Genomic DNA, 64,451 nt, shown 5'->3' on the forward strand with positions numbered 1-64,451 from the left:
GAACGACCATGCCGTTCAAGAATTGGACTCCACAGCCACATGCGAGTCCACATCAGATTAGCTGTGCAAGCTGTCGTCAAAATTGAAACCGATGGACTACCAAGAAGAAGATCAGGGTCACAAGGAATATTAGAGGCACAGAACATGGGAAATAGACCCCTGGAGAGTTCCGTTATTATATGACTAATAGAGGCACGTCACATGATGTGGACTCTAAAAACTATAACGATAGTAAATAAGCCATTATTGGTCTTTTTTCTTCATCGTTGAATCTCAGTAGTCTACTGACACGAAAAGCTAGTCATAACTACTGTGTTGACTCTAAATTACTTTCCGTTCATCTGATGTGTATTTTCCGGTGTTTCCTGAACTAACACAATATCATAACTAGTTTACTATTCCATTTTTATTATTTATTTTATCTTTATTATCTTTTTTTTTAATTTTTTTTTTGGGGATAGTGATTCTTGGGTTTCTCTTCTCTCTGTCTCTTCTGTTCAAACTTATCTTAATTAATTTTTTTATTTCCTTTTCTAACTCACTCAGGACGGCCAGTCCTCTCCTCTGCCCTACAGAGACTGCCTCGGACTTCCACTGGATGTCTGAATGACCAAACCTTTTGCTTCCGTCGTCAGAAATGCGGTATTGGTTCTCTACATACACCTATTCAGTATAAGAGCCTTCCGCCTGTGATATTTTGATGATGTTAATTGCGGTGAAACGGTGTCATCCTCGTCTTTTTCACCGTTCGTATGGAGAGAGTTAAAATATATTTTGTCTCTTATACATAGTATGTTTTGTATTTGACCATCAGTGTTGATGTTGATTTCAAAGTATGAGTTGTAAACGCAATATCAAACTTTTACAATGGAACTGCAGATCTATTTCTACAAACATTCATTATCTGCAGCAAGATCTTGTATCTAATGAGTATCACGTTCTTCTCTTCAGTCTTTGAATGTGGAAAAGGACAATCTCCCCAGACTGAAGCAGTTCTAATATCCACCAGTAATTAACAAAGGACAGCCTGACTGCTGGTTGACGACGTGGTGGGTGGACCACTCCTTTCACGCCTGGTTTCAGTTTAATGCTGTACTCTCCTGGCAGTGTTCCAGTAGTGCTCTGCAGCTCAGGAAACTCATCAAAGCCTGATGGGACATAGTTCTCAACAGTGGGCTCTACAGTGGAAAGACGGGCAATTAGGCCAAGACCTTCTGCAGTTTCACCAGAGATTACATTCTCCTGATCAATATTGATGACTTCAAACTGGGTTTTGACGTTTTTTTTCATTGTACTACATTGGTAAGTTTACTGTACCAATTGGTTTGATGCTGTGGTTTGAGTAGGTACGCAGAACCTTGTCTGAGGAGTATATTTCTGCAATGAGAAATTTTCTGAAAGTCTTTGACTGTGAGCGTGTTGCATCTTGCTCCTGTGTCAATTTTGAACTTGATGTTTTTTTTCCGTGGATGGACACGATCTGGTTCCATTTATCAGCCTCTTTCGTGCTCTTTGCTTTTGTTGAATAGATCATGAGAACTTCTGGTTCCGATTCCGATTCAGTTTGAAGCAAAGGAGTGTACATTCCGTCTTCTGCACACTTTCCTCCAGTGGTTTAGAGTGATCATATTCCTATAATAATCACCATCAATGAAGATGCCCCTTTAGAAGAGACAGAACAAGATATCATCCCGAGATATATTACAAAAAAGCAGACTGGCTCACATTTACAAACATTCTAGAAGGCTTGGATATGAATTTTTCAGTTGACGATGACATTGATACTGTATACAATTCTTTCACTTCTTCTGTCCTAAACGTAGCCAATGCATGTATCCCTAAACTAAACTTAACAAGTACAAAAGGGAATAAGCATTTAGGTAATGTATGGTGGAATGCAGATTGTGACAGAGCTGTAAATGAGAAAAAGAGAATGTTCAAGGCGTACATTCGTAATAAGAATAATGAGAAAATCTTGAATAAAAAGTTTATACACATGAAGCAAGCTAATATACATAGTAATAGAGTTGTAGAACAAGCTAAGAAAGGTCATTGGATGAACTTTTGCAACACAGAAGTTTCCAACTATGAGGATTCAAAAAAAGTATGGAAACAAATAAATATTATGAAAAATGGAATAAAACTGCAAGAATACACAGTATTACTCGATAACAACAAACTTCCATCAGCAACAGAAAAAGCTGAAGCATTTGTTGACCAGTTTGCAAAAGTGAGTAGAACAGAGGGATTATGTGAAACCCAGAGGATTTTTAGAGAAAGACATTCTGATATGTCCAATAATTCTTTGGGAGACACAATAATTATATCAATGCTCTTTTAACCATCCAAGAACTAAAAGAAACTATATCTACAATTCCAAATAAGAGAACATCTGTTGGACTCGATGCTATTTCTAACGAAATGATAACGCATTTTCTGGAAAATTGGATTAATATTCTCCAAAGTATATTTGAAAGATGCTGGAATGCAGGTTGTCTACCTAAAATCTGGAAAGAATCAATTGTTGTTCCAATTCACAAAGAAGGAAAACCTAAAAATGTAATAACAGTTATAGACCTAAATCTCTAACTTCTCATGTTTGTAAACTATTAGAAAAAAATCGTTTTAAATAGACTTACCTACTATTGTTAAAAAAAATGACATTCCTGTGAATCAAGCAGGATTTCGCAAGGCTAGATCTACAATTGAACATTTGGTCAAATTAACCACTCAAGTTAAGCATCAGTTTGCAAGACGAAAGTGCATATTAGCTACATTTTTTGATGTAACAAAAGCCTATGATCAAGTATGGCACTCAAAATTGCTTTGTAAGCTTAAAAGCATTGGCTTGTCAGGTCATGTATTTGAATTTATCAAAGGTTTCTTAACCAGTAGGAAAATTCGAACAAAAATAGGCAATACTTATTCTTCTACAAGGCAGCTACAAATGGATATACCTCAAGGGTCTGTTATTGTTCCTTTATTATTTAGTATCTTAATGTTCGACCTACCAAGAAAACTAACAAAAACCATTGTGGTTGTCCAGTATGCTGATGGCATATGCATTTGGATGAAAGTAGCATTAAAAAGGTGCACACCTGCTAGATCTCTCAACTATACAAAAAGGCTATATCAAAATGAACTAAACATAATTTCTGATTACATGATTGAAAACGGCTTGTAGTTGTCTGCTGAAAAATCACATATGATGCTTTTTAATAATGGGTCAGATCCAGTAAATATGCCTAACTTTAAAATAAATGATACCCCCCTTGCATATACAAAGGTAGTGAAATTCCTTGGAGTATATCTGACAACAAAACTAATATGGAATTATCATATAGAAAATATTTTAACAAAAGCAAGAAAAACGTTAGACTTCTTAAAAGCAATCTTGGGGACAAGACAGATTAACACTTTTGCGCCTATCTACTTCGCTTCTTCGATCAAAGTTAACTTATGCCCAAGAAGTATTTTTCAGTGCCCCAAAATATTTATTGAAGAAACTCCAAAGCATAGACTGCTAAGGATATAAACTTGCTCTTGGTATACCAGTTCATGCGTCATGTATTAAAACGTATAGTGCGGCTGGGGTACTACCACTTGAAGAACACAGGAACCTTCAATGCACCAAATTCGTCTTGAGAAGCTATACAGCAGAAAATTATTTGAAACCTAAACTGAATTTTAAGTCCGATACTGACTTTCCAAAAAGAGCTAAGACCATAATGTAGACAAACAGTCCGTTTTATCCCCTATTCCACCCTGGGAACTCAAGAGAGCCCAGTTTGATATTGATTATACGAATGTAACAAAGACTGAAAACATAAATTTACTGTCATCTTATGCCCGAATCCACTTATGTGATCAATATCCAAACCACCTGATGGTTTATACAGATGGTTCTGTGTTAAATAATATTGCAGGTTCCCCATATATCATACCTGAACTAAACGCAGAAAAAATTTATAACGTGGGAAAAAATAAGTCAATCTTTACCACGGAGCTAGTTGCAGTACTTATGGCATTGTACTTCTTACTCGATTTGCCAAAAAATATATTCCAGATTGCTTTTTGTGTTGACTCTAAGTCAGTCATTAATGCTATCAAATCTTTACACCCCAAACTTATATCTGAAATTATTATTGAAATTAAACATCTAATTCGTTTACTCTCATTGAGGGGACATAGTGCTACATTTATCTGGATTCCTTCGCATTGTGGCTTTCTTTATAATGAGAAGGTTGATCTCTTGGCGAAAAAAAAGAGCAAAGGAATCAGCTGAGTCAACATATTTATCTCTTCCATTTTCATTGCAGGATTATTATAGTATAGTAGAACATATCCAGCGATCATACTTTCAGTCAGAGGAAAGGAAAATGGGCCGTTCCAACTTATACGAAGAAATAAGTAATATTTATGGAATTGTTGGTAAACATGAACAACACATTTACAGTAAAAGGCAGATTGATCTACAGATGGAAACTGAACTGTTTCAAGACATAATACATAAAAAGTGTTTCCTGTATATGTGGTAATCCTATAACAAGTGATCATGTATTTACTTGCGACATGTTAAAATGTCATATACCTGTCATATATCTTTTCCGATGCAAGAAATATTGGACTCATCACTTTTATTGTTCAGTTTCTTTAAATTGTTGTTAAATAGTCCAATTGGGTTGCTGTTATAACTCCCCCCCCCTCCCCCCCCCACCCCCACCCCCCGAAGATTCGTGTATATATCTTGGACTTGTCACTGCTAATGTTGCACTGTTTCAAATCTTTGTTGGATAGTCCAACGATTTATCTTTTTTTTCCTCTCTCTCTCTCTCTTTAAATTTTTTTTTTTTTTTTTTTAAGTTTGGAAGTTATTGTTTTAGCCAGATTGTTGTAAATGTTGTGATTTTTCCCCTACCCTTTCCCTCCTTCCTCCCCCTTCAATGAATAAATGTGTCAAACGTGCTTTTACAACACGAAGATTTGGTGTCTCAGACATTGCCTGTCTGAAGATTTAGTGACAGAAGAGTTGGTACGATGCTACAAAGAGGATGACATTCATTTTATGTTTTGCTGCCCTGCTCTTTATGACTCAAAGATGAAATGTATTTATCCATGTTGCTGTAATTTGCTTATGTCCTCCAGGAACGAGATTGCACTATCTAAACTGGCATTCTGCGTTTGCATAGCTGTTAATCGATTGCGTATACTACAACTTAGATTATTAAACTGAAAGTGATATGAACGTTTCCTTAAGATATCCATAATTTTTAATTCATAACTTTTTTTTTATCCTGTCATAAGATGCACTCTGCAATTGCTGCATGATCGCCCCCTTCTGTTTGGGGTCTTGGCCCTGAATAAAGCATTCCGCATTCGCATTATCTCCTTCTGGACTGCGATCTTAGCAGGCCATGTTTGCTTAATGATAAGAAATTTCCTGAGACTGTGCAGTAAGCGTGGACTCTGGAAAATTCTTCACGCCAAGCAAACTTAGCGCTGCTGAGATCGCTTATTTAACCCAGTCCTGGTGACGGCCTTCCCCAAACCAGCTTTCTTGCTAACATTTGGAAAACTATGCTTTGCACAACTGACATGTTCCTCATCGCTTTTTTCTCGAAGAAAAAATGAACACTGCCCTTCATCCCTTCTTTCATTATCTCACTAAATCTCTGACCTCAAAGCGGACTATTAATTGGTTAAAGGACACGATCTGGAGATAAACTCTCTATCTTTCTCTCTCTCTCCAACGCACACACGCGCGCGCGCATACAGCATGCAGAAATGCGGGTATGTGGGATTTATCTGGCTCGAGCGGTGTGCTTGCTGACTGTGCTCTCTTCTTCGCATGCATAAATTTCGCGTGCGTGTCCGTTTTGTGAATGAAAGCAGTTATTGGGAAGGTGTGTATCCGCTGCGAAAGTAGTTCTATGTTTGAAAAACAAGCGCTGTCGAAGATGGTGAAAATCAGAACATGAATGGTATTACCGAAGTGAAACAATGAGACAGTGACCGTGTGCACGTTCATTGTGTATGTCGTCATCACAGCGCGCATTGCCGTACCGGTGGAGGAATATAAACAAGCACATTCAAGACTGCAGGTCCTATTTCTTTTCTCTCTTTTTTTTATAAGGTTCCATTTCTGTCAGATCAATAAAACTCAACCTGTGTCGGACCGACACATCAGGCTGTCAGTTACAGTATCAGCGGTTTGCAAGCTTGTGTTGGTGAATCCACTTGGTTCATTCCTGACACCACATCTCCTGGGCAACACAAAGTTTGATCACAGCAGCTGACTCGAACGATCGTCCCTTGCGGAAAAATATAAGTTGAAGTCATGGATCACCATCGCCTCCAGCGATATTTTGGGCGTTGTATATGGTCTCGTGAAGAGCATGTACGCCTTCAAAGTACCTTTTAAACCATTGACCTCAGGAATTAGGGAGTGGGGTGGGGTGGGCACAGGGAGAGCGCAATGATGTCAGTGGTCTAGTTCAGGCATTTTATGTTGGAAAGTAATAAACTGTCGTCGTTTTTTTTTTCTTCCACTGACTCATTAATTATGATTTGTGATTTGTCTCTCTTTCTTTCTTAGAAATCGTATTGAGCACAGATATGTTTGGCTTTATTACACCTGTTCAACAAATGATAATTATCTTGTCCTAGTCCATTTCGTTGCTGCGATCATTTTTTTTAAATAATTTAATTTATTGATTTTTATTTATTTGTTTTGTGTGTGTGTGTGTGTGTGTGTGTGTGTGTGTGTGTGTGTGTGTGTGTGTGTTTTAACAGATTATGTATGCACATGATATATCAATGGGAAAATATTTCAATAACATTCATAATATGGCGAGATTTTTTGTTCTAAGAAGCCAAAGAAAACGAATACTTATGTACACCGTATTGGTGTTGGGGTACACACACACACACACACACACACACACACACACACACACACACACACACACACACATATATATATATATATATATATATATTGTGTGTGTGTGCGTGCGTGCGTGCGTGCGTGCGTGTGTGTGTGTGTGTGTGTGTGTGTGTGTGTGTGTGTGTGTGTGTGTGTAATATGTCAATGGAAATGTTATATTGTTGATTTGATACCAAACAACACGTAACAGACGTGGCCAGAGAAGAAAACCAACCAGAAACAGCAAAGCAATGCTGTTTAAAAGCATCGAATAAACTGAAGCAGGCACTGGCCTGGCAAGAGACAAGTGTATCAGTTTTGTGAGGAACTTTTCATGTGTACCATACATATTGTTTGCTGCACCATCGTATATTTCCCATTAAGAAAGCACTCTAGAGGGCTAGATGAGCACTGGGCGAAAGGAAAGACGGTTTGGGAACTTTGCTAAACTGGAAATTGTGAAATCTAAATCGCAGACACACATAAAGTTCGCTGGCAGGAGTGAGTGATCGATTACTTTCTTATGTTTTTTGACTGCTGTTTTGCTGCTTAAGTCTTTTTTGTTGTTGAAATTTTGCTGTTCAGTGTTGTTTATTTTTCCATTGTTGTGACATTACTCATACACGTCTCATCCAACACACAGGATTCTAGAAAGCGAATGTCCACGGGTTCGAGTCTCATATACGGGCCGGGAGTTTTGCCCCCCGCACCCTTCCATTGGACTTGAAGGGATTATCTGTGTCCTAGTCATTCGGATGAGAATATCAGCCGAGGTCCCGACTGCAGCATGCACTTAGAGCATGTAGAAGTACCCACGACAACAAAAAGGTTGTCTCGGACGAAGCTGTTGAGAAAAATACTTTGATGGAAAAAACAAATACAGCTGCAGACAGAGTAAAGAAAACATGGGCCAGGCTCTCCCCGGGGAAAGCAGCCCCTATTTCATACAGAGAAATCTGTTGTGACGAAAATAATGAGTAAAATTATGATGAATTTTTAATTCGGAAGCCTGTGGCTGTATGGACAGGACACAAGAGCGCGTGCAAAAATACTGTTTAAGCACATGTTACCATGTAGTAGGACCCCCTCTCTCTCTCTTTCTGTATATATATGTATATATCTTCCTGTGCCTGTCTCTCTCTGTAACAACAAAAATCCCAAATAATAAAGAAAGCCTTCATAAAGAAATGTCAACAAAAATACCACGCAACATCATTAAACAGATGTCCACAGATTATTCGTGTCTTCACTGCACACGCACAGCATCCAGCCATATCCCGACTCCATAGACAAAACTCACACATACTCCATATTACTTTCGCAATCGACAAGCGGACGGACTGAAATCAATGTATTTGTTCGGCAGCAGATGAATAAGAATGAACACCAAACATCAGACCTCGTCAAAAAACAACGAAAAGATCATTTGCAGCTGCCTTTGGCCGCGCTTTGTATCATCTTCATACATACACAGATAAAACATGGTCTGCTGTCACACACACTTGCACACACGCACGCACGCACACACACACAAACATTATTTGGAACTGTCTGTTGTGAAAAGACCTCAGTGGGAAGGGAAACAACCCCACGGCCTATTCTCGTTTGCCAGTCGTCGAAAAATCATCTGGGTCAGTCGTGACGCACTTGTCTACGTCAGTATGTGCTATTTTTGCAATGTAACTGAGGGGGCGTTTGTTTGCGTGTGCCATTGTTAGATGCTAGCCAGCGTTTGCCCGACAGAAGGAGAATATTACAAATCAGATCAGAGGACACTCTGAGCCGGAATGAGGCCGGATTTCACACAGCAAGCAAAGAAAATAAACCTCCATTTTCGTCGTACAGTTTTCAGGGACCGATTTCGTTTTCGATTATTGCACAGATGTGACAACAGAAGTGACCCACCATTTACAGTGCCTGTAGGATGTGTGGTTACGTAACACATATTTGCTAAGGCTGTTCACATACTAAGGTATGTTGCTTTATTCATCTACACATTTGATTTATTTATTGTGATTGAGGATGAAGCAAAACCTGGAATAAATGCGATAGCGGTTGGTATTAAGATTCCAGCATTCGTATGTCGACTCCATATGTATTGATATGTGGCGTGTCATAGACATCCCTGAATCTTTTTGAAATGAAAGTATGCGTGTATACGTACATTCAACCCAGCGGGTTAATGTGTGTGTGTGTGTGTGTGTGTGTGTGTGTAAATCACAGAGAGAGAAGGGCGTTGTTGCGTTGGGGGCTTAAAACGCAAGGTGAAAAGAGACGGACTTTGAGGACGAAGGTGTGTCTTTGAGTTTCTGTCTGTCTGCATGTCTCTGTCCCCATGTCATGTCTTTTCTCCCTATCCCTGAGAAAAGATACTTTCTTTTCCATCTTTCACGCATCTCTTACTGAGAGTTAAGTTTTACAACGAAAAGGTCTCCAACGTAAAACAGGACGGGATGAAATGGCAAACCGTCTTTTTAAATATTTACTGTGTGTGTGTGTGTGCGTTCGTGTGTGTGTGTGTGTGTGTGTGTGCATATGTGCGTGTATGCGCGCATTCGCGCATTGAGAGAAAGAAAGAGAGCAGGCAGCGTGATGAAGACAACATGATTATGCTATTTCTCTGACGGAATTCAGCTTCATTTGTTGCCAGAGCAGCAGCAGACAGGTGGCAGGTAGGGTGCGAGGCAGGAGTAGGAAGAGAGTGGCAGACATTGAACAGGTCATTTTGGAACTGGTGTGTACATTTCATGCTTCTTCGCTTTCAGACTCGGTAAAGAGCATAAAATCAACCACCACCACCACCACCAGCAGCAGCAGCAACAACAACAGCAACAGAGAGAGAGAGCAGAATCAGAATAAATTTTAATGGCCATTTGAAATTTAACAAAGTACCCACAAAACGTCAATAAACAGAAAAACGAAACTGAACCATCTCTCCGGACTTTTCTGACAGCACTTATAAATCGTACGATTTCTTAGATAATTGCAAAGAAAAAAAAAGAAGTTAAAGAAGATTTCATAAACTAAATTCAACAACAACAACAAAAACCCAACTATTAAGAGCGATGAAAGAATCAACCCGGCGCCGGGGGGTTGTCTTAAATATGAAATAACTACATTGTTTCTGGTGGATTGATTGCTCTACTGATATAATTATTATTGGTGCCGTATGGAGAGATGATTAAACTTCTTGTGTGTGTGTTTGTTTGTTGTTGTTTTTTTGTTCGAGAAAATGGTTACATAAAGACTCCGTTGTCTTTTGACGACCTGTCTTCCTTCTTATGGAAAATAGTGAGGATAAAATTCATGGAATGTGTCGGGGGGATGGGGTAGGAGGGGCGTGCAGGGAGTGTAACAGCTGTAAACTAGTGCAAACATTGCAAAATTACGGTACGGTTGTGGTGATAGGTTCTGGAAAATAAACCATTGGGAGAGGAGAGGTTGTAGCGAGGAGGGGAAGCAGCAGTGAAGGCTGCAGTGATAGCGAAAAAGGGAGAAGAAGCCAACGACAGCTGCGGAACGCGTGCCTTGACTGTGATCGATCAATTATCAAGGAGCGGCAGGGGCAATACACTGTGCGCGTGTACACACACACACACACACACACACACACACACACACACACACACACAACAGCGGTAATTGCCCATTACCGGTAATGCGCAAAATCAAGCGCGTTTTCTCTGTCTCTGTCTCTCTCTCAGTGTGTGTGTGTGTGTTCTTTTTGTGGGTCAACAAGTGAAACAAGGATTCAAACTCAAGGTGGTGTAAAATTGATTAAAAAAATCTAGTTTACAATCTCTCCCTCTCTCTCTCTCTCTGTCTGTCTGTCTCTTCGCATGCTAATGCCTGTCACTCAGTGTGTGTGTGTGTGTGTGTGTGTGTGTGTGTGTGTGGTCGCGCGATTCCGATAAGAGTGATTGATAAAGACATGAAAGAGAAAGAAAGAAAAGGTAGACGTTGCATATCAGTGAGGTTCAGCTGTCAGGGCGGGGGTGTTTGAATTTGGTTTCACAACAGCTTTATTCAATTTTGATTTTTTTTCAGTTGACGTCTGACACACCTGGACAGAAACACCAGGATCTGCTTCCTTGTCACACTTGCTTGTGATTTGTTTACTTTGTGTTTGGTTATTTTCTCTTTCCCATGTTCACGTGCACCCAGGGTATGACAAAAAACAACAACAACAACAACAACAACAACAACAAAAAACCACTTAAATGAATCGACATTTTCTTTCAGTATAAATAGCACCCCGGCCTTCTGGAAATTCTGTGCTGGAAATTTCCTCTTTTCTATCATTCTTTGTTTCTGCCTCTTTTTTTTTCTTCCTTCATAGTTGTTTCCTTTTTCTGCCTTTCCAGTCCATTCCCCTTTCTTTTCAAGAAAGCCTTGACACTTTTTCTCTGTTCAGCAGTCTATCATGTATTATATGTGTTGTTTTGCTCTGGCGCTAAGGTAGTGAGATTGTAAACACTGGGATGGGCACTAGCTGCCCATTCTGCAGTGTTATTTGCCTATATGACCTTTTTTAATGCATTTTTTGTTTGGCTTTGAAGAATTGTTTTTTTCCTTTTTTTTCGATTTTTGTGATCTGAGGATGATGAATTAAGCGGAATGGCTGGCGCCCCCAGCATGGCCTAGTTTTATTTGCCCCGAGGAGTTTAATGGTTGGGATACTGTGCCAGGAACTGTTTTGTGGGTTTGTCTTAGTGGGTATTTTGTGTAGATGTGACAGTTTCGTGTTGACGCGGTTAAGTATTTGTATGGTTTGACAGTCCTGATATGGCCATGTGCAGTCGGCTAGTGTCTTCTAAAACAACAAGAACAAAAACAATCGACATGTACAAGCTTTTCCACAGCTCCAAAAGTAACAGCGTCATATTGTTTTAAATCTTTATAGTCCTCTGGCAGGTTCCTGGTCTTCTCCTTTCAAAATTTCATTTGTTTATTAACACCTGCATCATCTCTGTAGTGAACCAAAGACGTGATCATTGTTCTTAAATCGTTGCTACGCCGATCCATGGAAACAACCGTGAGAAAGCAATACCGCGATTGAAAGTCTTGTCTGCTGATTTCGTGTTCAGAGAGATATGTGAAGCACCCCGAAATGAGTAGGATATCACAATCATTTTTATTTTTACTACTTATTCAAGGAATCGCTTCGTTTCTTTTTCGTGGTGAAAGATCATATATGCTAATGTAATAGCATTTATTTTTGTGGCACTTTGAATGAATGTGTAGTTGAGATTGCGCGTGCGTGTTGTTGATTGTGATGCAAGGGGAAGCAATTGCGTGTTTCTTATGAATATGATTTTATTGTGATCATCGCTCCTCAGTGTCAGTGAGTAGAGTTCTGGATAGCCTAGCTGATCCCGTCACAGCAACTGTAAGCCAGAGCGCGAGAATCGGCTGGACCGGACGGTCCTAGTGTTTCGATGTTTGGCCTGTTGTCACACTGATGAGGTGAGGATATCTATGGTATTAACGTTAGGTCCTATTATTCTTATTATTATTTATAGGTTTTTGGTTCTTCATTATTTGTCAGAACATTTTTTATTTATTCTGTTTGTGAATTGGATTACTTAATTTCACTATTTTAGTAAACGAATGAAAGGTGATCCGTTTCTGGGATTGTTTGGTTATTGTTCATTTCTACTCAATTGTCTTTGAAATTTCTATGGATCGATTCATCCAAATGATAACGTGTTATATTTGTGTTGTCAAAATACTTTCATGTTGTACATTACAAATATAGTTTCTACAGTATTTATTATATTGTTTTATAAATACTTTTTGTATGTTTTATTAAATGGAGTTTATGTACTTTTTGTGCAGAGGCTCGGGCATTGTCGCGCATTATTACGCACTGTCAGGCATTCTCACCCTTTGTATCTGAAGAGATCAGAATTGAGAACCTCTGTAAAACGACCTTGTGTGAGGTGTTCATTCCCTTTTCCTCCCCCTCTTGTTCTTCCTTACCCTCTTGTGGAAAACGCTGTATCGAAGATAGAACCCACCCCAATAACTGCAATACTAAATGCTGAACTAAGATCTCGTGCCAGTCCGAGTTAACCATACCGAAAGAATCATGAGACTGAAAATCGATCAGCTGACTTCGTTATGTCTAGTGTACTACGTGCCCACTACTGGTAATGCGCAACACTAGACTCTTGCCCCTTACCGGTAATGTGCAAAACTTTGCTCATAACCGGTAATGCGCAAGCCACTTTGCAATGGGTAAAAACTTGCGCTTTACCGGTGTAACAGGCCGAAACTTATCCCTGGCTGGTTCTTACCCCGGGTAAGAAGTAGCCTAGACTATTTGTTACCCCTCCTGGCTGGAATATACCCCCTGTGTACACTTCGCTGACCCAACCAGTCTGTATCACATTTACATTAATGATGATGATGATGATAATGATAATAATAATAATAATAATAATGGGAATTTATATAACTCCTTCCAACTCTCAAGCTACTTCGCAATTAATGCAAAAAAAGTGATGTGATGTTCGTCAAAAAAGTGATGTGACGATGTTCGTCCTTCGGATTCGAAGATGACCATGGCTTCAAGAGTCAGATGGAAGATCAGTGGCAGTGGGTCTAGAGGTGACTGGTGAGGCCAATCCGGGTCCTGAAATCTCGCCCACATGTGGGACACAAGTGTGTGGGTGCTGTTGTGGCAGTGGATGCTGCTCGGGCCTTGCGCACAGCACGCTTTCGGTGAGCTTCGGTGATGCGCCTGGCCTCAGCTGCACGGGCTTCTGTGGTGATTATGCTGCCAAGCTGGACGGTCCAGAGCAAATGTCTCCCATGTGTTGATGTCGACGCCCAGGACTTTGAGGGACGCTTTGAGGCAGTCTTGGTAGCGTTTCTTCTGTCCTCCAACTGAGCGTTTGCCCTGACACAGCAGCTGATTAGACAGTCGGCTGTCTGACATTCTGACCTGATGCGGAGGAGTCTGCAGAGACAGCTCAGGCTGAGCTGTTTGGCGTGTCTTGTGTAGACAGTCCAGGTGTCGCTGGCGTAAGGATCACTGCACAGTAGACCTTCAGCTTAGTGGGTAGAGCTGAGTCCTCTCCGCTCCCAGACGTTCTCACGGAGTCTCCCAAAGGCGGCGCTGGCTTTGGCGATCCTGTTGTTGACCTTAGCTCTATGTTCACACATACAGACAACACACACACACCACCACCCCCACCCACCCACAGACACACACGTATGTCCTTCACGTGTCATGCCACGCCCGCTCACATCATGCTCACTTTCATACATCAGAGAGGTTAACAGTGACCTAGCTGGCATGCAGTGCAGGAGAGCATGTCTGTTTCCCCAGGTCTAAGTTCTTCCGGGTCTGTATTCCCCTAGGTCTAAGCTCCCCCAGATTTATGTTCCCCCACAGCTGACCATGGTTTACCACAGTTCAAGAGTGCTCAGACTGCATTATGTTGTCGGATTTGTACATTGTGCCTTTGAAGATGTTTGACCGCTGCATGACCACTACTGACCACTATCAGAGTTCAGCTTGCATCACATTGTATGCAATATTACAACGTTTTAGCAGGATTTCACTATACTGTTGGCCATTACTGACCATTACTTGCCACTGCTGACCACTCCTGACCACTATGTCAAATTCTTCAGATTGCTTTGTCTTGTCACATTTGTGTATTATCAAGACGTCCTGTTTTTTTGTTTTTGATTTTAACTGCGAACTGACCACTGCTGACCACTGACCACCACTGACCGTTGACCATTTCTGACCACTGTTGATCACTGACAACCACTACCCAGTGACCACTACTGCCCACTACAGTCCACTGACCACTGCTGACCGCTATCCACTGCTGCCCACCACTGACCGCTGACTACTGGCCACCATATACTAACCACTAACCATTATTGACCACTGACCACCGATGACATCCATTGACCACTGATGACTACTGACTAATGCTGACCACCACTCACCACTACTGAGCAACACTGACCACTACTGACAGCTGACCACCACTGACTACTAGCACTACTCATCACTTACAAACGCTAACCACTGACCGACCAGAACCAACCACTTACCACTACATACTGACCACAATTACGACTATTGACCTCTGACCACTGCTGACATCTTCTGACCACTGACCACTTCTGACAACTGATCTCCGCTGCCCAGCACTGACCACTGCTGACCACCACTGACCACTGACTTCTGCTAACCACTGACATAACTGTCCACTAATAACCACCGTTACCCATTACTGATCACTGCTGACCGCTGACAACCACTGACTACTGCTGACCACCGCTGACAACAATTACAGAGCACTAATGACCACCACTTACTTCCGCTGAGAGCCACTGACCACTATATATGGACCACTACTGACCACCATTGACACCACTAACCACGGACAACTACTGACACTGCTGACCACCACTGACTACTACAGATCACTGACCACTGTTGACGACCACTGACCACTACATACTGCTGACTACCGGTGAGCATAACTGACCACTACTGACCGTAACATACCACCACTGTCCACCACTAACTGGTGACCATAGTCGACCACTATGGACCACTGACCACCACTGAGCACCGCTGACCACTACTGACTGCTGACCATTGACTGCTGCTGAACACTGCTGACAAGCACCCAAAAGTGTATGTATGATTAAACACACATATGTTTAGGGGAACATAGACTTGGGGGGATACAGACCTGGGGGAACATAGACCTGGAGTAATATAGACCTGGGGGAACACAGACCTACCAAAAACGTTTTTTGGGGAAATATCGTCCTGGGGGAATATAGACTGAGAGAACAAAGACCTGGGGGAACAAAGACCCAGGAAACGTAAATTTAGGGGAACACAGACCCGTGGGAACATAGACCTGGGGGAATATAGTCCTGTAAGAACTTGTAGCTGGCTGAAGGAAAATTCTGGGGAACATAGATTTAGGGGAACATGAAGCTGACCCCCCGAATTATCTGCAAAATAAACCGCTAAACCGTCATTTAATGGAGCGTGTGTGTGTGTGTGTGTGTGTGTGTGTGTGTGTGTGAATCAGAATCAGAATCAGAATCGGAATCAGATGTCATGAAAACCGTGAATGAAAGGTTCATAGACAGAACAACAAAGGGAGTGTGTGTGTGTGTGTGTGTGTGTGTGTTCTTTGTCTCTGTTCTTGCTCTTTGATTTTTTTAGTGGAGATACCTTTCTTCAATACCCTCTTTTTCTTTCTTGTTTCTCTTCTCAATTTCTTCTCCCCACCCACACCCACCCACAATACACACGCGCACGCACACACACTCACAGCACACAATCGTAAATACGAGGGTCATTCAATAAATAAGGTGAATTTTTCGGTATAAGGACTTCTAATACAGATAGAAGCTTACTTTTTTTTCTTTTTTTTTCTTTTTTTCTTTTTTGTTTTACTTCTTTTTCACATGGATTTAATTTGTTTTGCAGATTAAAAAAAACTTTGAGAGTTTTGGCGATTAACAAAGATGGCCGACCAAGAAGCACGCTCCAGGATTGAACAGCGGTCAGTTATCAAGTTTTTGGTTGCTGAAGGGTGCAAACCAGTTGAAATTCATAGGAGAATGTCAACTGTGTATGGTGCCACATGTTTCAGCCGAAAAAATGTCTACAAGTGGGCTAAATTGTTTAAAGAAGGACGGAGCAGTGTTGAGGATGAAGACAGGCCTGGAAGGCCTACAGAAGTGAGGTCTCCTGAGGTGATCGAATCAGTCAGTGACCTCATTCAGTCTGACAGAAGGGTGACAGTGGATGACATTGCAAGGACTTTGAGCTTATCTGTTGGGACAGCACACAAAATTGTCCATGATGACCTTGGCTACTCAAAGGTCAGCTGCCGGTGGGTGCCAAAGATGCTTACTCCAGAGCACAAACAGAGGAGGGTCGAGTTGTCCCAGCAGTGTCTCTGCCACTATGAGAAGGATGGTGATGAGTTTCTGAAGAAGGTGGTCACATGTGACGACATGGGTTTGGCACTATGAGCCTGAGTCCAAACGGCAGTCCATGGAGTGGAAGCACGTAGGCTCTCCAGTGAAGAAGAAGTTCAAGTCCCAGCTGTCCACGAGGAAGGTGATGCTCACCGTTTTTTGGGATATGCAAGGCCCAGTCACCATTTCATTCCTTCAGAAAGGAAGCACTGTGAACAGTGCCAACTACTGTGAACTGCTGAGGCAGGTCAAGAAAGACATAAAGAACAAACGCAGAAGGATCAGTCAGAAGGAGTCATCTTGCATCATGACAACGCAAGGCCTCACACAGCAGCCCGAACGGTGCAGACCATCAACGAGCTGGGCTGGGAACTGCTCCCTCATCCCCCTTACAGCCCAGACCTTGCCCCTTCAGCCTTTCACCTGTTTGGTCCCTTGAAAGCGTTCACGAGAGGCACGAAGTTTGAAAGTGACGATGAAGTCAAAAGTGTTGTGAGCGACTGGCTGAGACATCAGTCCAAAGATTTTTACGCTGAGGGAATACGGAAGCTTGTGCACAGATGGGAAAAGTGTGTGACAGTGCTGGGAGACTACGTTGAAAAAAAAAGAAAAAAAGTAAGCTTCTATCTGTATTAGAAGTCCTCATACCGAAAAATTCACCTTATTTATTGAATGACCCTCGTAGTACACAATCAAAAATACTACCAACAAATTCTGAAACTATCAGAACTCACTCAGTCACTAATAGTCATTTTAGTCCATACTGGAAAGGGATGAGCTGTTGAGAATTAATCAGGAGGGGAAAAGGTGGGTCTTCAGACTGTATTTGAAAGATTGCAGCTAAGATGTCTGACGGATTGGCTAAGGAAGCTGATTCCAAATAAAATGGGCTTGGAATGAAAAACTGCGTTGGCCATACGTTTTGGTTCGAGCAGGGGGGATGCTAAGCATACAGGTGTCAGAAGAAGAGCGGAGTTGGCGTGAGGGTATGTAAGGATGAATGAGATCAGAAAGATACTGTGGACCAGATGCCTCAATGGACTTGAAACAAAGACAGACGACTTTGTAATTTTTTTCTTGTACTGGGAGCCAGTGTAAAGCATGAAGGAGAGGAGAGACGTGATCAAATTTACAGGAACGAAAGACAAGACGAGCAGCATGGTTCTGGACTTTCTGAGCCAAGCAATGAGGTGGATGAACAAACTAGTAGGGAATTACAATGGTGGTGGTGTGTCCATCGAGATCGATGATGACCATCGTTGTCATCCAGCTGGGGGATGGGGGGAGGGTGGTGGTGGGGTGGGGGGAAGGATGCTCATGAATCTATCTGTGAATGCGCAGATGGCTGAATAGTCCAATCTGCGCACGAAATGTTCGCTGACAGTTGGGGCAGACAAAGACAGGTATATCATTGTCAGGGAGCTTGTTTGCCCGTGACTTTCTGGCCTGCCTCTTCTGAACAGCTGCTGCAGTCCTGTTGGCCTCGCACAACTTGGCGCCTTTGTGCACAGCAGCGCGCCATTTGTCACGGTCCACTGCAGATTCCTCCCAGGAGTCAGGGTTGATATCAAACGCTTTAAGAGAGACTTTCAGAGTATCTCTGAAGCGCTTCTTCTGACCTCCGTGTGATCTCTTCCCTTGTTGGAGCTCGCCATAGAAGAGCCTTTTGGGCAGCCGATGGTCTGGCATGCGCGCCACGTGTCCAGCCCAGCGAAGCTGGGACTGCATCAGGATGGTGAAGATGCTGGGAAGGGTGGCTTTTGCGAGCACCTCTGTGTCTGGGGTCCTGTCTTGCCACTTGATGTTCAGTAGCTTCCTGAGGCATGTTGTGTGGAAGTGGTTCAGCTTCTTGGCATGTCGTTGGTACACTGTCCAAGTTTCGCAGGCGTACAGTCGTGTGGGGAGAACTACTGCTCTGTAGACCTTTAGCTTGGTCTCAAGACTAATGCCTCTTCTGTTCCAGACATTTGCACTGAGTCTGCCAAAAGTTGCGCTTGCTCTTGCAATCCTGACGTTCACTTCATCGTCGATGGTCGCATTTCGTGACAGTGTGCTGCCAAGGTATGTGAACCGCTCCACCGCACTGAGTCTCTGACCGTTGACTGTGATGTTGGGCTCAACGTAGTGTTTCCCTGGGGCTGGCTGATGGAGAACTTCAGTTTTCCTCGTGCTGATGGTAAGGCCGAGGTTCCTGCTGGCAGTGGCAAACTTGTCGACGCTGAGTTGCATGTCAGCTTCAGATCCAGCGTTGAGGGCACAATCATCAGCAAACAAAAAGTCTCTGATGATGTCTGTCATGACCTTCGTTTTTGCTTGAAGCCTTCTGAGGTTAAACAACTTGCCATCTGTTCGGTACTTTAGGCCGATTCCAACATCGCCATCTCTGAAGGCATCAGTAAGCATTGCAGAGAACATGAGGCTGAACAGCGTTGGAGCCAGGACGCAGCCTTGCTTGACACCATTTGTGACAGCAAAAGGAGCAGATGTTTCGCCATTGTCCTGGACTCGAGCTTGCATGCCTTCATGGAACTGGCTGACCAAGGAAATAAATTTCCGAGGGCATCCGTACTTGGCCATGATCTTCCACAGTTCCTCTCTACTCACGGTGTCGAAGGCCTTAGTGAGGTCCACATAGGTGGAGAACAGATGAGCATTTTGCTCCTGACATTTCTCTTGCAGCTGCCTTGCAGCAAACACCATGTCGGTGGTTCCGCGCTCTTTCCGGAATCCACATTGGCTCTCAGGCAAATGACCTTGGTCAAGGTGTGCTGTGAGGCGGTTTAGTAGGATCCTGGCAAGTATCTTGCCTGCGATGGAGAGCAAGGAAATGCCCTGATGGTTATCACAGGCTTGCCGGTTCCCCTTTCGCTTGTACAAGTGAATGATAGATGCATCTTTGAAATCCTGGGGGATCGTCTCTTCTTTCCACATGAGTGAGTACAGCTGATGGAGCTTCTCAGTCAGCACAGTGCCTCCATCCTTGTAGACCTCTGCTGGTATGGAGTCTGAGCCAGGTGATTTGCCACTGGATAGCAGACGGATTGCTTTCTGGTCTCAAGAAGTGTTGGCGGATCGTCCAGTGCTTCGTTGATGGGGACTTGTGGGAGACGGTCTATGGCTTCATCATTTATGGAGGAAGGGCGATTTAAGACACTGTTGAAGTGCTCAGCCCAGCGTTCAAGAATTTTCTCCTTCTCGGTGATCAAGGTATTCCCATCTGCACTGAGGAGGGGGGATGATCCTGAGGATGTGGGGCCGTAGACTTCTTTTAAGGCATCATAGAACCTCTTCATATCGTGCCTGTCAGCATATCCCTGGATCTCATCAGCTTTGTCACTCAGCCACTTATCCTGCATCTCGCGTAACTTTTGCTGAACAGTCCTGCGGATGGCATCGTACGCATCCTTTTTTGATGTGGACTTTGGGTTGCTCAGGTAGGCTTGATGCAGACGGCGTTTCTCATCCAGAAGCTGCTTGATTTCATCACAATTTTCATCAAACCAGTCTTTGTGCTTTCTGGTCATGGGTCCCAGGGTCTCTGAAGCTGTACTATAGATCAGCTCACGCAGGGTCCTCCAGTCAGACTCCACATTCTGGTTGTCCAGAGAGGCAGATTCCAGACGATCTTCCAGCAGCTCCACAAAGGACTGTTTGATGGTGATGTTATTCAGCTTAGCGATGTTGAGCCGTTTTGGAGCCTTCTGGCCTTGGGGGCGTCTCTTGGGCTGGATTCGAATATTCAGCTTCGAGACTACAAGGCGATGGTCTGTCCAACACTCGGCGCCGCACATGGTCTTTGTTACACGTACATCTTGCCTATCCCTTTTCCTGATGATGACGTAATCGATGAGATGCCAATGCTTTGAGCGAGGGTGCATCCATGACGTCCTGTTACGGGTAGGGAGGCAGAAAACTGTGTTGGCTATCAGCAGTTCGTGCTCTGCACAAGTCTGAAGCAAAAGCAATCCATTTGGGTTGCAGTGGCCCACACCGTGCTTTCCAATCACTCCATCCCAGGAGATGTAGTCAGAGCCAACTCTAGCATTGAAGTCCCCAAGAATGATGAGCTTGTCTGCTTTGGGGATAGCAGCAATGACAGAGTGAAGGTCCTCGTAGAACTTCGCCTTCACTTCATCCGGGTTGGTCATGGTTGGGGCGTAGGCACTGACAATGGTGAGGTGCTTCTGGCCAGATGCCAGTGGGAGTTTCATGGTCATAAGCCTATCGTTGACTCCCTTTGGGATTCCAGCTAGCTTGCTGACAAGTGCTGTTTTTACTGCAAAACCAACGCCAGCCTCACGTCGCTCTTCGCTTCCTCGTCCACTCCAGAAGAAGGTGTAACCAGATCCCCGTTCACAGAGCTCGCCTTCGCCTGCAAGCCGAGTCTCACTCAAGGCTGCGATGTCAATGTTGTATCTGGCGAGTTTGGATGCAACTAGTGCCGTTCTCCTTTGGGGTCTGTCCGCGTTATCTCTGTCCAGGAGAGTCCTTATGTTCCAAGCACCAATGGTGAGAGGAACGATCCTTGTTTTTTTTTCTTTCTTTCTTTTTGTTTCGACCGCTGATGTAGGGTCCCCGCCAGCCGCGGTATGCTGGCCAGGGTGATATGGAGCAGGCAATTTTTAGGGCACCTTTTCTAGCCCCTTCCTCATGCCAGGGAGGTGAGCAGTGCATTCCTAAAGAGGGCTGCTCAGACGCTCAGACGGCTGCCGAGCTCCATCGCTGCTCCTGTCGATGAAGAACGACCCTATGGCCTGAGCCGCCTGCGTGCAGGTCTGCGGCTGCGACTGCCAGTGTACCCACACCTGTCGTTTCATCGCTCGCCTGTCGCCACAGGACTTGGGGGTGATGAAGTGATGAAGGATGAAAGGTCATTTTGGATGACTGATGACTTGCGCGATGAGTTTGTTTAAAGTGAAGAGGAGTTGCGCAACGTCGACCTCACTCTCTCGTCCGGGTCCACCAATTTCCAGTGGCAAGACTAAGTCGAGACGACTGGAGGATGAGCACGGATGCAGTGGATGACCAAGATATCCTTTCGGTGTCTCATCTTGCTCTCTGCACTCCACAGTGCGTTGCTGTAACCGCCTTCCTCTCTCTCGCATGCATGGGTAGACACACCCCGGGGGCCAACTGCGTGTGGCATGCACACAGCACAGTGGAGCTAGATGGCCGTCGGTGGCTCTCCTGAGCCAACGCCCTTTTATGGATCTCCATAAGGGTGTCTAGCCACCCGCCTCGCCAGTCCCGGAAGGGAGCAGTGGGAGTGCCGGTTTAGTCGCCGGCAACCCGACCCTGAACAGGTTGTACTGGATTACAGGTTACCAGTAGCAGATCTAATGACCTGACCTGACAGGGAATTACAATAATCCAGGCGGGACAGCACAAATACAGAGAGGAGAGTTTCTGTTGCTTCTTCAGTCAGGAGATGACGAATGGATGCAATTCTGCGAATTTCAAAGTAACACAGTTTGCATATATTTGCAACATGCTGCTGATAGGAAAGAGACTGGTCGAGTATGACACCAAGATTGCAGACGGAAGGGGAAAGAGGAATGCCGGTGCCACTGAGGGAGACTGAGGAAGGAAGAGAGACTGAGTGGCAAAGTCTTTGTGGGGTGATAAATCATGATTTCAGTTTTATTCTCAGTTAATTTAAGCTTGTTTTCAGTCATACATCGGAGATGCAGGCCTGGGTTGAGTCAATGAGAGAGGGAAGGAGAGATGAAGGTTCCGACAGATACAGCTGGTTGTCATCGGAAAAGCTATGGTGGGACAATGAATGATGATTCACAATAATGGAAATCGGTTGTGTATAGAGAACAAACAGAATGGGCCCAAGCACGGAGCCTTGTGGCACACCAAACTGTACGTCGGAAGGGGAGGATGAAAGACCGCAAACAGAAACAACATAGGACCGGTCAGACAGATAAGAGCGGAACCATGAGACAGCAAAAACGCAGATTCCAAAAGTGCGATTCAGACTGTTGAGGAGAATCTGATGATCAACAGTATCAAAGGCGGCTGAAAGATCAATGAGGGAGAGAACACGGATTTTGTTGTTGTCAAGAGAAGTTAATAAATCGTTCGCAATTTTGAGAAGGGCTGTCTCAGTGCTATGACCGGTGCGGAAAGCAGACTGAAATGGGTAATTTAAGTTATTGGTACTGAGGACAGTTTTCTCAGTTATTTTTGAGAAAAAGGAAGATTACAAACGGGTCTGTAATTCTTTAGTGAGTCTGGATCGAGACTGGTCTTTTTTGAGCAGTGGCCGTAAGATAGCAGACTTAAACACACCGGGAAAGGAGCCAGACAGAAGAGATTTATTAATAACAGTAATGATGTGTGGAAGAAGTGTGTCAAGACAGTGGTTGAGGAAGGAAGCGGGAAGAGGGTCAAGTTCGCATGTTTTAATGCTTGACTGTCTGATAATTCTCTTGACATTGTCAACAGAGACTGGCTGGAAAGAGGTGGGGGATGGAGGGTGGAGGGGTGGGGGCATGGTGGGGTAGGGGGGGGGGGGTGCCAAAGAAAGGTGGGTCAAAAAAGACTGAAGAGACGACAGAATGAGAGTCAAGAGTCTGACGGAGGTCCAGGATCTACTGGTGAAGAAATCTGAAAGTGCTTGTGGAAGTTGAGAGGGTGGAATATTGGTTGGAAGGGAAGAGGGGTCGGATTTGCCAAGGAGTTTGTTGGTGATCGAATACATTTTGGAGGTGGCACATGCAGCAATTTTGACATTATAATATGCAGTTTTAGCAGCATGTACTAAATTGTTCACAGCTTTGTTAGCAGCCTGAAATATTTGTTTGTGAATGGTGAGGCTCGTTTTCAGCCACTGTGTCTCGGCTCTGCGACGCTCACGCTTTGCTTCCAGCAACTGGAAGCCAACGTCGGAGAACCATGGTGATGGCATGCGCTGGGAGACCCTGTGTCTGGTGGCAGGGGCGTACTGGTCCAGCAGGTCAGCCAGCAGGTGGTTGAGGTCATCGGCAGAAACAGGGGGACAGGCCGCCATCCTGGCCTAGGGGTCCTCGTCAAAGGCGGTGAAGTGGACACCAGCCAGATTCCTCGCCAGCACGCAGACCTGGCTAGGAGGGGGCCTCAACAGATGCAGCACAGACAAAATGGATGCACACCTGATCAGAGGGCAGGGTGTGGTTAACGGTCAGGGACTTGAGTATGGTCTGGTCAGCCCTGTGCACGACCCAGTCCAATGTATGGCCATGTCAGTGTGTGGGGACACGGACAGCTTGAACCAGACCAAAAGAGTCGAGAAAGTCGATAAATCTGGCAGTTTGAGCACTGGGCACATCACAGTGGAAGTTGAAATCACCCACAATCAGATAGGGGCCTTTGAGGGAGTTGCAATAGGCCAGCAACTCGGGGGAACTCATCGATAAACATTGAGTCCTTCATTTTGTTTTTGCTACTGGGAGGCGGGCGGTAAAGGGGGAGGGGGAGGGGGGGGGGGAGTTCTGACGACATGACAGCAGCTGATCACGGGTGTAAGTGCACCGGGCAAGGCCTGTTGCCACAGGCGCGACGAGCAGTGCATGGTCACAGTTGAGATGATGACAAGGGTGCACAAGCACCTGACTGCTGGGCGAGGTGAAGCGAACGCTTGAAGAACGTTCTGCATGTGCAAACAGGGACACCAGACTGTAAAACATGGCTATGCTATGTTTGAGCCATGACACGAAACAAAACAACAGTCCACGCACAGATAAAAGCTGGCATATTGCTGCACTGGCAGAACAAAATGAGGCAAAAGTCATAGCATGGGCAACATGACAAATCAGTCTATGCACATTCCAAACACAAACACTCCCAATAAACAATTAAGGCACTGACGTAAATAAAGATGAGATCTGTACCGTCAAACCTGCATGGCCAAGGTTACAAGAACTCACACACACAAAGTAGTAGTTACAGATATATATGTATATTCTTTTCTTCTTCTTCTTCTTTTTTTTAATAGATAAGCGAATCACAAACACATCACAATACAGCATTTCACACAAATTTTCACAGGATAAAAACGTTTCAAGTAAATTGTAGACTAAATCAAAGCACAACAAGCAAAACTGTAACACTGTGCAGTGTGCAGCCCGTCAGGCACTTGATCACAACTCAGTCTTTCACTTAAAAACAAATGAAACAAGAGAGGCAAGGCCTTCAAGACTCACTTGTGACATGTACTTACTACAATAAATGAATCAAAACACACACACACAAAAAAAACACCAAAAAAATCAATTGCAAAACAAAAGTCATATGCACCTCCCAGCATAGAAATATAGACCACACAAAGTTGTGTTGGATTTCACATTGTTTATTTTATTTTATTTTATTTTTGCAAGACTTTTTTCAAAATTAAAGTCACAAAGTAAAAAAATCATTTCTAACTCACACTTGCTTTTGTTTAAATGAAAGAGGAAATGCACCTAAGTGTGACCAACAGACAGACACACACAGACACACACAAGATAGGTAATAAAGTTAAGTTACATGTATAAATATATAAGATGTAACTGAACTTTTTGTTAAACTATTACATAATGCATTATAAGCTTAATCATAGAGAAAACAATTAATACAATGTGAAAAAACTCAATATGGGTATTAACAATGTGCCTTCCTGCTTTATGATTACAATTAGTATTAGAAAAAAATGACATTCACAACACATTTCATCATATTACAGATTTTTGTCATAACCCTGATTCAGAAAGACCCAACACACACACACACACACACACACACACATAGAGACATATATATATATATATATATATATATATATATATATAATTCATAATCTAGACCATTTTTTAAAACACTCTTTTTTCTGGCGTAAACTTTAAAGTCATACATACACCTATTTCAGTATGCAGCTGCATTACATGCTCACACATGAAAATCAAAATTCAAATGATAAATATAGGTAAGTTACATTTTATACATGTATTTATATAAATACATAAGATGTAACTGAACAGTGATCTTTTTACTATGTATGAAAAACAAAAACTGTTAATTACATAATTATAAGCTTATAATTGTTGAGAAAAAGTGTAATACAGTGTAAAAAAAATAAATATAGATATTAACAATGTGCATGCCTATGTGTTTCAAATGATTGTTCAAACTCAAATTTGCTTTAAAAATAAATATAGATATTAACAATGTGCATGGCTATTTGTTTCAAATGATTGTTCAAACTCAAATCTGCTTTTTGTTTAAGTGAAAACGGATTCAACTTCATATAAGAAATAAAAGTTCAGCTACATTCCATACACAAGATGCATAGTTCACCCCCCCCCCTCCCCCCGGAATGGATCAGTCAGGCCAGGGTCTGTTTCCCAGCAGTCTGAAATCAGTTATGTAAACTGCTATCAGTCATACTATATTGTTGTTACAGAACCTCTCTCTCTCTCTCTCTCTCTCTCTCACACACAGAGAGAGAGAGAGAGAGAGAGAGAGAGATGTGAACACAACAAACAACTCTTTCATTTAATAAATATCTATGTATCCTCATGTATAAAGATCTCTCTCTCTCTCTCTCTCTCTCTCTCTCTCTCTCTGTGTGTGTGTGTGTGTGTGTGTGTGTGTGTGTGTGTGTGTGTGTGTGTGTGTGATGCACCTCTAATTCAGTAAATACATTTCACATTCGAATCTATTTTGTGCTCAAAACATGTACACAAATACATAATATATATATATATATATATATATATATATATATATATATATATATATATATACACAGCAAACTTTCATTTATCATATATCTATTATCCTCATGAATAAAGAATTTTATCTTGTAATCTCTCTCTGTCTCTTTCTCATACACATCTAATTCAGTAAATACATTCCACATTTGAAACTATTTTGTGCTCAATTATTGTTACAGAACCTTACACACACACGCGCGCGCGCGCGCGCGCGCGTACACACGCACACGCAGATACACACATGTGAGTACAACAAACAACTCTCGTTTTTTATTTAATAATATTTATGTATCCTCATGTATACAGATTTTTTCTTGTTATCTGTGTGTGTGTGTGTGTGTGTGTGTGTGTGTGTGAGCGAGTTTGAAGAAATTCAAAATCAAAGTCTAAAATTCACAAGACATGTCATAGTATTCAGATCTATATTAAATTGTATGATATGAATAAAATTGATCCAACCCACACATGTTCTGATCTTGATTATAAAGATGATATCAAGTTGACAGGATCTGTTGTTCTGGATGGCTGTTTCAAAGGCGTGTGACACTGTGTTGTCTAGCCTGGTGTCGTTTTCGTAGTGCAGGCCCGGGTTAGTCTGCCGCTGATGCAGAAACTGAGCCAGTGGTGAGTTGTCAGACTGGTCAGTTTTGAGGGTGGATGGCTGACTGATTTCATCAGTGGTTGCTGTCTCTGCCGTTGTTGTTGTTGTTGTTCTTTCCCTTCTCTACCGCCTTCATGTGTTGCAAGCATGACTGACATCAGTCTCGGGGTAAATGACGCCCTATTTTACCATCTAATTTTATAGTTTTAAAGTTGATATGAAAATTGAGTATTTTGTTAAACTAATAACATGTAGAGCCAAGTACTAGTACTTCTAAACGTCGTATGTAGTGAAAAGGACTTAATTTTGAGAAAAGTCAAGACTGGAAATGTTTACGTTTGATCAATGGTATTGACTCTCATGGTTTCCGATTTTTGTGGCAGTTTGGGACATAGGCCTAATCCAGTAAGTGATGAGGCGTTCACAAAACTTTCTCTGAATAAATATTTTACGGTCTCCTTCTCCAACTTTCCATCTCATGTTATCGTGTATTGTTGAACGAATATTGGATTGAACGGGCAGGTCAACAACTTGAAACAAAATGTCGCTCTTCGAGGTTGCGAGCACGCGCTTTGAATATGTATAAATATGTGTACGCAATTGATTTTTGCCCATGACCTTCAGGGCTCGGCCAATAGATCTATAAAGTCCACTCGTAGTATTGATTTTAGCATTTTCTGGAAAAAAAAGACCACTTGAGCGAATGAACATAGTGAAAGCACTGTACACTGAGAGTAAAATACACAAACTTTTTATGTATTGAGTATAATTTCAAAATGTATTGTTTAAGATGAGAAAGATCAGTTTAAAGCAAATTAACTCCCCTAGTATTAATTGCAGATTAATTTCCCTTTGTTACTATCTGCACCAAAGACATACAAAATAAATATAACTTCCATGCTTAGCAAAAGAAGTTCCTGTTTGAACAAAAAATGATAAAAATGACTGCTCTTGTTGTTGTGTCAGAATATCAGATCATAGTGCCAAGTTTAGAGAATAAAAAAGATATAAATATAACAGTAAATTCAGTTTGCATATAATTTGGCTTCTTTTTGTTTTCTTTTTTGACTCACTTGTGTAAACCTATGTTTTAACCCGGTGTTCGGTTCTCTGTGTGTGTGTCCGTGTGTCTGTGTGTCTGTGGTAAACTTTAACATTGACATTTTCTCTGCAAATACTTTGTCAGTTGACACCAAATTTGGCATAAAAATAGGAAAAATTCAACTGACAAAGTATATGCAGAGAAAATGGCAATGTTAAATTTTACCACACACACACACACACACACACACACGACCGAACACCGGGTTAAAACATAGACTCACTTTGTTTACACATGTGAGTAAAAAAAAAAAAACCGGAGAGAACACAGTTTAAAAGCAAGCGCCCGGATAGATCTAAATGACATGCAGAAAAGCGTGGCTGCGCGAGCTGGAGAACAGAAGGCTTTGTGAACACAGGAAGGAAAAAGACGACAGGAAGCACACATGGCCACGAAGCGCGACGAAACAGTGCCACATGAAAGTCAACAACAAGATAAAGACGATGTGGTTGAAATACAAGTGGCAAGTAAAAGAAAGTTACAATAAAACCAAAAAAACAAAGAGAGCACGAAACTTCTAGCCTGCTAGGCGAAGGACCGTAACTCACCCAATACTTGAGATGAGCTGGCCACTCTTACTTCTAAGATGTCGCCTGACATTCCTTTCGGATCCCCAAGCATAAGGTGCAAAGATGAATTATTTTCAAGGTAATCTTTGTGTTACCATTATTCATTGTTTTAATATTGTGTTTTATTACCTTTTCCCTTCTGTTCTTTACTTCACCCTTTGTGGGCTGCTTTGGGAAGTCAATGGATTGTGACTTTCCCGGCTATGTTTGAGAACACCACTAAACTACGATTGGTGTCTCTGGATCACTTGCCACAGGGGATGACAGGCCACTGCCAGTGCCGGAATATCTGAGGAATCCACGTGGGACGAAACTGCAGTCATATCAGGCACATTGGGCTCATTTCATGATGTATGGTATGGGAGGGTGTGCAGCCCGCTTTCGTGTTTGACTTTTCGCCGCTTGCAGATCGAGAATTATGTCATATGACGACATCGGCAGCCCACCACCGTAACTGGCTTCTCTGAATTTGCACTGCCTTTGTACGAACAACGCTTCGGCAGAGTTTATAAATGGATCAGTTCGAATACGTAACGGCAGACATATGACAAGAAATACGCTTAAAGTAAACATAGAAGCCTAAAGCAAATAATGGGTGTAATTATGAAACCAAATATATCTTGTAAACTTGCAAAAATAGTCACCGAAAATGTTCAAAATTCTTTCGTCAGAACAGCGATTTTCACGACGAAATTTTAGCCTCTCGGTGACCTGATAAAAAGGAAATGGTGCTAAAAATAACCAGGGAACCTCCACGAAAATAAGACGAAAGTGGGTCTGCACACCCACCATATTATAGAGTGAATAATAAATCTAAGCTCAGATGCTTTTGTTTTCCATAAAGAAGTGGAAGAAGCGCAAAAAAGAGTCTTGATTTAACTTTCATCTTTTGCAACTGATTTGCGCTTTGGATGAGGTTGTTAACCCACGATTTCTTGCAATCTCATGCTTTCTCACACTTTCCCTCCCATGCTTTCTTTCAATAGCAAGACCCCCTTATTTTCATTTTTTTAAAAATTTCTTTTGTCATCGGGGATGGTTTATTGTCTTTTCCTAACACAAATGTTAGAGAAAAATGAGAGAAGAAAGAGAGGGCCGACAACAATGACGATCAGAAATCGGTGTGCTGGTTTTGTTGGTTTTTGTGTGACAATTTTTTAAAATTAACATTTTGGTGGGTACCTTCAGAAACACACCCATTTGGCTTAAACTAAGGGAAAAGGTACCGATTTATACAAATGTCGTACAATACAGATATCAACCAATATGGATTTCACTTCATTTTGCACATTTATCTCCGTGTACAAGAAACATTGAATCGAATTGACATACAAAATCGAATGTAATACACAAGCAGTGTAACAATCCCGGTTTATAATACAGTACAGTGCAGTAGATTAAGTGATAATTAATTTTGTGCATTATAGTGTTTTATACAACAAGTTTTAAACATAATGATTTTCTATTATTTCTCATATAAGGGCACCATTTTCAAGTGAATGTAATGAATAGCATGTCCAGCGAATGTGCATATCTGTCGACTTTACAGTCTATCAAAAATGCTTTAAACAAGCTCTAATTTTGTTCAGTCTGCTTTTACATACAAAATGTTTCGCTAAAAGAATGATAAAATCTTATATGTCATCCGTCTTTATACTGTTGTCATTTGCATTTGAGCAGTTTTCGCATTTTCCCTTGAAGATGAATCTCTATGTTCCCCCCAAACAGTTGATAAAATTTACAGTGCTATAAAGAATGTTCAAATGAATCTATCGAGTTCTTACAAAAATTGAACACGTCATTGTTTGCTTTTCCCATTTTTGAAGGATTTTGTTTGAAACCAGATTTCCGTGAACTTCTGATATGGAACCATCTCGGTTTTATTTCTTTTACTTTTTTTAAAAAATTTGTTTCATAGTGTTTCCCAATTCATTATATGATCTAGTTTTGTTCATACTAAACAAAGGAATACATATTGTATATAAAGCCTGGTTCAAAATATGTTTTTGATTCTTTCTTAAAATCAGATTTAGTGCTTTTGATATTACATTGCAGGTTTTATCTCTAAGACTAATATTGTTCTCGGTTAACTAACTTTTAATTGAGTGTTTAACCATGAATACACGAAATAATTATCAATACCATGTTTTTCTTCTTCTGGAAAATGGCTGAGAAAACACCCACTTTCGTCAACAATATCTCTAACCAGGAATATATTTTTGCTTGTCCAGTTTTTGAAGTGAACTGTATTGTTACCAACTTTTAATTTGTGAGAAGTTATTTGCAGTGCAACGTTGCTTGCGAAAAGATGCTGCCGCAGATGAACACATAAACAAGCGTGAAATGAAGAAACATTCTAAATAAATGTGACAGAAAAGGTTGCATGACAACAAACATCAAAACTGAATTTGGTTCTGTTTTCACGCTCACCACGCGAGAGTAGGAATTGTGAAACATCTTGATTTGACACATTTATGTAGAAGCATGATCCATTTTTACATTATTCTCAACATCCTTTGAGAAAGATTCGGGTCAAGTCTTGGTATATATATATATATATATCTGTTTGAATTACACATGTTCCATAATTTTGTTGCTTACTATTGATTCCGATGTTGAACTTGAGGTCGTGCATCGCAATGATTCGTGTCTTGTGAAATACAATAAATAGATGTCAGTTTCAGCGTCATCACTGTCAATGTCTTCGCGTACGCGTTGTTGTCATCCCCACCCCACCCCCAACTTTATACATAAATGTGACAGAAAAAAAAGGTGTTTCACAATGCTTTACCCTCACGTGTGGCGCGTGAAAACTGGACCAAATAGTTTTGATGTTTGTTGTGATGCAGCCTTTTCTGTTATATTTATTTAGAATGTTCTTCATTTCATGCTTGCTCGTTTGTTCATCTGTTTGTGTCAGCATCCTTTCGCATGTAATATTGCACTGCAGATCGATTCTCAGTTTCATGGAAGACACGTAGAACATGAAAATATTCTAAAACAGAGTGAAAGAAGACCAAACCAACCAGCCCAGGCAAGTAAACACACAAAAGGAAACACACACACACACACACACACACACACACACACACACACTCACTCACTCACTCACTCACTCACTCACTGACATACACACACATTAACACTTTTTTAAAACTGATACTATGCCATCACCTTCACAGTTGATGTCTTTGCAAACGCTGCAGTTATTATCATGATTGTCGTTATCCTTTCCCCCATTTCTTGTTTCATTTTTCTCTTACATTTGCATTGGGAAAAGACAAGAAACCAACTCCGATGGCAAAGGAAATATTTCTGATAACAATAAAGGTGACTTCCCACGATTTCTCGCAATTGAGAGAAAACGTGGAAGGGGAGCGACCACGATTTCTCCCAAAGTAAGAGAACTCGTGGGATTGTCAGAAATCGTGGGCTTACAGGGGACCACGCTTTTCAGTTGTATCGGGGGGTTCATATCCGAAGTTTGGTGGATTGTACAAAATTCCTTAAAATGACTTTACCATTAGTAGTAGTAGTACTAGTAGTAGTAGTATATCTACGTACTTTGTAACAGACACCATATATTCATATTTCATTCTCTCTGACCTCCATCCCCCTCTCATTTTCTTTGAATAACACAACATATTGAAAGCATACAAGTAACGCGTCAGACAGACAAGGGAGAGAGAGAAATAGTTGGGAACACAAACGCGTGCATCTCCGCACACAGGTCGAGAAAGAAAGAGAGAAAGAGACAGAGGGGTAAGTGAGAGGGGACAAAGGAGTTCATTTATGGAAAAATCATGTCGTAATTCTTAATCGTTCTAGTTTGGGGATTTGTGTGCAGGTGTCTCGCTGAAGAGCTAGTCTCCTTTTGGACTGCTATTCAGACCTGTCATCATTTCAAAAGGAATTCTTTCGTCTGAGGCCTGTCGTCTTCAACAACTTTTGACGTCTGCACGACTTGGATAAAAATTTCTGCACACAGCTGCAGTGCTGAAGTGGCCTTGTGTTGATTACTCTTGGACATAGGTGACAGAAACTGACAACGTGTCACCATGCACGTGGAGGTAAACGTGGCCCTAAACGTTCTGGTCTCCTACCTGTACAACAAGCTGCCAAGGCGTCGCGTGGATCTGTTCAGGGAGGAGTTGGAAAAAGGCCTGAAGCAGAAGTTTCGGGACCACTGGTACCCGGACAAGCCTTTCAAAGGTTCGGGCTTCAGGTGTGTACGCTGTAACGGGGAGGAGGCGGACCCAGTCATTATGGCGGCAGCCTGGAGCGCGGGGCTGGAGCTACAGGAGGTGAAAGGCCACATCCCGAAGGAGCTGACGCTGTGGATCGACCCCTCCGATGTATCGTACCGTCTGAACGAGAAAAGCCCCATTAAGGTGCTGTACGCCGATCTGAAGGAGGACGAGGTCTGTGACAACATAGAACAAGAGGTTCAGGTGGCCAGCAACACTTCTAAACCTGACGCTGCATCCTTCCAGCCCATCGATCCCCTCTCCTTCTATCTCACCAGTCTCCAGCTCTCTCCCTCCTCTGTCTCCCCCGGAACGTGGGGAAGCTCTGTGATACCTGCACTCTTGTCTCCATCCCGTCCCATGCTGCCTTCGCCCCCTGCAGCCTTCATGCAACCGTCCTCAGTTCCACTGTTTATGGGTAAGACATCACCACCGCAGTTTACTGCAGCGTCCTTTGCTGCCACTAAGTTTGGCTCTACCAAACTGAAATCCCAAGCCAAACGACCTTCCCGTATCTCTCCTACTGAGTTGGGGAGCTTCATTCGACGACAGCAGCACTCCAGTTTCAACAGCATGGATTCGTGTCCTCAGAGGCCGCGGTCATTGTCTTCACCGGACCCTCGTCTGGAGTTCATGATGGATCAGCAGCAACATTTCTGCATTCACAGTCAGCTGTCCCCGCAGGTTCACCACAGTGTGGGACATACACTACACCAGCAGCACCTCCCCTTTCCTCCCAGTCCTCTGGCTCCTGGCAGCAGTTTGGCGGCAGACATGATACGGCACTCTCCTCCTCACATGTCTCCGCAGGGCACGACCGTCTTTCCCGACATGCTGTACCCAGAATCTCACTCCCCTGGATCTATGTCAGCCATCCAATTCCCGCTCAACTTTCTGTCTCCTGAAGGGCACAAAAGCTTCATGGATGATCTCCAGCAGCTATACAAAATGGATGGCTACCCCAGTTATCATCAGCAACTGCTGCTCGCGAACTGATTGTCTGGTTCAGACGGTTGCAGAAACTGGGCTACAGAACATACGCTGGATTTCAGTCACGGGACATTTTCTTCGAGACAATTGAATGCTGTAATTGGGCTTTGGCCACTGGATGATAGAGGGTGTCCTTTTGACGTGAGAAATAGGCTGTTGGTTTTTAACACTGTTTCTCACGTCAAAAGGACACCCTGTATCATCCAGTGGCCAATGACGATGTTGTGTTGCATGTGACTGACTTTCGGCAGCTTTGGATAACTTATTGAATGGAAAGAAAATTAAATGAAACAAAAAAGTACATACAGATTTTATCATTTTCCTACTACAAACATTACATTTATCATCATTCAGGAGGCGCCGTAGCAGGGTCGGTAATGCGTTGGATCCAGTGATCATGGTTCGAGGCCCGGTTTCGGCATGGTGTTGTGTTCTTGGGATAAATAATTTTTCCTCACTCTACCCAGATGTGAATGGGTACCTGGCTTCGGTTGTATGACAGTCAGTCGTGTCCGACTACGACTATCAGAACAGCAGAGGAGGCAGCTGCTGTCCCGACTATCTGGGCAAGAATTTGATTATAGTGGAGAGTGTTTTACCCAAGCGACATCCCCACTCTCTCGGCCAAGAGGGTTTTAGGACAGTTGGCATTGGGATGGTTCCCAAAGGCCAAGTAGCCCCCGAGGCTGCAGCACTAAGAGCCAGTGCAATTTTCCAATCTAGTTTGAGAGTCATAGTCCTTCACAAAAGACTAAAAAGCTGCAGATAATTTCCCATTGCAATGGAGAAACCACTAATAGATAATACAGCTCTCACTTTGCTGTTGGCCCAACTGTAAACTTTTGTTGTGGAAGGTTAAAACGGCGGAAGGAGAGGATTGGCCCCGCCTGTCTCTAGACAAAGCTCTAGACAAAGTGAATATGAATTTACTGCCCCGATGGCCCTAAAAGGCTATGGGGCATTTGACATTTTTCATTCTCAATTGTGATAATATAATTGTTGTGTGAAATAAAGATTTAAAGAAAACGATAGGGTGTACATGTTATTGTTTAAAATCAGTTAATTAATTCATGTATTATATTATTACATTTTGAACACATAAGATTTGTCTGTGTGGAATTCGGTCTGCTCTCCTCGGGGACTGTGTGTCGCCACAGTGCACCCCCCTCCCCCACTTTTTTTTCTGTCTGCAAGTGTATGTTTTACTGTCAAAAAGCAGATTTTTCTACATAATTTTACCATGGGTTCTTTTACGTACGTTAAGAGCAAGCTACACACGGGACCTCGGTTTATTGCCTCAGCCAAATGACTTGTATCCAGAGCACCCCTCAAGGTCTAGCTGAGGGGAAGAAAAGTATGGCGAGTGTGGGTTTCGATCCCGCACTCTCAGAATCTCACTTGGCCAAATTACACACACGCACGCACGCACGCATGCACGCACGCACGCACGCACGCACAGAGTCACAACAAGTGTCGTGATTCTGTGAGTTGTCAGATAGTGACCAAGAAAATATGATTCAGGCCTCATTAGCACTCTTGTAACGAACCATCTGACTGAGAGCAGGACATGTTTCACAATGGTTTACCCTGTGTCACTTTTTAATAATGTTCAGGCTAAGAACGACGCTGTTCCACCAAATTTCAGAACTTGTCAAACGATTAGATGCTCCTACGACCTTATAAAAAACATTTTACTAATGTTGAGGGCAATGTATCAACCATAACTTGATTCATGTCAATATATTTTATGATTTGTTTTATTACTACATGCACAATTATCACTCCGGATGTATGAGTGCTTCTGTTTCGTTCAAAAAAGTCTTTGTGTGAGTGTTTTGTGTGTGTGTGTTTGCTTCATATGCACCTGTTAGACCTATAAGGGATATGGGAAGACTGCTATATTGTAATCCTTTATATCTTTTTTTTGTGCTATGTATTTTGCAAAAGTGATAACGGTACGTGTAATATCACATGTCGTTGTTGTGAAATCAATCTACACGCAAACTGTGATGAGAAACAGTACAATAGAATTACAAGAGTTCGCTGAATATTTTTCATCCATGTAATTCCAAGAAAAAGAATCTGCATAAAACTCTTTCTAAATATATTTGCACTATTTTTACAGGGTTTCTAAGATGGTTTTATGAATATGGTTCTTATGAATAATTGTTTCTTGTGCACAGTCATAATTTCATGAAAATGACTTACTTTTATACTGCTTTTGTATTCATTACAATCAGAGTGACGGTTGAATGTTTCACATGTTTTCTTGTGCCAGCGTTTGCGTACATTTTTAATTTGCATTCCAGTAGGCAGCCGGACGGTTTCTCTCATTTCACTCGAATATGGCCTTTGTGGTTGGTTGGTGATCCATGTGGATGAGACGCTGCCCATTTACATCCTTGACTTTGGTTTTGAAGTACATCAGAAGGCCTTAAAAACTATTTTGAATTATTTAAATAAAAAAACAACAACAAACAAACAAACAAACAAAACAACAACAGCAAAAAAACAAAAAAACAACTGCAATGCGTGATCTACTTGTGAAAGATGGAAAAAGCAAACAATTTTCTTATCGTCAGGTTGGACAGCTGCTCTGTGTGTTTAATGCAATCTTTGATAAGTTTGTTAGCCCACGCTTTCTCGCAATGCCACGCTTTTTCTGACTTTGAGAGAAAACGCGGGATTGCAAGAAAGCGTGGTATTTCCCTTGTTTTCTCAAAATGTGTGAGTAAGCGTGGGAAGCCCCCCCGCCCCCCGCCCCTCCCCTTTATTTTATAGACAAAACATTTTCTTTGTCATCGGGGTTGGTTTCCTGTCTTTTCCCAACACAGATCCTAGAGAAAAATGAGAGAGAGAGAGAGAGAGAGAGAGACTTGAAACTTGAAACATAAAATGTTTTATTGTCATAGCCTGCAAATGTCTTTTGACAATGGGGTAACAGATTACAATGATCTTTATGATGTAAATTTTAAACATTGCAGTTGAACAAAGATTGGTAACACTGTCACCATTATTATATATGTACATTGTATCACTTCATCACTGCAAAGAAAATACCAAGAAAAAAAAAAAGAAGAAAATTCGACCATCCCCTCACATGCATAATTTCATGTACTCCTTGCTTTCATGTCAGCATTCAGTCAACTATGGTTACCTACCTTATAATACATTATTTTGCCCGTGGATAACAAGTCCTTGTCTTATTTTTTGAGCTTCTGCAATAAATTTTGCAGTCGATCTAATTATAATTTCATCCACAGACGATAAAACAGAAACAATGTTGTGCATTTCGGCTATACCTACTTCAAAAAATTTACATTTCTCTCTCAAATCATCATAAGCTTTACACTCAAACAAAAAGTGTTTTTCATCTTCAATTTGTGAGCCACATGATGGGCATGGAAGTCCCAGGTTCAAACCATTTCTTATTAGCGTTGAAACCAAATGTCCTCAATCGAAATCTTGCATAACTTATTCTGTGCCATTTATCTGTAATTATACTTAGAAAATTTTCAGGTTGAAAGACGTTTTTAAATGAGAAAAACCAGATATATTTTTCTTTTGTTTACATATCGGACGACGACGACGACGACAACGACGATTATATGATAATGATGGTGACGTTATTGAAGACGTTGACGGAGATGGCACAATATCAGTTTAAAAAGTATGTGTGTGTGATGTGTGTGTGTGTGTGTGTGTGTGTGTGTGTGTGTGTGAATGCTTGCGTGTGTGTGCGCGCGCGCGCGCGCGCGCGCATGTGTGTGTGTGTGTGTGCATGCAGCTTGCGTGCGTGCGTGAGTTTCCTTTTGGCTGTTTGTTTTGTTGGCTGGTTAATTTGCATTCCTTAAAAAAAATATTTTCATGTCCTGAGCGTTTCATTGAAACTAAGGAGCTACTTTCAGTGCAGTGTTACAGCGAAACACAAATAGATAAACATATGAGCAAGCGCGAAATGAAGGAACGTAAATAAATGTGACAGAAAAGGTTACATCATGACAAAAAAACAACTTAAATTGGTCCCGTTTTCACGCTCCGTACGCGAGGGTATAGCGTTGGGAAACACTTGTTTTCTGTCACATTTATATAGAAAGTTTTTTCATTTCCATGTTATTCCCAACATCCCTCGGGAAAGATTCGGATCGTCTTGGTATATGTTTCTGTTTGAATTACACACCTTAGTAATGATAACATAACAGTAATGATGGATACAGTACACAATCCAGAAATCTGGTCTGGGTGCTTTTTGTTTTACATATTACACCAATGTTACTCACGCACTCAAATGTAACTTAAAAAACTATACAAACACAGACACACACACACACACACACACACAATGCATACTTACATTTAAACAGACATTCAAACATACAGCTCCCCTCCGGACACATGCATATATACACACACTCTAACACACACACACACAAACACCCCCCCCCCCCACACACACACACACATACACACACACACATATGAGCGCGCGAGCGTACGCACACACACACACACGCGCGCGCACAAGCACAAACATACGAACACACACAAACACAAACGACATTGACATTATCATGATCGTCATTGTCGTTGCCCCCCTCTTTCCCTCTTCTTTTTCTCTATTTCATTTTTCTCTAATATCTATATTGGGAAAAGACATGAAACTAACCCTGGTGACAAAGGATTTTTCAAAATAAAAAAGAACACATACACATTGCGAGAAAGCGTGGGGACGCCTGAACCTTTCTCGCAATTGAGAGAAAGAGTGGGAGGGAAACGACCACACTTGCTCACAATCCCACAATTTCTCATAAAGTGAGAGAAATTGTGGGACTGCGAGAAAGCGTGGGTTAACAATGTCATTGTTCTAGAATTTCGAACTTCAGTTACAGTCGTTTCGAAATACTGTGATGGTTATTTCTAAGTTTGTAACTGAAAAAAAAATCGAATTCCAGTTTTCAAATGAGTCCTTTTATGTGCATTTGTGTACCTGCGTGTTCTCTCTCTCTCTCTCTCTCTCTCTCTCTCTCTCTCTGTGTGTGTTGTGTGTGTGTGTGTGTGTGTGTGTGTGTGTGTGTGTGTGTGTGAGACAGAGACAGAGAGACGTTTTGCATGTGTATGGTTCTCTGGCAACAAGCAGTTTTGCACGTCAGATCATCCTGCACAAGACATGCATCAACACAGATATGCTCAGTTATGGGTACACAGCTGCAAAATACAACTGGATGCCTGAATCAGAAGAAAGTTCCTCTTCTGAGTTCAGTTCGTAACATCTGTGTGATTCTTGATCAAAATCTTTATTTGGAACGGCATATTTATCAAATCTGCAAGACTTGTGCTGAATTACCTCTGTCCACCACCTTCAGTCTGAATATGCTACTAAAACCCTTGCCTGTCCCCTGATTCTCTCAAGGTTTCATCACTTGGTGACCCCAGCAGCTCATTCAGAAATCCCAGGCGAAGCTAGTGTTATCAACCGCATACTTGTGACAACACGTGTTGCCTCTTCAAAGAAATGGTTACAAAATCTTGCCATTAATGTGTGTTTTTACAATTCTCACCTTCCACATCTGTTTCTTTCTTTCTTTCTGTCTTTTTTTTCTATGTTAAAGCTATTTCATTCAACAATGGCGAAAAAAAAACAATGCATACACACACGGCCAGTCTGGATGTGTGCATGGTCGTGATGATTGTGAAGAGGGACTGGGGTAATGAGTGCACTTCCTTTTGAAGCGGGGTATTTCTTCCCCTGCTGCTCTCTCACGGCCATTTCACACTTCTGTGTGTCTGTGTTTCTATAGATGGACACTTTTTGCCGTTTTAGTATTTCAGATTGTGTGTGCGTATGTCTGGGTGTGTTAATGTTCTGGTGTGAGTTGAGTAATGTGTGTGCATCTCTCATTTACTCATTCTTCCTCTATACTTATTTCTGCTTTGCAGCTTCCATCCTTTGTCAGGGTTGCTCCTAGATATTTGAAGTTTCCGACATCTTCCAGTTGTTCCCCGTTCATGAAAATAGTGGCATGGTCCATGTTCACGCTGTTTACTATGATTTTGGATTTCTCTGTGCTGACCTCCATTCCGTAAGCACCCGCTCTATCAACAAGTCTGTTGGTAAGTTCCTGCAGTTCTTCGTTCGTTCAGCAAACCGGAGGTTGCCACCAATGGAGATAGAAGTCTCATAGTTTTCCAGTGCCTCCTGCATTATCCTTTCCAAGAATAGACTAAACAACACAGGAGAGAGGATACAGCCTTGTCTGACACCGACGGTCGTTCTGAAAAACTCCCTTAATTGGTTGTTGAGGAGCACTGAAGAGAGTGTGGAAAAGTAACATCCGATTCTCCACAAAACCCTGGTGGTCTCCATTGTACTGTATGGTTGCGAGGCATGGACACTGACGGCCGAAACTGAAAAGAAGATCCAGGCTTTCGAGAACAAATGCCTGCGGAAGCTCCTTCAAATTTCAGGACCAATGAATATGTACGGAGCAGAATTAAGAATCTTGCTGGACCTCAGGAACCTCTCCTTTCAACTGTGAAGAGACGCAAGCTGATATGGTTTGGGCACAACACTTGACACACCAGTCTGTCCAAAACAATCATGCAGGAAGACACCATCGAGGGCGGGAGAAGAAGAGGAAGACAGCGGAAGAACTGGCATGAGAACATCAAAGAATGGACCGGACTCCATACACGTGAGCTGCTGCCGGCGGCTGCTGACAGAGACAGATGGAGAAGGGAGGTTGCGTCTGCAGTCCTCAGGTTTCCCCCAACGACCACTCTGTAGTTATGGGCCTGAGCAACTGAGCCTCTATACTCCGCTTTTCCCCCTCGGAAAACAGCTTTCAAACAATAACATCACATCAAACACTCCTTAAATCGACTTCATTGTAACCTGTTTCTGATAGCAAGCTCCTTCTCGAAAATAAGCTGAAGAGGAGCTGATTCTGTTGTGTTTTTTTTTAATTTTTTTTAATGCTGATACACATTTTACCAATTAATATAATTGATATACTTATCATGCTCACTGGAAATATTAGGATTACCGATGCCAAATAGTATATCTATGTTTGACAATTTTACGTTGAAGTTAGTTTGTTTCTGCAAATATTTTCTTCTCAACTAATTTCCAAAAACGACACTCACAAAAGAAGTGTTCAATAAAGTCAACAGTATCATTGTAGATTTAAATATTCTTGAAAGTGTAGCACATTTATCATATGAATACCTCCTTTATCTACACTAGCTTCCATTACCTTTCTTTTAACCTTTACAAATGCTTTTTATTATTATATTTCTTCTTCCACAGAAATCTGAAAAAAGGTGTTTATTTTGTTTAGCACTGTCTTTGGAAGACCAACAGATTGCATGACATAAAGAAATTGACTCTCTTTATTATTATAACTTTACCTAGAATGCTGAGGTCACGCTTACTCCATTCTTGACTAAGTGGTTCACTTTAGTGATCCTATGTATCCAGTTGTCTTCAATGTCCCTAGCCATCTTATCACTTTGAAAATATATACCAAGTATATTAATTTTCTTTGTAACTGTAAACGGAAGGTCTTGTTCCACTATATTTTTACCCATGTGTAAAGCTTTTGTTTGTTTGTTTTTTGTTTTTGTTTTTTTGCACATTAAACTTTAAACCAGATATTTTTGGGAATAGATAGAAAATTTCTCTTGATTTATTCATGTCATCTTTATTCTTTAGAAATAAGGTTGTGTCATCAGCCATTTGTTTTATCTTTATATAAATATCTTGGCTCTGATTACAAGATGGGGCCCTAATGCCCTTTATAGAACTATTCCTTATTTTAACAGCTAGTAACTCGACTGCCAAGACAAAAGCTAGTGGAGAAAATGGACACCCTTGCCTTATCTCGCATAACACGCTGAAGGGCTCTGACACCCATCCGCCATGATTTATTGAACTTACTGTATTATTCATTAAAACAGATAACCACTTTTGAAAGTCGGCTCCGAAACCAAAGATTTCAAAGGCATGCAACAGAAAACTCTTCGATATCGAGTCAAAAGCTTTACAAAAGTCAACTGCCAGTAAATACTCAGTCCCATTATTCTGATTTAAGTAATTAATTACATCATCCATTGGTTTAATAATCGTTGCAATATTTCTACCTTTAATGTAGCCTACTTGGTCATTATTTACTAATTTCTTAATAAGTTTACTTAATCTTTCTGCTAGTAGTTTGGCTAGTATCTTATAGTCAGAATTCGTTAGCGTTATTGGTCTCCAGTTCGACAGTTTGTCTCTATCAAGCTCGTTTCCCTTATGCAACAGTGTGATTATACCTTGTTTTTGTGTATATAACTCCCCTCTAACAAATGATTCATTGAAAGATTTTACCAGAGCTGTCCCCATTTTATTCCAGAAAAAGTTTTAAAATTCTATGGTTAACCCATCACTCCCAGGAGCTGAACCATTCTTCATCTTTTTAATGCATTTGTTAATTCCTCTAATCTAACTATACCTTCACATGAAGCTGCTTCAGCGTCTTCCAGTCGTGGGAAATTTCATTTTCCAGAAATGAATTTGTGGCTTCTTTTTCATCGTCGGCTTCATGTGACTGACTATATAGATTTTTGTCAAATAAAACCTGCTCTTCTAGAATTTTACATTGATCTGTGATAATTGCAACTGATTCTTTACATAATCTTGTCATAACCTTTTTTTTCCTTTGGCCTTTTCTAAATTAAATAAGTACTTTGTGTTTCTTTCCCCCTCTTCAATCCATTTTATTCTTGCTCTAACTTGTGCTCCTTTTGTTCTAGTTGCTTGATGTAGATCTATCCTTTGTTTTATATTCACATACTTAGCTTGTAGGATAATCAACCATCTGCTTCTCTATTTCCGAAAGTTTTAGCTGTAATCTGTGTTGTTCATTTCGTATTCTATTTCTTCATCTGTTTCTTCATTCACGTCAACTTTGCCAATCTACAGATGCTCGAAAACTGTTCAACGAAATACCTAGTATAATCTGAAAGCCGCTTATTGTACTGTATTACTTTTTGTCATAAACCATTTCTGTATGTGAACGGCCTGCTCTCCGGGTAGAGCGCGTCGTTACTGTGCAGCGCCATCCTTTTTCTGACTGCAACAGTGTTTCTTTTGCTATTTTTCTACAAAGGGATTTCCCTTGCACTTGGACCACTAATGACTCAAGGTCTTGTGGAGGAGTGAAGGGCGGGGTCAGGGTCCGCTGCGGGGACGCTGCTTTCTGTAGTCGGTGGGCATGCCGTTCACTTGGTTCTTGGTTCAACTCCTTCCTTTAAAGCCGCTGTCACAGTAACTATTTTAATCATTACCTGTGTGTGTGTGTGTGTGTGTGTATGTGTGTGTTTGCCAGAGTTCGAAAGCAGCCATCATCATAAGGCAGCTCAAGAGGATGATGTGGCAGAACAAAAACATTACAGAAATCATTTTATTGAAGGTCTACCAAGTATGCGGCAGTGAGGCGTGGACAACGCACTCCACACAATCTAATTATGATATTTCGTTGTCTCAGTAATTCACCCTGGCATTCCACGAACACATTACCGCGGTCGCCTTGCAGCATGGGAATAGCAAGCTTGTTCCTGTAACATGGTGCTTGGAGCAAAATGTTTCGTCATGAATCACAACGCGAGTATTCGTTACATGCAGAAGAATGACCGAGCTGAATTTCGCAGGTTCCATTCTGCTTCGTAGTTTAGTATATGATACACCAGATGCAGTGCAGCGCGATACACCTCCACTGAATTAACCCTGAGTCAGAGATCTTCCGCCTCCCGGGGGGTCACTACCTTGTCGTGGTCGGGAGGCTTAGTGACCAGTGATCGAGCGAGCTATGTCGGCGGGGGCATCAATGCATCTGAGGGTTCACTTCTCTAGTCCCAGATCTCAATTGACAGCCTACATAGCCATTGTAGCTGTTCAGGCTGAATAGGTCGGTTTTTTGTTGTTGTTGTTTTTTTGTTGTTGTTCTTTTACTGATGCCCCTGATAGGGCTTCCCATGCCGAACAGGTCGTGAGTGACGCCCAAACTAAAAGTGACCGACTGTCCCTTTCGCTATTCTCTCTTCTTTTTACCGCCTCTTTTCTGTCTTCAGCTCCCCATCAAGCCTTCTTTTCCACATTCTTTTTTCTCTGCGGCCTTCTTCAGGCCCGCCGTGTTCGCCGTGCGGCGCGACCTGTGATGGAGTCCCTTTGGTTCGGACCCCTCCTAAGACAGACGGCACACGCTGGCCCGTGTGTGTCAATCGGCTACCCCTACGTGGGGCTGGGTCAAGACTGGCAGTTTAGAGGCTAACTGTGATAACCCCCGCAGTGCTCAGTTCTCTGTCCCCGGGAGCTGGGCATGATTGGGAGGGAATGCGTTAGAGCTAGACTGTTGGTCGTATGTCCCTCCCGAAACCTGGAAGGGGTCAAGCTGGTGTTCCCTTGACCCTGGCCCCTAAGTTGGACCCCATGGTGGGTGGGTAAGGGAGGGATGGATTACAGATAAAAAAACAAACAAAACAAAAAAAAAAACAAAAAAAACCCCCACGTGACTTCCACTCAATCACATCCCCTTAAAGTGGCAAAGAGGAGAAGACCAGGAACGGAAAGTGACTCGACTCCGATTCGGAGGTCCGAGAGACCTCTGGATATTGGCCGTCGTGGCTTGTGGTGAAGGGCACTGATGATGACAAGCCCTTGTCGGCTCTCAGCCCCTTCGCCATCCAGAAAGGCTTTCAATGTTTGGCAGGTGGATTGAAGTCCATCAAGAGGCTGAGGAACGGAACGTTTCTGGTGGAGACTACATCGAAGAGGCAGTCACAGCTTCTACTTAAAGTGGTTACTTTTGTTGATGGGGCGATGAAGGTCTCCCCTCACTAAGGGCTGAACTGCTCGAAGGGGGTCATCAGATGCCCTGATTTGAGAGGAGTGTCTGAAGCAGAAATAAAGAGCGAGCTGTCCTCTCAGGGAGTGATAGATGTCTACAGTGTGACAGTACGGAAGGGGTCGGACAGAGTCCCGACACACACATTCTTCCTCACCTTCTGCTGCCCGAATGTCCCCAAGGACATAAGAGTTGGGTACCTGCAGGTGAGTGTAAGTTTGTACGCGCCGTCCCCTCTACGGTGCTTCAAGTGCCAGAAGTTCGGCCACGTGTGAGACCGCTGCAAGGAGGAAGAGGCGTGTGGCACCTGTTCAAAGGCGGCGCACTAGGGCGAATGCATCAGTCCAGCCCGTTGCATGAACTGCGGAGGCAGCCACCCGTCTTCGTCTAAAGACTGCCCCACCTGGAAAAAAGAAAAGGAGGTCCAGAAGGTGAAGATGGAGAAGAAAATTCCCTTCTTTGAAGCCGTAAGCTAGTGGAGGCTACTTTGCATCAGACCCAGGATGGTGGACGTTGCGATCCAGACGACGTCCACTGGGACGCAGACGGACGATATACCGACTTTGGTCAAACCGTTGGCCTCGGGTGGAGGCGCTGTATCCATCCCATCCTGTACGGCGGTCCTCAGGAGCTGCTAGGCAGGGAGGGTGGGGTGGGGGGGGGGGGGGAAGGAGAGCCTCGGCCGGAGGCATGGTGTCCGCATCCCGTCCCCTCCCCCTCGTCCCGCCTCTCATCTGCCTGCCCCTCGGACTGGTGGGAGTGCCCAGAAACCCCCCCACACCTCCAAAACCCAAGGAGGCGAGGGTTGCAGACTCTGCGGGGTCGGGGAAAGCCGAGGTGGTGGATATTCCGGCTTGGCCGGAATTGGACAGGACCTCAGTAAACACAAAAAACAGATTTGCAGTCTTGTCCGACTTTGATCCACCGCAAGCAGAGCAGGAGGTAGCGATGGATTAGGCTGCTGTTTCATTTTTAACCTTTTTAATGGCGATCGTTCATTGGAACATCTGTGGTTTTTATGCTAATCTCCAGGAACTCCAGTTGCTTTGTCATTCTTTGAAACCTTCAGTGCTGGCGCTGCAAGAAACTCTGCAAAGGGATGGCAAGTTTTTATCTCTCTCAGGTTTTAACTCCATTTTTAAACCCGCTCAACCGAAGCAAGAGGGATTGACGAGAGGTGTCGCTCTTTTTGTACATAAATCCCTTTTATATAGTATAGTTCCTTTAAACACAGCTTTACAGGTGGTGGCAGTTAGAGTCACACTTAAGAAAACCATCACTGTCTGTATCTTCCTCCTTCTGTCTGTGTTCTGAGGCAGGACCTCATGAAACTTGTCGACCAGCTCCCACGACCGTTCTTACTGTTGGGCGACTTCAACGGCCACTCCCTGCTCTGGGGTAGTGAGATGACATCAGCCCGAGGTCTTCTTTTGGAAAACCTTCTTTCCGAACTGGACCTGTGTTGTCTTAACGACAAATCACCCACTTACTTTCATCTGTCATCTGGGAAGCTCTCGTGTTTAGATCTGTCGGTCTGCGATCCTTCGTTGGTCCTGGACTACGAGTGGAAAGTGCACGACGATCTGCACGGGAGTGACCACTTTCCTGTCGTCCTCCATTCCACAGATGTGGAAGGTGGCTCTCTGCCTGATCGCATGAACTACGACAAAGCCAACTGGGGAATTTTTACCACGAAGTTAAGAGCGGAGCTGCAGGAAGAAACAGTCTTACAAAGCAAGGATCCTGCTGACACTCTGACACGGATCATTTTAGAATGCACCAAAGCAGCAGTCCCATCGTCTACCTCCAGGCCTCAGATGCCAAGAACGCCCTGGTTCAACGCTGAATGTCGGGATGCCCGAAAGTCTCAGAAGAGAGCGCAACAGCGCGTCTTTCGGAGCCTGGAGAACGACAGCGTTCGGACCCATCTGAGCAGCTGAGGGCGAAAGCCGGATATGTTTTTAAAAAGGGCCAGAGAAAATCATGGAGAGATTTTTGCTCTTCCTTAGCCTCCAACACACCCAAGAAAAAATGTGGAGGGTTTAAAAAAAAAAAAAATCAAGGGCAAAAACGTCTGCCCAACTTTTCACCATCTCAAGTTCTTAGATGCTCTGATCACAGAGAAGAAAGCAGTTGCTAATTTGCTAGCCTCCACAATCGAACTGAACTCTAGATCTGCCAACAAATCTGCTCTGTTTCTCAAAACCAAAAACCTGAAAGAAAAAACGCCCTGCAACTTCTCTTCTGACAACACAGAGAGCTACAACCTTCTTTTCACTCTGAACGAGGTAAAATCTGCCCTTAGGACCTGCACGGATTCCTCTCCGGGAATGGACGAGGTTCATTATAAACTTTTAAAACATCTTCCTGAAACCTGTCTGGACACCCTGCTCAAAGTCTACAACCACATCTGGACCACAGGCTTTTCTCCACCCTCTTGGCGGAAAGCCCTCATAATCCCGGTGCCAAAACCGGGAAAAGACCCCTCGAACCCCTCCAACTACCGCCCAATAGCACTGACCAGCTGCCTCTGCAAACTGATGGAGAAAATTGTCAACATTAGACTGATGTGGAAACTAGAGACTGACGGCCTTCTGGCGAAAAAACAGTGCGGTTTCCGCAAGCATTGGTCTACCGTTGACCATCTGGTTCGTCTGGAAACCACAGTGAGGAACGCCTTTGTTAACAAACAGCATGTGGTGGCCATATTTTTTTTATTTAGAGCAAGTCTATGATACCACCTGGAAATTTGGAATCCTCTCAGACCTGCACAAGCTCGGCTTCCGAGGACACCTGCCTCATTTTATCCACATCTTCTTGCAATACAGACAATTCCAGGTGAGGGTCGGCACCACCCTGTCCGACATTCACGAGCAGGCGCTGGGTGTTCCGCAAGGGAACATTCTGTCGCCGGCTCTCTTCAGCATCAAAATAAACGACATCATCCAGTCGGTTCAGAAGGGATCGGACAGCTCGCTGTTAGTGGACGATTTCGCCCTGTATGCAACTGACAGCACGTACGCTTAAGCAGTGACGGCTTAAGGTCTGTGTGGACAAAATTCAGTGTTGGGCAGAGGAGAACTGTTTCACCTTTTCGTCCTCTAAAACTCAGTGTATTCATTTTCAAAACTTTCGCCAATTCTATCTGGACCCTGAAATCCGTCTGGGAAAATCCACCATCCCAGCAGTCAAGGAAGCCAAATTTTTAGGGGTCGTTTTCGATCAGAAGCCGAACTTCGTCAGCCATATCAAACAGCTGAAAAAATCCTGTCAAAAAGCCGTGAACATCATCTGAGTCGTGGCACACACGAACTGGGGCGCTGATAAGAGAACTCTCTTGCACCTCTACAGAGTTCTGGTCCGGTCCAAACTGGATTACGGGTGTGTAGTGTACGGCTCGGCCAGACCGTCTTACCTGAAACTGCTGTACCATATACACGACCAAGGGCTCCGTCTCAGCTTAGGTGCGTTCCGCACCACCCCTGTGCACAGCTTGTATGCAGAGGCGGGGGAACCGCCTCTCTCCAACCGCAGATTGAAGCTGACCCTAAACTTTTACTTGAAACTGTTTTCTGAGCCCAAAAACTCTGCTTACAATGCTGTTTTTAACAACCCCTTCAAAAAGAAATTTAAAGACAACCCAAACTGCATCCTTCCTCTTGGACTCCGCATTCAGCCACACATAGAAAATGCTGATCTGGATGTCGGCGGCATCTCAGACTTCTCCAAGTTCCCCGACAGCCCATCATGGACCTTTGAAACACCTGAGGTCCGATTCGAGCTGGCCTCGTACCATAAAGACTCCACCAGTTCACTGGCCTACAGAACTTACTTTTCAGAACTCTGCCACAAATTTCCCACTTTCCAAAAATCTTCACTGACGGTTCCATGTCGGAGGACGGAGTCGCTGCATCTGCGTTCTGTCCCGCCTTTCCTCACCAGCCCGCAACGGAACACATCCTATCTGACAGCTCAGTGTACACTGCGGAACTGGCCGCACTGGTTCTGGCGATAAAAATGGTTCTCTCTTCGAAACAAAAGAGATTCATGATCTTTTCTGACTCCTTGTCAGCCCTGGAGGCGATCGCCTGCAGGAATCTTACTCATCCCAAACTGCTGGAATTCTACGAAGCTTTTACTCTCGTAACGAAGAAAGGATGTTGTGTTGGCCTGGGTTCCCGGCCATGTTGGCATTCGTGGTAACGAAAGGGTAGACCAGCTGTAAAGGAAGAATCCTTCGTACCATACACAGACATGAAACAAAAGGTAAACACTTATGTTAAGGATCTTTGACAAGAGGAGTGGAACACCCAGATGGACAACAAGCTGTTCCAAATCCGTCCAGACCTAAAAGACACCCTCCCATCGGTGGTGAAGAACAGAAAGGAGGAGTCTGTGCTGTGCTGTGCGGGGCACACTTTTTTTTACATTGGTCACCAGTCAGTGGTGGACAGTGGTGGTCTGTGGCGGTCAGTAGTGGTCAGTCATGCTCAGCGGTAGTCAGTGGTATGTAGTGGTCAGTGGTTGTCAACAGTCGTCAGTGATCTGTAGTGGTTAGTGGTGGTCAGCAGTGGTCAGTAGTTGTCCGCGGTTAATGATGGTCAGCAGTGGTCCGTATATGGTGGTCAGTGGTTCTCAGCGGTGGTAAGTGGTGGTCAATGGTGCTCTGTGATTGTGGTCAGCGGTGGTCAGCAGTAGTCAGTGGTAGTCAGCAGTCAGCAGTGGTCAATGATGGGCAACGGTGGTTATTAGTGGACAGTGATGTCATTGATTTACAGAAGTCAGTGGTCAGCAGTGGTCAGTGCTGGGCAGCGGTGGTCAGTGGTCAGAAGCGGTCAGCAGTGGTCAGTGGTCAATAGTCATAAGTGGTCAGTATATAGTGGTCAGTGGTCGGTTCTGGTCGGTCAGCAGTAAGCGGTTGTAAGTGATCAGCATTGCTAGTGGTCAGTGGTGGTCAGCTGTCAGTAGGGGTCAGTGTTGCTCAGCAGTGGTCAGTGGTGGTCAGCATTGGTCAGTGTTCAGCAGTGATCAGTGGTTGTCATCAGTGGTCAATAATGGTCAGTGGTCAGTATATGGTGGCCAGCAGTGGTCAGTATTGGTCAGCGGTTAGCAGTGGTAAATGATCAGCAGTAGTCAGAGCTCAGTTGTGGGCAGCAGTGGGCAGGGGCCAGTAGTAGTTAGTGGTCTGTAGTAGTAAGTGGTGGTCACTGGGTAGTGGTTGTCTGTGATCAGCAGTGGTAAGTAATGGTCAGGAATGGGCAACAGTTTGGTGGAATCCTGCTAAAACGTTCCAATAATGCATTCAAAGTGATGCAAGCTGAACTCTGATAGTGGTCAGTAGTGGTCATGCAGCGGTCAAACACCCTCAAAGACATATTGCACAGATGTGACAACATAATGCAGTCTGAGCGCTTCTGAATTGTTGTCAATAATGTTCAGCAGTGGGGGAACATTGACCTGGGGGAACTTAGACCTGGGGGAACATAGACATGCTCCCTTGTACTGCATGTCAACTAGGTCACTATTAACCTCTTTGATGTCTGAAAGTGAGTATGAGGTGAGTGGGCGTGGCACTGGCAGGCATGGCACGTGAAGGACGTGCGTGCGTGTGTGTGTGTGTGTGTCTGTGTTTGTGCGCACGCTCGCGCGCGCACGCGTGTGTGTATATGCGTGCACTTACTCTGGACCGTCCAGCTTGGCACAGCATAATCACCACAGGAGCCCGTGCAGCTGAAGCCAGGCGCATCACCGAAGCGCACCGAAAATGTGCTGTACACAAGGCCCGAGTAGCATCCACTGCCACAACAGCACCCACTCACTTGTGTCCCACATGTGAACGAGATTTCAGGGCCCGGATTGGCCTCACCAGTCACCTCCAGACCCACAGCCACCAATCTTCCATCTGACTCTTGAAGCCATGGTCATCTTCGAATCCGAAGGACGAACATCATAACATAACTTTTATAACGAATATCATCACATCACTTTTTTTGCATTAATTGCGAAGTGGCTTGAGCGTTGGAAGGAGTTATATGAATTCCCATTATTATTATTAGTTTTATCATCATCATCATCATCACCATCATCATTATCATCATTAATGTACATGTGATACAGACTGGTTAGGTGAGCGAAGTGTACACAGGGGGTATATTCCAGCCAGGAGGGGTATGAAATGGCCTAGGCTGGTTTAAACACGGGGTAAGAACCAGCCAGGGATAGGTTTCGGCCTGTTACGCTGGTCTTCGGTTGTCTGTTCGTGTGTGTGTTTGTGTGGTGTGCCCGTGGTAAACTTTAACATTTTAATGCCAGATTTGAAGATTTTTCCTGTGACGTTGAAGCTGGCCTGGATCAGAAATGTCCAAACAAAACACAAATGGAAGCATGTCGCATTCTGTAACTTTCCACTGCTTTGAAACATTGATAAATATGGACCCGAAATCATCCTGATATTTTCGACATCAAATATGTTTTGGACAGAGGTATTTCTGACTTACAATACATACTTATACAAAATTTGTTGCAAAGACTCAGAACTACTTGCTGAACCAGTGTTCTGTAACAGAAGAATCCAAACAGGACAAAAGATTATTAAATCCAGAAAGTATGTGGATAAAGGGGTGCAGGTATAGCACATTTTCTTAAAGAAAATGGTCACTTTATGTTATATGAAGAATTTAAACAAACGTATCATATAGGTATCGATTCTGTTACCTTTTGTGGTAAAAATCTGCAATATCAGAATATGTTTAAAAAAAAAAAAAAAAAAAAAAAAGACTAAAATAATTGTAGACACTAATAGATGCATTACTATGTTACTTTGCTTTAAAACTTTAATGTCTATGATCAAAGGATCCACAATGTACTACGACTCACTTATCGAGAATAGTATCGCATCAAAATGCTGTGCAAAGTGGGACGAAAAACTTGATAGTGAAAATAGTTTGAAAAATTGCTTTCTTTATTTATGTGGCTGTGTACCGAGTGGTTATTCAAGGGTACGGCACAAAAGACTTAACTAAATATTGATTGATTGAAAGGATAGATGAGAATTCCCATGCACAGGCCAGGAACATATAATGGCCAGTCACAAATGGGTTTTTCTATTGTTTTATTTACAATAGTTGTGTAGAGAAACTAAGAAGACATAAAGGAGAAGATGATGAGAAGATAAAAAGAGAAGAAGACAGTGCAGCAATACGTAGCGAGGTGTCAGCCGTTGTGAGAACACACACGACACAACACACTGCTCGCGACACAGCAAGAGAGAGAGAGAGAGAGAGCAGACTCTGGTCAGATGACTGACCAGGTATTAAAATGACCACTCATCACTCACTGTGCCAATTTATGCAAGTTTAGCGGACCACAAAGTCCGTCACGTGTGCTGCGAGCAGATCGTCACTAATCACGGAAAATCCGATGACAACTGTGTTTGTTTAAAGGTGTTCAGTGACAGATTTCTAAATGATTCCTGAACCGATTTATATCGGATAAGTTGCAAAAGAAAGAGCTCAACACCTACTTTATAATGAGTATAAAATGAAGTGTTGGTTATTTAAGATAAATTTATAATCTTAATTTAAGTCACCTGAACAGGGTCAGTTTTAACGAGCTCGTCACTGAAAATTACAAACTGCGTTACATCATTTTAACGTAGGCGAACATAAATGGAATAGACTTAAAGATGGAATCGCGACGATTCTGCCAGCATATAATACTAGTAGTTTACTGATCTGACAAAAGAGTTATTAATTAATTACGGTGAAACAGAAACACAAGTTTCTTCTCAGCCAATGACGTACCGTGACGCGACACTGGTCGAGCCGTCAGCAGGTTGTCTGGCGAAGACAAAGTGATGTAAGCGGAGTGACGTCACACAAGTCTGTGCCGGGGTTAGGAGGGAAAACGTCGTCTGCTAATACAGCTGGTGCGTGAGGCAAGCTAATACAGCTTGTGCGCGAGGCAAATATTGGAGCAAGCATAGCGCTTGGTCACATTTACATAAACTCTCTGATGCAAAAATGAAATGGTTTCATATGAGAATCATTCACAGGTGCATAGGAACAAATGTGATTTCGAAACAAATGGGATTATTAGATAATGACAAATGTAATTTAATGACAATTGTTACATTTGCCATTTTGCTAAAGACAGCATTGATCACATATTTTGGGATTGCCCTGAAATCCAAACACTCGGGCATGATTTTGTCGCTGTGGTGAATAAAAGATGTATGAATGCTCATGATATGCAGTTGACAAAAAGCCTTGTTATCGTTGGAGTTGATCGACATATTCACACTGATACATTTTTTACTCACTTGTGTAAACAAAGTGAGTATATGTTTTAACCAGGTGTTCGGTTGTCTGTGTGTGTGTGTGTGTCCGTGGTAAACTTTAACATTGCCATTTTCTCTGCAAATACTTTGTCAGTCAAATTTGGCATAAAAATAGGAAAAATTCAGATCTTTCCAGTCATCTTGTTTAAAACAATTTTGCACCTCTGGGATGGGCACAACAAAAAAAACAAAAAACAAAAAAAACAACAAAAAAAAAACAACAACAACAAAACAAATTATATGCAAACTGAATTTACTGTTATATTTATATTTTTTTATTCTCTAAACTTGGCACTTTGATCTGATATTCTGACACAACAAGAGCAGTCATTTTTATCATTTTTTGTTCAAACAGCAACTTCTTTTGCTAAGCATGGAAGTTATATTTATTTTGTATGTCTTTGGTGCAGATAGTAAAAAAGGGAAATTAATCTGTAATTAATGCTAGGGGAGTTAATTTGCTGTAAACTGATCTTTCTCATCTTAAACAATACATTTTGAAATTATACTCAATACATAAAAAGTTTGTGTATTTTACTCTCAGTGTACAGGGCTTTCACTATGTTCATTCGCTCAAGTGGTCTTTTTCGGAAAATACTAAAATCAATACTACGAGTGGACTTTATAGATCTATTGGCCGAGCCCTGAAGGTCATGGGCAAAAATCAGTTGCGTACACATATTTATACATATTCAAAGCGCGTGCTCGCAACCTCGAAGAGCGACATTTTGTTTCAAGTTGTTGACCTGCCCGTTCAATCCAATATTCATTCAACAATACACAATAACATGAGATGGAAAGTTGGAGGAGACCGTAAAATATTTATTCAGAGAAAGTTTTGTGAACACCTCATCACTTACTGGATTATGGACTTTATAGATCTGTTGGCCGAGCCCTGAAGGTCATGGGCAAAAATCAATTGCGTACACATATTTATACATATTCAAAGCGCATGCTCATATTCCTCGCGAACGAATGACACCATTTTGTTTCACGTTGTTGACCTGCCCGTTCAATCCTATATTCAATCAACAATACACGATAACATGTGATGGAAAGTTGGAGAAGGAGACTGTTAAATATTTATTCTGAGAAAGATTTAGGAACGCCTCATCACTTACTGGATTATGCCCAAAACTGCCATAAAAGTATCAACAAAATCAGTCGGAATTCACAGTTTAAAATAATAAACCATGAGAGTTAATACCCTTGATGAAACGTAAAAATTTCCAGTCTTGACTTTTCTCAAAATGAAGTCCTTTTCCCTTCATACGACGTTTAGAGGTACTTGTACTTGGCTCTACATGTGATCACAAAGTACATATGAACTGCATGTCAGGTCAGGTCATTAGATCTGCTACTGGTAACCTGTAATCCAGTACAACCTGTTCAGGGTCGGGTTGCCGGCGACTAAACCGGCACTCCCACCGCTCCCTTCCGGGATTGGTGAGGCGGGTGGCTAGACACCCTTATGGAATTAAAAACGAGATCCATAAAATGGCGTCGGCTCAGGAGAGCCACCGACGGCCATCTAGCTCCACTGTGCTGTGTGCATGCCACACGCAGTTGGCCCCCGGGGTGTGTCTACCCATGCATGCGAAGTCTGGATCCGGCAGAATCTGCGGAAGAAACCTATCGGTTCAACGGAGAGGAAGGTGGTTACAGCAACGCACTGTGGAGTGCAGAGAGCAAGATGAGACACCGAAAGGATATCTTGGTCATCCACTGCATCCGTGCTCATCCTCCAGTTGTCTCGACTTTGTCTTGCCACTGGAAATTGGTGGACCCGGACGAGATAGTGAGGTCGACGTTGCGCAACTCCTTTTCACTTTAAACAAACTCATCGCGCAAGTCATCAGTCATCCTTAATGACCTTTCATCCTTCATCATTTCATCACCCCCAAGTCCTGTGGCGACAGGCGAGCGACGAAACGACAGGTGTGGGTACACTGGCAGTCGCAGCTGCAGACCTGCACGCAGGCGGCTCAGGCCATAGGGTCGTTCTTCGTCGGCAGGAGCAGCGATGGAGCTCGGCAGCCGTCTGAGCGTCTGAGCAGCCCTCTTTAGGAATGCACTGCTCACCTCCCTGGCATGAGGAAGGGGCTAGAAAAGGTGCCCTAAAAATTGCCTGCTCCATGTCACCCTGGCCAGCATACCGCGGCTGGCGGGGACCCTACATCAGCGGTCGAAACAAAGAGAAAGAAAAGAAAAAAACAAGGATCGTTCCTCTCACCATTGGTGCTTGGAACATAAGGACTCTCCTGGACAGAGATAATGCAGACAGACCCAAAAGGAGAACGGCACTAGTTGCATCCGAACTCGCCAGATACAACATCGACATCGCAGCCTTGAGTGAGACTCGGCTTGCAGGCGAAGGCGAGCTGTGTGAACGGGGATCTGGTTACACCTTCTTCTGGAGTGGACGAGGAAGCGAAGAGCGACGTGAGGCTGGCGTTGGTTTTGCAGTAAAAACAACACTTGTCAGCAAGCTAGCTGGAATCCCAAAGGGAGTCAACGATAGGCTTATGACCATGAAACTCCCACTGGCATCTGGCCAGAAGCACCTCACCATTGTCAGTGCCTACGCCCCAACCATGACCAACCCAGATGAAGTGAAGGCGAAGTTCTACGAGGACCTTCACTCTGTCATTGCTGCTATCCCTAAAGCAGACAAGCTCATCATTCTTGGGGACTTCAATGCTAGAGTTGGCTCTGACTACATCTCCTGGGATGGAGTGTTTGGAAAGCACGGTGTGGGCCACTGCAACCCAAATGGATTGCTTTTGCTTCAGACCTGTGCAAAGCACGAACTGCTGATAACCAACACAGTTTTCTGCCTCCCTACCCGTAACAGGACGTCATGGATGCACCCTCGCTCAAAGCATTGGCATCTCATAGATTATGTCATCGTCAGGAAAAGGGATAGGCAAGATGTACGTGTAACAAAGACCATGTGCGGCGCCGAGTGTTGGACAGACCATCGCCTTGTAGTCTCAAAGCTGAATATTCGAATCCAGCCCAAGAGACGCCCCCAAGGCCAGAAGGCTCCAAAACGGCTCAACATCGCTAAGCTGAAAAACATCACCATCAGACAGTCCTTTGTGGGGCTGCTGGAAGATCGTCTGGAATCCGCCTCTCTGGACAACCAGAATGTGGAGTCTGACTGGAGGACCCTGCGTGAGCTGATCTATAGTACAGCTTCAGAGACCCTGGGACCCATGACCAGAAAGCACAAAGACTGGTTTGATGAAAACTGTGATGAAATCAAGCAGCTTCTGGATGAGAAACGCCGTCTGCATCAAGCCTACCTGAGCAACCCAAAGTCCACATCAAAAAAGGATGCGTACGATGCCATCCGCAGGACTGTTCAGCAAACGTTACGCCAGATGCAGGATAAGTGGCTGAGTGACAAAGCTGATGAGATCCACGGATATGCTGACAGGCACGATATGAAGAGGTTCTATGATGCCTTAAAAGAAGTCTACAGCCCCACATCCTCAGGATCATCCCCCCTCCTCAGTGCAGATGGGAATACCTTGATCACCGAGAAGGAGAAAATTCTCGAACACTGGGCTGAGCACTTCAACAGTGTCTTAAATCGCCCTTCCTCCATAAATGATGAAGCCATAGACCGTCTCCCACAAGTCCCCATCAACGAAGCACTGGACGATCCGCCAACACTCCTTGAGACCCAGAAAGCAGTCCGTCTGCTATCCAGTGGCAAAGCACCTGGCTCAGACTCCATACCAGCAGAGGTCTACAAGGATGGAGGCACTGTGCTGACTGAGAAGCTCCATCAGCTGTACTCACTCATGTGGAAAGAAGAGACGATCCCCCAGGATTTCAAAGATGCATCTATCATTCACTTGTACAAGCGAAAGGGGAACTGGCAAGCCTGTGATAACCATCGGGGCATTTCCTTGCTCTCCATCGCAGGCAAGATACTTGCCAGGATCCTACTAAACCGCCTCACAGCACACCTTGACCAAGGTCATTTGCCTAAGAGCCAATGTGGATTCCGGAAAGAGCGCGGAACAACTGACATGGTGTTTGCTGCAAGGCAGCTGCAAGAGAAATGTCAGGAGCAAAATGCTGATCTGTTCTCCACCTATGTCGACCTCACTAAGGCCTTCGACACCGTGAGTAGAGAGGGACTGTGGAAGATCATGGCCAAGTACGGATGCCCTCGGAAATTTATTTCCTTGGTCAGTCAATTCCATGAAGGCATGCAGGCTCGAGTCCAGGACAATGGCGAAACATCTGCTCCTTTTGCTGTCACAAATGGTGTCAAGCAAGGCTGCGTCCTGGCTCCGACGCTGTTCAGCCTCATGTTCTCTGCAATGCTTACTGATGCCGTCAGAGATGGCGATGTTGGAATCGGCCTAAAGTACCGAACAGATGGCAAGTTGTTTAACCTCAGAAGGCTTCAAGCAAAAACAAAGGTCATGACAGACATCATCAGAGACTTTTTGTTTGCTGATGATTGTGCCCTCAACGCTGGATCTGAAGCTGACATGCAACTCAGTGTCGACAAGTTTGCCACTGCCAGCAGGAACTTCGGCCTTACCATCAGCACGAGGAAAACTGAAGTTCTCCATCAGCCAGCCCCAGGGAAACCCTACGTTGAGCCCAACATCACAGTCAACGGTCAGAGACTCAGTGCGGTGGAGCAGTTCACATACCTTGGCAGCACACTGTCACGAAATGCGACCATCGACGATGAATGGCATGTGCGCCACGTGTCCAGCCCAAAAGGCTCTTCTATGGCGAGCTGCAACAAGGGAAGAGATCACACGGAGGTCAGAAGAAGCGCTTCAGAGATACTCAAAGTCTCTCTCAAAGCGTTTGATATCAACCCTGACTCCTGGGAGGAATCTGCAGTGGACCGTGATAAATGGCGCGCTGCTGTGCACAAAGGCGCCAAGTTGTGCGAGGCCAACAGGACTGCTGCAGCTGTTGAGAAGAGGCAGGCCAGAAAGTCACGGGCAAACAAGCTCCCTGACAATCATATGCCTGTCTTTGTCTGCCCCAACTGTCAGCGAACATTTCGTGCGCAGATTGGACTATTCAGCCATCTGCGCATTCACAGATAGATTCATGAGCATCCTTCCCCCCACCCCACCACCACCCTCCCCCCATCCCCCAGCTGGATGACAACGATGGTCATCATCGATCTCGATGGACACACCACCATCCTTGAGGCCTGATAGTGTTAAGAGTTATCTCCCGTCGACTTATGTGCTTGAGGGAATAGCTCTGGTGTTTAATGTATGTCTGCGTGTGAGTTACAGTGTTTTCGTGATTGTGAGTGTGACAGTCTTTCTACTGATGGAATGTTGGTCATTTTGGTGTATTTTCTGTCGCTTTTTGACCACGGACAAGGGACTTGTGCTTCGATTTGCCCACCTCACTTCTTCTGACCTGCTCGGCTGTCGGCCATTGAACAAGCAACCTGAACGTGCGGAGGAAACTGCAGAGCAGAGTTGTCCAGTGCCGACCACTCAAGTCTTTTACAGTAGAACTGAATTACTGTCGCTTCAGGGTACGCAGTGTAACATTACTCTCTCCTGTGTGACAAACTTTGTCATCTTGGTATTCACAGTCCGGTTCCATGCTCAGATCTGCAGTCAGATCAGTGGGCTTCATGCTCATCGAAGAAGAGAAAGCAACGGCCGTTTCGAGGTGGGCGGCGGAGATTTCTACACAGTAGGCCCATCCCAGTGCTTGTGCTTACAAGACATCGAGTCCTCCGCTCCCCCTGTCCAGTTGATGACCGATCGCCGATCAAACTTCTTCCCTCTGTGAACTTCAACAACCTGATCTCCATTCCCCTCCACCCCCACTCGTCCAACAATTGTAAACTCTCTGGTCTTAAAACTGCATCTTTCAACGCACAGTCTGTTGGTCCCATCTGCAGAGAGAAAAGAACCGCTATTTCTTCTTTTATTGTTTACTGTTTATTGTGGATACGTGGCTCAAGCCCCATGGAGACGAAACAGTATGTGCTGATCTTGCCCCCAGTGGTTATGCTATCAAGTCACTCTCTCGTGCCTCTGGTCGTGGCGGCGGTATTGCAGTCATTTACAGAGACACTCTCACTCCCCACCTTACCTTCACATCCACATTTTCCGTTACACACTCATCCTTTGAATTGCTTCAAGTGTCCCTCACTTTCCAGCACAGCGTGCTGCACTTCATGTGTGTGTATCGCCCCTGACCCACCTCTGTTAATAAGTTAATGGAGACCATGTTCTTTGAACAGTTTCTAATCTTTTGGACTACTGTAACTGTCTTCATGGAAATCTGTGTCTTTTAGGGGATTTTAACTTTCATGTTGACAGTTCCGCAGATCGTAGTGCTGTAAAATTCTTGGAACTTTTAAATATGTACAACCTTTCTCAGACTGTGCGTGGACCTGACCACAAGCATGGTCATACTATTGATTTGGTGATTGATAGGCCCAGTGATGGAGTTCATCGATCGTCTGATGTGAATCATGACTTAGAGTCTGACCATTTGTGTGTAGTTTGTGCCCTCGACATAGACCCCTCCTCTGTGACCACTGTGTATCGCAGCGCGCGCAACATTCGTGCTATAGACAGGGCAGCTTTTCGTGACGACCTGAAATCAGGACTTGAGTGCTTTTTGGACTGTTCAGCTGACCTACTAGTACAACACTGCCCTTCAGGCAGCATTGGACAAGCACGCCCCTGCATCTCGTTGCAGGGTGTCGTCCAGGAAGGTGTCGTCCATGGTTTGGGCTTCTTGGTGAGGAACTGCTAGCAGCGAAGAGAGAGAGGGGACATGCGGAAGCACAGTGGAAGGTATCTGGTTTAACTGTCTACAAACAAATCTACCAGAAAGCCAAGAACTTTGTTACCTTTCTTGTGCACAAAGCGAAGACTCTGTTTTTCAACACCAAGATCTCCGAAGCTAAATCAAGCAAAGAACTATATTGCATTATAAATAAGCTTTGTGGCAGAACAAAATCTTCTTTGTTTCCTTCTATCTATCTATTTTTATTAATGCCCAGTGTCTTTTCAGATTTTTTTTTTTTTTTGCTAAAAAATTGTTAACCTCAGGAAAGAACTGGATTCACAGTCAGTTGTGTCACATCCCTTGGGAAAAGAATTTCATGGTGTTCCTTTTGTTGCTTTCACACCTGTTTCAGAGACAGATGTACTTAGTGTGTTGAAAAAGTCTGATCCAAAACATATGACCTGGACCCCCTTCCCACACCACTACTGTATGAGTGTTTTGATGTTGTTTTGCCTGCACTTACAAAAATTAAAAATGATTCTTTAATTTCTGGGATGGGCACGATTTTTTTGATTTTTTTTAAGAAGCCAAATTATATGCAAACTGCATTTACTGTTATATTTATATATTTTTTAATTTTCTAAACTTGGCAGTTTGATCTGATATTCTGACACAACAACAAGAGCAGTCATTGTTATCATCAAGATGACTGGAAAGAACTGATTTTTTCCTATTTTTATACCTAATTTGGTGTCAACTGACAAAATATTTGCAGAGAAAATGGCAATGTTAAAGTTTACAAACACACACACACACACAACCGAACACCAGGTTAAAACATAGACTCACTTTGTTTACACCAGTGAGTCAAAATGATTCTTTAATTTCTGGTGTCTTCCCAGATGCACTTGTTAAGCCCCTGCTAAAGAAAGCCACCCTGAATCACAATGACCTCAAAAGTTTCGCCTCGTATCCAGCCTTGCTTTTGTGTCCAAAATTTTGAAAAAAAAAAAAAAATTCTCCCCCAAATTTCAGACCATTTAGCATTAAACAACCTGTTCCCTTCTTTTTAGTCAGCATATAGATCTGCCCATAGCACTGAAACTGCTTTGTTGAAAGTAGTTAATGACCTGTGACTGTCTGTTGATGAAGGTAAACTATCTGTGTTAACTTTGCTTGATCTGTCGGCTGCGTTTGACACAAAAGACCACAGCATACTCCTTTCCAGGCTTGAACATGTTTTTTTTTTTTTGGATTCACTCAACAGTTCTGAGTTGGTTTTCTTCATATCTTTTCAACCGCTTCCAGATTGTGTCTGTTACTAACTTTAAGTCTGATCCAACCCTGATCTCCTATGGTGTGCCACAAGGCTCTGTCCTGGGCCCCGTTCTGTTCGTTATGTACACTGCTCCTCTTTCTGATGTCATTTCTGGCCAGTCTATTCTTCACCACTCATTTGCTGATGATACTCAGCTACAAAAGTCTGCAGAACCAAACCAAGTACACAGTCTGATTCTGTCAATGCAGTATTGTATTATCGATGTTAAATCCTAGATGACAGTCAACAAACTAAAGATGAATGATGACAAAACTGAAGCTATGATTATTTTCTCTGCAAGAATGTCCACATCTACTTTTTTTTCCTGCTTCTATTGTGGTTGGTGATGCCACAGTTCAGTTTTCTAAATCAGCAAGGAACCTTGGAGTCATTCTTGACTCAAACCTCAGCATGCATGCTCAGTTAGTAAATCTGATACGCATAGTCGATGTGAACTTCGTCGCATCAACTCTATCCGTAAGTACCTTTCTGTCGAAACTACTAAAACTCTTATTTCTGCTTTTGTGCTGTCACGAATTGACAACTGTAATTCTCTTCTCATAGGCTGTCCACATAATATTCTTCAGTGAATTCAAAAACTTCAAAACAATGCTGCCCGCCTGACTCTCAGAGTGCGTCTGATTCTATTTCTGCATTTCGCTCATCACTAAAAACTCATCTTTTTAAAACCTATCTATAAGTACTCTCAGCTGCCTTGTTCTCGAACACCACCCATGTCAGCTCACTTTGGATGTATGTGGAGTGGGAAAGGGAGAGTGGGGAGGGGGGGAAAGGGGGGGGGCATGTTTTGTTTTTTTTTTTGTTTTTTTTTGTTTTTTTTAGAAAGAGTGGTCATGAATGTTTTATGTAACTTGTAATATTTTTCTTTCATGCAAAGCACCCTGAGCTCTTAGAGAGAAAGGGCGCTATATAAGTGTACATTATTATTATTGCATCTTCCACTGGAAATTGTGTGATGTAACTGAAGTCTATATGTCAACATATCACAGTGCAATTTAGTCCCACTCGTATATGAAATGCGCCGATTTTTTTCTCTATACATTTATATACTTGCACCCAACCCCCTGTTACCCCTTATATATATGAATATGAAAATGATAGTATTGATAATGTGACTACTTACTGCTTTGTACTTTTGAAATGAATAAAAACAAGTTTAAAAAAGATCAATTCAGTGAACTGAATTCACCTCCAACAGACTTTGCACGCCAACACTTCTTTGCACTTGAAGAGTCTGCGACTCGAAACGTCTCATCATCTTAAGGTACCATCATTGATCATACACAATTTATCATTTTATGTATCTATTTTCTTTTACTTCAGATACGACTGTGTTTTCCTCCTGCCCGAAAAAGAAACAATTCACTTTAGAATTTATTTTGAAGGGATTGTATCTACGCTGTGAGAGTAATATGTAAAGAGAATTTTACTACGTCAGTCTCGTTGTCGTTACAAAACAAAGAAGGGAAGATACCGCTATTCCACTCAAACAAGCCTAGCCAAGAAGACGTAGTTATTTCCCCTGAGACAATTCGGAGAACAACACAGGAATTTCACAGTACTCACTCTTCTACCGCCAACGAAGGATCTAGAATAATACTAGAAACGAAACAACCAGTGTGTTTGAAACAGTATCCTATTGCACATTCGCACTTGGAGCCTGAGAAGAAGGAAGTGACCGACAGATGCCAGATTTGGGCGTGACAGAAGCTCGGTTTCACAATTCCGAATAAAAGGATAAAAGGATAAGAATGTGAGATTTCGTACAGTACAGACTACGGCAAATTGAATTTAGTCACATAGTTTAATGCCGAATCCACCCCAGCACTGATCAACTGTTTGCAACATTGGGTCCTTCTCCAAGATCGATTTGCCAGTTGTTCTCTTTGTTTTTTTTCTGTTTCTTTTCTGCTTCTCTCTCTCTCTCTCTCTTTCAAATTCCCACTTAGAATAGGGATTGTATTGAGACTCACCATTCAGTCTCTGTGCTTCTCTCTCTCTCTTTCAAATTCCCACTTAGAATAGGGATTGTATTGAGACTCACCATTCAGTCTCACAGCACGGAAACAGCTCTTTTGAAAATTACAAACGATCTCCTCATTACACTCTTTAACGAGATTCTGGATTCATGTCTATAGTTACGTTGCTCGATCACCATGATATTCTGCTTCGCAGGTTCGAACATGTCTTTGACATTTTAGGTATTTCTGCGTAATTGTTCAGATCATGATATCTGACAGGACTCGAACAGTTTTGGTGGAAGGCTCGAGGTCTACATCATCCTGTCTGAAGAGTGGCGTTCCACAGGGTTCAGTCCTGGGGACCGTGTTGTTTGTTCTCTGCACAGTCACTGGACCACATTTTCAAAGAACACTCCAACAGTCACGACGCATTTGCAGATGACACACATATGCAGAAATCAGCTCCCCACGACAAAAAGTACAGACATGCAGGTATGCATTTCACGGGTTAAAACCTAGATGAGCACAAACAAACTAAAGCTGAACGGTAAGAAAACTGAGGCACTAATGAACAAGACAAAAAGATAATTTTTTCCAGGACTATCCGTGTAGGTTAGACCGACGTTCCCTTTTCAGATCACGCAATAACATCTTGGTGTCACTCTCTCTAGAGATATGTCCATGGACAAGCATTTTCTAATGTTTGTAAGTCAGCATATAGAACTCCGCCTCAGTGCTTCCATTCGTCAGTTCCAGTCTGTTGATTCAACCAAAACTCTCATTTGTGCGTTTGTCTTCTAAAAAGTGGATAATTGCAATTCTCTGCTTGCTAGTTCTCCACACAGTACATGAGTCATAAACAGCATAAAGTCCAAAGCTCAGCTGCCCGTCTTGTACTGAAATGCCCGAAGAGTGACCATATTCGGCCTCTCCTGAAACAGTGGCTGCCGATTCAGTCCAGACTTGATTATAAACTCTCCACACATTGCTTTCACACTTTCTCTGGCTCTTCACCGAAC

The 64,451-nt window shown here is 43.1% G+C and overlaps 1 protein-coding gene across 1 annotated transcript; it reads left to right on the forward strand.

Moving 5' to 3' along the window:
- The first annotated feature begins 8,649 nt into the window (after window positions 1–8,649).
- LOC143292977 (protein Tob1-like) lies at window positions 8,650–35,605 on the forward strand. Its single transcript, XM_076603712.1, has 2 exons — window positions 8,650–8,897; window positions 32,763–35,605. Exon 2 carries the CDS (start codon window positions 32,974–32,976, stop codon window positions 34,156–34,158), a length of 1,185 nt encoding a protein of 394 aa, XP_076459827.1. The 5' UTR covers window positions 8,650–8,897; window positions 32,763–32,973; the 3' UTR covers window positions 34,159–35,605.
- The last annotated feature ends 28,846 nt before the right edge of the window (window positions 35,606–64,451 follow it).

This window comes from Babylonia areolata, chromosome 18, assembly GCF_041734735.1.
Source record: "Babylonia areolata isolate BAREFJ2019XMU chromosome 18, ASM4173473v1, whole genome shotgun sequence".
Classification (NCBI taxonomy): domain Eukaryota; kingdom Metazoa; phylum Mollusca; class Gastropoda; order Neogastropoda; family Buccinidae; genus Babylonia; species Babylonia areolata.

Excerpts from the sequence above, each read along its gene's own strand:
- LOC143292977 (XM_076603712.1), top strand. The coding sequence starts at position 32,974 with ATGCACGTGGAGGTAAACGTGGCCCTAAACGTTCTGGTCTCCTACCTG.